Source organism: Lipotes vexillifer, unplaced genomic scaffold (assembly GCF_000442215.2).
Source record: "Lipotes vexillifer unplaced genomic scaffold, Lipotes_vexillifer_v1.1 scaffold743, whole genome shotgun sequence".
Taxonomy (NCBI): domain Eukaryota; kingdom Metazoa; phylum Chordata; class Mammalia; order Artiodactyla; family Lipotidae; genus Lipotes; species Lipotes vexillifer.
Window position 1 is genome coordinate 704,371 of NW_006779070.1, and position 70,085 is coordinate 774,455.

The window sequence follows — 70,085 nt, forward strand, 5'->3', positions numbered from 1 at the left end:
TTCCCTACAACGCAGGTAGATAAAAACAGTGGCAGTTTTTGGCGAAAAGCATCTTATTCCTCAGACTCTTTCTATAAAAGTAGATTCTGGCCAGAATGCAGATCACCTTTCCTTCAGGGGATGACGTGCTATTGACTGCTTGGGAATCAATCAGCAGTCCCTGCCCCACTCCTATTGTTTTAAGAAATGCCTTTGGGGACTTCCTTGGTGGTCCTGTGGGTAAGACTCTGAGTTCCCAATGCGTGGGGCCCAGGTTCGATCCCTGGTCCAGGAACTAGGTCCCCCATGCGTGCCGAAACTAAGAAGTCCGCATGCTGCAACTAAAAGGTCCTGCGTGCCACAAGTAAGACCTGCCGCAGCCAAATTAATAAGTAAATATTTTTTTAAAATGCAGACCTTTAAAAAAATTTTTTAAATGCCTTTGTGTCCTTTATAAAGGAGAGTTAGGAAAACAGGCTATTTTTTTTCTTAATAAATCTTTAGTTTGTGTCCAGTTTCTTTGCAGAGGGAGCCATAATCACATGCTGATGAAAAATACCATCAGCGCCTGCACACGTGGGATTAGGATGAGGGCTGCAGGTCACCAGCAGGACCAGGTGAGCCACCTGGCAACAAAGATCCTGTTTAGACCTCAACAAACGTGCAGAGCACAAGATTTTTCTTTTAGGTCTTTGGTTTTTTTCTTCTGCTTGGGTGCTAGTTTTCCCTTTGGTCTGGTGGATTGTCTCAGTCACCCATCCCCATGAAACAACAGGATGGGGTGGGTGACAAAAGCCTGCCATGGCATCCAAGCCTTGGATTCAAGTCTCATCCAGCTAATTACTCACCATGGGCATGTTGCCTAAATTCTTCATTTTCTCATTAGCAAAACAAATAATATCTGTTCTCCCAATCTCAAAAAAAAAAAACAAAACCCTCAATATAACAGTAAATAAAACACAAGATATGTGGAAGTGCACTGTCATCTCTTAAACCCTACACAACTGTGTGGTAGGGATACGGCCCAGGGACAAGGTGTTAGGAAAGGTGGAGCAGGCTACTGTTTCAGTCAGCTGACCTCCTGTTCCTGGCCTCATGCTTGGCTTCCCTTGGTTCTGAGAACAGAGACAACATGCTCCTTCCTACTTCACCAGCCTTGTCTTTTACTTTTTTCTCTCTCTATCTAGAATTGCTATCCATCCTTTAGCTTGTAGGCAGTTATCATTTCCTTAGGGTACCCACTCATTTAACCTGACTAGGTTAAATTGTTCCTATTGCATGATCTTATAGAACCATGTACCTTTCCAGATTTGTAAAGTTTGTCACAACTACAATTTGCATTGATGTGATTTCCCATTAATATTTGTCTCCCCTAATTGCCTATATGAGGGGCAGGGATACATTTTGTCCTACCGTTTTATTCCTGGTTGCTAGCACAATGCCTAGCACGTGGTAGGTGCTCAATAAATATTTGTTCAAAGAGTGAATAAACGGCCAGATGGATGAATAACAAAACGAGTCCTTCTTGTAGATCCTATGGAATCCAAGGATAACTCTTGGAAATTTGAGCTTCACCCCCGATTGAAACTTGGCCTAAAGATCCTTGAAACATAATCAAGAAGGGGTAGTTGATAAAATGGGCGTTGGAACCAGAGAAGTCCAGAATACAAATTTGATGCAAACTGCTCTTTTATACTCAAAAATTTATTTACCCAAGAGTCATTTGGATTTGTGTATGTCAAGTGGACATATACAAAAGGACATACTGGGAAAGGAGCTTTCTGGAGAAACTGTGACTCCTAGAGGATGCTATTCTGCGTGAGAAGGTAACTGAGTCAGGTGCTGAAGACAAAGTTGCACCTGAGCAGACTCATTTCCTCAGGAAAAATAAAAGAAGGGAACTGGTCTGGGCTATGCCGGCAAACTTGTTTATTCTTGTGTTGGTGTGTGCGTATTCTGTGGTGGCTACCTCAAGATGCCAGGGCTGTGCCGATGTTATTTAATTGAGAAGGAGAGGCATCTGAGCACAAGCAGTACAGCCTCAAGGCAAAGCACAGTACCAGCTCCTCAGTCCTGCGAGCAAAAGGTGCCTCAACTCAGAAAAGGGACATATCTGGGGACACTGGGAACCATCACCCTTAGTTGTTCTCCTGTGGGAATTGTCGAGGGGGTCAGTGGTGACTCTCAACTGATTAAGGCAGTGGGAGGCAGATGGTAGCTAGAGGATCAGGGTGGACACGCAGGGTAGTTTCAGCTGATGAGCAGGTTTATGAGCAAGCGGGAGGCTCCTCCTTGAGGACTTGGCAGAAATGCCTGAGGAAGACCTGGGCCAGGCGGTCAGGAAGCAAAGGAACTTGGGTCATTGTTGTGAAAGGGACTTTACTGGTTGCCATAGCCTACCTAGTTCTGCTGACATTTAGGTTAACATTTAAGGGATTTATAATGTGATTTTGCATATGGTAAAAGACATTTCCGAGTAGCTGATAATTCTCTCCACATGTATGCCCACATTGGGCAGTCCTTGGGTACAGCCACAAGGACTGATATATTGTGAAACTCCCTTTCAAATCGTGCACCCGAGACTGAAAATGAACCCAAGGAGGGTCCCTGTCCTGAGGTGATATTATAGGCCAATAATTCATTTTCATTTGCAAAGGCATATCTTTAGCTTTTCTATCTTCATATTCCGTAGACTAGGTTTTCTAGGTTGAACGCTATTTTGTAATACTTTTTCCCTAGTAATAAAAGAATCAAGTATATAATTAATGTTATGAGTTTAAAAGTATTTTATGTAAATAAAATCTAAATCAGATAAACATGTCTCTAGAAACTATACCTTGATTTTTCATTCTGAAATTAGGATCACCATATCACCAAGATAGTCAAATTCCTGAACAAATGAGACAGTGACTACCACCTCTAAAATGAGGCAAGCAAATATAGAGTGATGGAGGATAAGGAAGAGAGAGGATTCTCCTGACATTTCTCTGTTCCATAGATTTCTTGGCAAAGCTTGTCCTAGATGAACAGGATCCTAGGTCTTGGCGTTTAGGTGGAACGAGCGATCGGACTCCTCCGCTGGAGCACAGGATGGTGGGGCTGCTGTAGGGACAGCCATCTGGACAGAGGGCACATCTTCTTTTCCCAGGCAGGCCGAGGAGATAAGGAGTAACCCACCAAGGGCCAGGAAAACACCAGCAGCCCAGCCCAGCTAGAGGGCATCTCCAAACTCCCACCAAGGCACAATCTCAGGGACGCTGTCATCTCAGAGGTCTGGGATTGCGGCACAGGCCACCCAGGAGACTGGAAAGAGGGGAGTGGCCAAAGCTGATGCCTCCAAAGCCCCTCCCAGGAGGCAAAGCCACCTCTGGAATACCCATCTGATCCTGTGAAACTGGAAGCATTGGGCCCCAAAACCAGAGAGCAGAAGCCCCAGTGGTCCCAGCCCATGGGAGGCTACCATGAGGGTGCGGGCTGCCTGGAGCTCCAGGGGCAGAGACGAGAAGGACTCAAAGGCCTTACACACAGTGGCAACTTCCTCCTGATCTACGCAGACCTCCCAAAGTCCTATGATCCAGGTCTCCATTTCGTTCAGCTCCAGACTGAGAGTTTTCCATTGGGGCAGGACGGTGGTGACACATGAACAGACACAGCCAAGCAGAGAGAGGAGCAGTCCCCCAAGCTGGGCTCTCTCACGGAAACTCCAGGCCATGGTTGCTCCCACCACAAAGGAAAGGCAGAAAGAAAAGGAGGACAGGCGGCTTGGTGACTGATCAGCAGGCAGGACTTTTGGGGAGCTGAGTGGAGTCCACTCAGCAGCTGAGGCAGGTGCCAGGAACTTGGCAAAGTTTGGGTTTAGGGGATGTGCCCAAGATTGGATGTGGGTGTGGATCCTGGGGGAGGGTCCCATGAGAGGCAAAAAAGCCAGACAGTAAGCCATCAATACATATTTGATGAGTGAATTCATACACTTAAATCACTCCCCAGTTCCGAGAAGACGAGAATGATGTTCTGGGAAAATACATTGATGTAATCTTTCTGGAGGGTAACATGACTTCATGTTTTACACTTTTAAATATCTGCATACTTTGACCCAGCACCCTACGCCCAAGAACTTACCTTAATTTACTGTGAATATATACCAATATTTATGAAAATATCCACTGAACTAGTGTTAATAATTGTATATTATTATGTACAATTTAGGCGGCTGTTTTAAATTGATGTAGAAGAAATTTTAATGACATGAAAAATGCTTTTGGGGCTTCCTTGATGGCCCAGTGGTTGAGAGTCCCCCTGCCGATGCAGGGGACACGGGTTCGTGCCCCGGTCCGGGAAGATCCCACATGCCGCGGAGCAGCTGGGCCCGTGAGCCATGGCCACTGAGCCTGCGCGTCCGGAGCCTGTGCTCCGCAAAGGGAGAGGCCACGGCAGTGAGAGGCCCGCGGATGGGAAAAAAAAAAAAAAAAAAAAAAAAAATGCTTTTGATACGTTGTTAAGTGAGAAAAGCAGTGACCAAACGGTATATAGAGTATATAGAATGCAGTTTCACTTTCACAAAAAAGCGCATATATCTGTATCTATGTGTGTGTATGTATGTATGTATCATATACCACAAAATGTCAACCATGGTTATTTTACTGGAAGGATTATGGATAGTTCTTATTTTCTTATTTGTGCTTGTCTATGTATTTTATACATTTTTACATATTTATCATTTAGTATTTTTGTAAGCAGAAGAAAAAAATTCCCGAATCCAAGGAACCTATCCAGACCCAGAATATACCAGGAGGGAAAGCCCTTCCTCCCCAGTCCCCTGCTTCTGCTGGGACAGCAGCTATAAATAGATGGTAGTCACACCAGCTTCCATTCCTATTTGTTGCTGCTGCCAAGAGACAGGTTCCGACAGGAAAGGCAATAATTTGCATTTACTGAGTGAGGCTAAATACCAGACTTTTGGCTAGATTCTTTTTTTATTTTTTAACATCTTTATTGGAGTATAATTGCTTTACAATGGTGTGTTAGTTTCTGCTTTATAACAAAGTGAATCAGTTATACATATACATATGTTCCCATATCTCTTCCCTCTTGCGTCTCTCTCCCGCCCACCCTCCCTGTCCCACCCCTCAAGGTGGTCACAAAGCACCGAGCTGATCTCCCTGTGATATGCGGCTGCTTCCCACTAGCTATCTGTTTTACGTTTGGTAATGTATATATGTCCATGCCTCTCTCTCACTTTGTCACAGCTTACCCTTCCCCCTCCCCATATCCTCAAGTCCATTCTCTAGTAGGTCTGTGTCTTTATTTCCATCTTACCCCTAGTTTCTTCATGACCTTTTTTTTTTTCTTAGATTCCATATATATGTGTGTTAGCATATGGTATTTGTTTTTCTCTTTCTGACTTACTTCTCTCTGTATGACAGACTCTAGGTCCATCCACCTCACTACAAATAACTCAATTTCGTTTCTTTTTATGGCTGAGTAATATTCCATTGTATATATGTGCCACATCTTCTTTATCCATTCATCTGTTGATGGACACTTAGGTTGCTTCCATGTCCTGGCTATTGTAAATAGAGCTGCAATGGACATTGTGGTACATGACTCTTTTTGAATTATGGTTTTCTCAGGGTATATGCCCAGTAGTGGGATTGCTGGGTCATATGGTAATTCTGTGTTTAGTTTTTTAAGGAACCTCCATACTGTTCCCCATTTATAAGCAGCTCATGCAACTCAATAGCAAAAAATCAAACAACCCAATCCAAAAATGGGCAGAAGACCTAAACAGACATTTCTCCAAAGAAGATATACAGATTGCCAACAAACACATGAAAGAATGCTCAACATCATTAATCATTAGAGAAATGCAAATCAAAACTACAATGAGATATCATCTCACACTGGTCAAAATGGCCATCATCAAAAAATCTAGAAACAATAAATGCTGGAGAGGGTGTGGAGAAAAGGGAACACTCTTGCACTGTTGGTGGGAATGTAAATTGGCTAGATTCTTTATCCTTATTTAATTTTCACACCACCGCTGTGAGATACATGTTAGGTAACTTGCCAAGGTGCACCAGCTGGCAAGCAACAGATCCAACTCCTGAGCCAGGAGGCTTGGACTGTGACATTTCCTATTTTTGTCTCCAGCACCAGAACAGAGATGCCTCCTGTGCTGCACCTGCCCACTGGTGACACAGCATGCAGGCATGGGCTCCACTTTATGGCAAAATACGGAAGAAAATTGGGATTTATTATATTGAAGACATAGATGTTGACCAATGTATTCTCCTGTACATATTTTAACCTACTGATTGCCCTGTGGTACACTACGGTGTGAAAAAGGGACATGGGATAGTCAGCAAGGAGGAAGCATCTGAAAAAGCAGTATCTTGACTTTACCTGAATGACGTCTCAACACCTAAGCAGCCTGATTAGCTTATCAGTCTTGTAGGGGTGGAAGGAGGTGAGCAGAAACTTCTGGAATGCCTTTTTTCTTTCATGTTTTATTATAGAAAATTTCAAACACACGAAAGTAGAGCAAATGGTATAGAGAAATCTGATGTACTATCACCCAGCTTCAGAAATTATCCACTCATACCAATCTGTTTTCACCCATACCTGCATCCACCACTCCCCCTCCCTCCCTTAATCCTATCTTGAAGCAAATGGGATGCTCTTTTAAATTGTAGGCTCCTTCTGCTGCTTTTATAACAAGCACATGTTCTAATCAAAACGATGGCAAAATATTATGCATCTCTGGAAAGTGTCTGCTTGTACTATATCCATCCAGATTTGTGTTTGTTACTTAGCTTCCTGAATCCAGGCATGCCACATGTGTGTGAGACATGATTGGTCAGGAGGAATCCTTTCAGACATTGTTCCTTATTTCTTCGGCTTTTCTTCAGAGCTCTTTCTTGGTAATTTATGAAAATCTGTGAGTCAGGAGAGATACAAACCACGATAAGTGTGAAATATGAAGGAGGTCGGATTAGTGAGGGAAAACAGAACCCATTCATTTGTTAATTTCTTTTTTTAAAAATTTAATTTATTTTTTATTGACGTATACTTGATTTACAATGTTGTGTTAGTTTCTGGTGTACAGCAAAGTCGTTCAGGTGTATATCTACCTATATTTCTATATATAAATATATATATTAATTCTTTTCCATTATAGTTTATTACAAGATACTGTGCTATACAGTAGGTCCTTGTTGTTTATCGGTTTTATACACAGTTTGTATCTGCTAAATCCAAACTCCTAATTTTTCCCTCCATAGCTTTCCCCTTTGGTAACCATAAGTTTGTTTTCTATGTCTGTGAGTTTGTTTCTGTCTTGTTAATAAGTTCATTTGTAACATTTTTTTAGATTCCACATATAATTGATATCATATGATATTTGTCTTTCTCTGTCTGACTTACTTCACTCAGTATGATAATCTCTAGGTCCATCCATGTTGCTGCAAAAGCCATTATTTAATTCCTTTTTATGGCTGTATATATATCCCACTGTGTGTGTGTGTGTGTGTGTGTGTATATATATATATATATATATATATATATATATATATATATGCAGTTTCATTCCTTTTCATGGCTAATATTCCATTGTATATATATATGCCACATTCTTTATCCGTTCATCTGTCAGTGGGCATTTAGGTTGCGTCTATGTCTTGACTATTGTAAATAGTGCTGCTGCGAACATTGGAGTGCATATATCTTTTCGTATATTAGTGTTTTCTCCAGATATATGCCTAGGAGTAGGATTGCTGGATCATACGGTCACTCTAGTTTTAGTTTTTTAAGGAACCTCCATACTGTTCTGCATGGTGGCTGCACCAATTTACATTCCCACCAATGTAAAGGAGGGTTCCCTTTTCTCCACATCCTCTCCAGCATTTGTTATTTGTAGACTTTTTGATGATGGTCATTCTGAACAGTGTGAGGTGACACCTCATTGTAGTTTTGATTTGCATTTCTCTAATAATTAGCGTTGCTGAACATCTTTTGATGTGCTTTTTGGCCATCTGTATGTCTTCTTTGCAGAAATGTCTATTTAGGTCTTCTGCCCATTTTTTGATTGGGTTTTTTGTTTTTGTTATTGGGTTGTATGAGCTCTTTGTGTACTTTGGAAATTAAGCCCTTGTTGGTTGCATTGTTTGCAAATATTTTCTCTGAGTCTGTAGGTTGTCTTTTCATTTTGTTTACAGTTTACTTTGCTGTGCAAAAACCTGTAAGTTTGATTAGGTCCCATTTGTTTCTTTTTGCTTTTATTTCTGCTGCCTTGGGAGACTGACCTAAGAAAATATTGCTATGATTTATGTCAGAGAATGTTTTGCCTATGTTCTCTTCTGCGAGTTTTATGGCATCATGTCTCATATTTAAGTCTTTAAGCCATTTTGAGTTTATTTTTTGTATGGTATGAGGGAGTGTTCTAACTGCATTGATTTACATGTGGCTATCCAGCTTTCCCAATACCACTTGCTGAAGAGACTTTTTTTCTCCGTTGTATATTCCTGCCTTCTTTGTAAAAGATTAGTTGACCGTATAGGTGAGTGGGTTTATTTCTGGGCTCTCTATTCTGTTCCATTGATCCATATGTCTCTTTTTGTGCCAGTACCATGCTGTTTTGATTACTGTAGCTTTGTAGTATTGTCTGAAGTCTGGGAGGGTTGTGCCTCCAGCTTTGCTCTTTTTCCTCAGGATTGCTTTGGCAATTCTGGGCCTTTTGTGGTTCCATATAAACTTTAGCATTATTTGTTCTAGTTCTGTGAAAAATTTCGTGGGTAATTGGAGAGGGATCTCATTAAATCTGTAGATTGCTTTGAATAGTATGGCCATTTTAACAATATTAATTCTTCTAATCCAAGAGCTGTTAATTTCTTTTTATTTGCTCAAGTGTTCATTCATGCCTGCATGCATTGTCTGTCTGTGTGTAGCAATCTTACTCCATTCCCTATGCTCTTTTTCCTCCTTCCTGAGTCTGGCTCTCCCCTGTCTCTTCCTGGAAACTTGAGGAATAGTCCTTAGCTTATCCAGTGCTCAGGGAGAGGTGGAGCTTCTGCAGTTGTGTTTGTGGGTATTCATGGCTTAATTTCCTGGAGGAAGATTCCAGAACCTCAACCTGACACCTCCTTCCATTCTTAGTTCAGATTCCTTATTACTGTGGAACCTCCCTGATTCAATCAGAGACTGGGTGCTCCGCTGCCAATATTTCCTCTGCCCTTTGTACCTCCTTAGAGGTGGATTAAGCTTCCAGGCCTGTTACTTGCACAGACCCCTTCCAAGGCCTGCACTTAATTTTGTATTTGTTATTTTATATTCTTTTCCTTAAAGAGTCCTCCGCCTCCTGGCAAGTGTGTAAAATTTAGGCCCTACCACATCTGGATCAATCCCTCATCTACCTCAAAGATAGTAATGATCATATTTTCCTGAGATTATTTATTCACATATTTTGGATTCCCAGCCTAGCACAGTGTCCGTCATATAATAGTTGCTCAATAAATATGTGATACAAATTTTCAGGAATTTCATTTGCAGGTCCTTCTTTCTCACTGGGCATTTATTATTAGTAGCATTTAGAATTCAAGGAGAGGCTGACAGGTCTACCAAACAGAAGTTATGGCTTCTCCTCTCAACCCCCTTTGCTCATGTCACAGGAAGCTGCCCCTGCGTCACTAGGAGAAGCAGATTGTTCCACAGGCACTTAAAATTGACAGGCACCTTAGTGTCAGCACCTACTTGGGGGTCCACCCTCACAAGCTACCTTTAAAAAATTTTAAAAAGCATTTTAATCAAGGCAGTACATGTTTATTGTAGAAAAATAGAAAAAACAGGGGAAAGAAGAGAATAAATACCATAAATTCACCACTAAGAGAGTTAAATTGGTGTACTTCCTTTACCTTTACCTCTATATATGTATCTATATCTATTTATTTTGTAATACTGTACATAGTATATTGTGAAAATCTTTTAGTATGTAACGCATTTATATGCATATATGTATACATACATACATATATCTTATAGTATGTAACACATTTAAATAATGAAACAATTTTTTTAAAGTTTTGATAAAATTGATTTGTAATCTCTGATAGAAAGTGCTAAGTATCATGTTCCATTCCATACAGTACTAACGTTATTTATACCTAGGTAATATAAATAATATAAACTTATAATATATTTAATAGATGTTATATATGTGTATATATATATATATATATATATATACTATATATAAAAGGAGTGCAATTATGAGCATACTTTTATTTATAATGAGGTGATTCCACTTCCTTGCACAACTGCAGAGGGCACCATTCACATAAACTCTGACGGCCACTGAGGCCCATGAGAATGAATATTTAACGAAAAAAGATCAAGATGGGCTCGTTAGGTCTTCAGGCTAGATAAATTTCACAGGTGAGCGTTTTGAAGCTGAGAAAAGTTCAGTCGTGACTGGTTATTAAATAAAAACATTTTTCTTCTAGTGAAAACCCGGCGGGAAAAGGCAAACTATTTGAAAATGAGCAAGGAGAAAACGCGTCTCCGCACAGTTTGCCAACTACGGGACACCGTGAACAGTCCACGCTAGGATAGCCGCGGTGCCTACTGGGAGTTGTAGTGCGGGCCTCGCTTTTCGTGCGGAGGTCTGGGCCCCGCGAGACTCCGTTTCCCGGCAGGCCGCGCGCCAAGGCCTCCGGCGGGACTGGAGCTGCCGCGCTGGCTACAAGCGAGTGACCCTGTCCGGGTTGGTTCTTGTGGTGGCGATGGCCTCGTTCGTGACGGAAGTCCTGGCACACTCGGGGAGGCTGGAGAAGGAGGATTTGTGCACTCGGATCAGCCGCCTGACCCAGCGGGTGGAGGAGATCAAGGTGAAGCCGGGGCAGCTGGCGGCTGGCTATAAAGGGACGGAGGGGGGAGTAGAGCCATGGCAGCCAGAGTGGATGCCAGCGGTCAGGCGTGGGAGCCGAGTGGGAGGAATGAGGAGTGGGAGGGCTGGGAGGTATGTGGGCCGAGGAGGGGGCTTAGAAGGAAGCCCAGACCGGGGTTGGGGACTGCGGAGGAGAGGAGGCGGGACAGTGGAGAGGAAGAGGCGGGGACTGGGGCAGCGTTGGGAGTGGGGTTAGTCTGGGGAGGGATGGGGAAGTCGAGGGCGAAGGCCGAGGAGACCAGCAGGGCAGGGGAAGTGGGACTGGAAGCCCGAGGTTTCTAGGGAGGGAGCATAGGAGCGGGATAGAAATGAGGGCAATCCCGACCACCCCTCCTCTGTCCGATTTGTGGATGAATATAATGGCTTTGGGAGGACTGTGCCGTTATCCTCCCTCCCTGAAATTTTTGTTATTAAAACCTATCGATATTATTAAACTCTCTTCTCCACCTCCAGGCCCTTGAGACTACGATGGGTGTTATAAAACACGTGAATAGCACTTCTTTGGACCCTGCTGTCTTGAGACTGATACAAAAACAAAAGGCACAAACCACACGCAGTTCCACTTTGTACTGCTATCTTTACCCTACATTTGTATTTGCCCACATCTTTGTTGCTTTCATTTAAAAAGATGTGCACATATATATGGAATCTAAAAAAAAAATGGTCTCTCAAACTTAGGGGCAGGGCAGGAATAGACACAGATGTAGAGAATGGACTTGAGGACACGGGGAGGGGGAAGGGTTAGCTGGGACAAAGTGAGAGAGTGGCATGGACATATATACACTACCAAACATAAAATAGCTAGCTAGTGGGAAGCAGCCGCATAGCACAGGGAGATCAGCTCGGTGGTTTGTGTCGACCTAGAGGGGTGGGATAGGGAGGGTGGGCAAGAGGTGCAAGAGGGAGGAGATATGGGGGATATATGTATGCATATAGCTGATTCACTTTGTTATACAGCAGAAACTAACACACCATTGTAAAGCAATTATACTCCAATAAAGATGTTAAAAAAATGAAAATAAAAAGATGTGTACCCGTGTAGGTCTGGATTTAAGGGAGCAATTTTGGCACTGTACCATAAAGGCACAAAAATGGTTTTATTTTACCAAAATGATTTCCTAAATGTTAAGTATTCATGTCACTGGCATCTATTCTTTAATATGGCTTTAGGATTTTTCATCACTTTTTTTTTTTTTTTTTGCGGTACGCGGGCCTCTCACTGTTGTGGCCTCTCCCGTTGCGGAGCACAGGCTCCGGACGTGCAGGCCCAGCCGCCGTGGCTCACGGGCCCAGCCACTCCGCGGCATGTGGGATCTTCCCGGACCAGGGCACGAACCTGTGTCCCCTGCATCGGCAGGCGGACTCTCAAGCACTGCGCCACCAGGGAAGCCCCATCACTTTTTATATGATGGAAAGAGGGCAGGCTATTAAGCTACTTTAACATGGCACTCAAGGCTTCTCCCTTTTCTGGACCTAACTTCCCTTTCACTAGTTTATTTTCCCTGACTTGAATCTTCAGACAGTTGAGAATTACTTTTTATACTCCAAACAGGCCCACTTTTTTCCTAGTTCCCAGATTTTACTTATGTTGCCGTTTCTCCATCTTTAACCTATTATTATTTCTACTCATTTTTCAAGTTCCATCTCAAATATAGTTCCCTGCATGAAAAATATCCCCATTTTCCCTCAGGCAGAGGTGCTCTGTTTCCCACTTGTGCTCCTGGAGGACATTAACTCTGTTGCTATGTTACATTTCTCTGTTCTGTATTCTGATTACTTAAGTGCATACTGTCTTTCCTACCTAAAAGGAATTTATTTGTGTGCAAGCATAATTTATTCCTGTGTCTTTCAAAGCATTGACTAATTCAGTGCAAAGTATTCAATAATTTGTTTATTAAATTAGTTTGCATTAAAGGAGATAATGGAACTCAAATCAGTTTAGGGTTTTAAGGGACTTCCATGGCGGTCCAGTGGTTGAGACTTCGCCTTCCAATGCAGAGGGTGCGAGTTCAATCCCTGGTTGGGGAGCCAAGATCCCACATGCCTCGTGGCCAAAAAACCAAAACATAAAGCAGAAGCAGTATTGTAACAAATTCAATAAAGACTTTAAAAATGGTCCATATCAAAAAAAAATCTTAAAAAAAATTTAAGGTTTTAAGATTAGGCCTTACAATTTTATAAGCAAGAGAATAGAAATTCATAAATCCATTGAGGTATACAGATTATGGATTTAATTTATCCATTTACTTTTTTTTCTATTAGGTGTGATTAAAATTAGTGGCTATAGTCTGAGCTGATAACAGTTCAAAAGGAGAATTTTTGTCTCTTCGTTTCTCTTTTTCAGTGTTTGTACAACTCTTGGGCACTGTTGGGATTTGGTGATCATTGCCTTCTTGCACCCTAGTAGTGTTATGGGACTCTTAACGGTGGGAGAAATGTTTTTTGAGGAAACCCGTTGGCTTGGAGGGAAGGTGAATGGGTGTGGGTAACTGGCAAGAAGGGCCTAACTTGGAAGATACCTAATATAAGATGAGCTATGTATTTTAACAGAGTTCCCTACTCATCTCATTGTAATTTTTCCATCCTATATAATAGGGCGAGGTATGCAGTATGATCAGCAAGAAGTACAGTGAATTCCTGCCTAGCATGCAAAGTGCACAGGACCTGGTTACCCAGGTGGATAAGCTATCTGACGACATTGACCTGCTGAAATCCAGGATAGAGAGTGAGGTAAGAATAGTTTGTTATATAGGGTCGGTTTGTAGGGAGGCAGTTCAACTTCCTGATTTCTAAGACAATTCAGTTTTATACAACTTTTAAAGACCTCACTTTCCTTATTGGTAAATGGAAGTTGAATTAGATGATTTTAGGGTAACGTCCAGTTTTAAAATACAAATATTTTCCAAAACTATACTTTAAACAATTTCTTTTTTATGGTAAAAAAAAAAACATTTTAAGCTATAATAATAATGTCTTATATTTTAATAGCACTTTATAAATTAAAAAATCTCAGGATTTTATTGTCTTCATAATAAAACAAAAACAGGTGAAGCATAGAAGTGTATAATTTGACCTTTTCCCTTATCATCTCCTACTTTAAAATGCTTATCTCTCTTAATGGGCAGCATTCTCTTATATCTGCAGCTGGCCTCAGCATATTAAAGCTTCAGCACAATCTTTTCTTTCGGCCTTCTTCTGGAAAATTGGCTCAGATCGCCAATCACAACCACTCTACTTCCTGTCATAAAGCCACTTTCCCTGGACATGCAGAGAATCCCTGCCCGTCTTGTACTGTGTCACTTTCTGGGGCTAGTGCTTGCTATACTTCTTATGGAAAGTCTGGCAGGTTTTAAGAATGTTCATCACGTTTGCCAGAGCGCTGTCATTGCAAAGAAGTAAGCCTGTCTGGAAACAGGAATATCCATTTTATAATTAAAAAAATATTTTTCACATATATTATCTCACCAGGATTTTTCCCTTGCTGTTTCCTTTTAGGAAAAAAAAGCAGTTGAAAAAAATCAAGCTGATAGTAGAGATTTAAATAAAGTAGGTGTCTTGTCCCTCAATTTCTAAATTATCAGTCAGGGTTCATTGATATCCAAAATCAGGATGTTGAGGTACTCTCAAGGTCCTAAGGGAAAGACACCAAATCTCTTCTCTATGTGATAGTTACCAAAGAAGGAAAGGGAACAGATGTATTTTTAAAAATTCTCTATAAAAACTTGAATCACAAGGGGAGAAACCACTAGCTACCTAGAAAATCTATTTAACAGTGAGTTTACCAGTCATTCTGGTTAGAGGTTTTAATAAAAATAAATCCATTACTCTACAACTCTGGCGCAGTTCAGATAATATTTTCAAAGTGTATTTGTCAGACAAATGAGTCAACAATGCAATCTTAGACTGTGCTGTTAGAAATGAAGTGTCTGGAACAAGAGAGTAATGGGCTCTTTGTACGTTTTGCTGGCCAGATTATGGCTGGTGAAATTTATTCAGTTCTGGTTGTTACGTTTTGAAAGGTGACTGGTCTTGATGAGAGGGTCCAGGCCTGAGCACTGTACCATCTGAAGAACAATGACGAAACTCAGGGTGTTTAGCTTCAATGAAAAACACTTCCAATATTTGCAGTCCAGTATTTTCATATGGGAGGAAGATTCAAATTTATGGCTAGAGAAGGGGAATTAGATTCAATAGGTGGACATTATAAAGGTGTTTATTGAGTTTATATATATATTTTTGTTTATATATATATATATTTGATATATTTATTGAGCATCTGCAGGTTGCCAGATACTGTGGTAGTTGGTGAACTAGACAGTGTTTTATTTCAAAATGTGAATCTCATGCCTGTTACAGATGAATAAAATAGTGTGATATACACTAAAATTGGAATAATCCAGTTAAAGAGAGCAGATGTAGCTAAGGATGGCTTCCTGTAGGAAGTAGTGTCCAAACCAAAATCTGAAGTGGCGGGTGATTAAGCAAAAGATGAAGGAGGAATGTTTAGGCAGGCATAGGGGACAGCATGGTAGAGGCATGGAGGTAGTGGAGAGGTGTCACTTCTGGAGAGCTGCAGGTATTCCATATGACAGATGTTTAGAGAGTGTGGTGGGAGGAGACATGAGATGAGATTAAAAAGGTAAGCAAGGACTGTGTGTATCCGTTTAAGTAGTAAGGATGTTATCTTGATTGCCCTGTGGAAGCCATGGAGGAGTTTAAGCAGGGGAGTGATGTCAGATTTGAGTTTTAGGAATCCCATTCTGCTTGCAGTCTGAAGAAAGGACTTGAGGGAAAAGAGACGGCGCTTAAAGCATTAGGAGGCAGTTAAAGTAATCAGGCAAGACAGGATGCAACCTGCTCCATCGTCAATCGCAGTGGGGGTGGAGAAAAGTGGACGAATCCTAGGGACTTTCAAAAGATATAGGATCTCTGGGATTTGTTGATATGGGGGCTGAAAGACTGCGGAGTCAAAGATAACTGGGGAACTAGGTCATTGATGTGTCATTCACTGAAACAGAATCTAGAGGAGGAGTAGGTTTTTGTTGCGTTTAAATAGGGGGTGCCTGTGGGGTATACAAATGGAGCTGCACAGTCGGATTGTATGAAGTTGGAGGCTAGACCCTTGTAAAGAAAGATGGGGCCGGGCGGGAACTTGAAATGCAGTGGCTCAGACAAGATACATATTTTTCAATCGTAGTGTCTAGGCTAGCAGGCTGATTCTGCAACCCAGGGCCTGGCTACTGTAGTGTAGTCTGTGTCAAGAACTGTGAAGGACAGTTTGTTACTCACAGTGGTAGCTAGAGGATGAACGTTTTTGCACAGTGCTGCAAGCCCCAGTTTCTACAGGACAGTGTGCAGTGGGCTGTATGGATAGAAGAGAACTTCTGTGCTTATGGAACCTGAACCTTTTCTAACGGGTAGTGAGCATGCTGGCGTTTTGCTGTGGAGGAAAACGCCATCTCTATTTTTCAAGCTGTTGACTACACAAACATTTTTGAAAAGATAGTCCAGAACAAAAGACAGTCAATTGCTTCACTTGCAAGATAGTGCAGAAATGTGAGACTCCTAAAGAATTGTCTTCCAACGGTCTGTAGGGCAGCGGAATTGGCAACATCTGGTGGCTTGTTAGACGTGAAGGATCTCAGGCCCCATCCCAGACCTACTGAATCAGAATCTCCACTTTAATAAGATTCACCAAGCAATATGTATGTATGCATGTTATAGTTTGAGAAACACTGCTCTAGGATTTTGTTGTTTGCATGGTTGAAGTTGGTCTTTCCCCATGTCCAGTTATAGCTGCAGGTTAAGGTCAAATAGAGGGAATAGAGGAGACACATCTGTTTTCTTAAGACTTGGAAATGGTACACATCACTTCTGCTTATATTGCATTGGTGGGATCTTAGACACGTGGTCACACCTGACTGTGCAGGGCACTAGTACATATAGTCTAGCTGCATAGCCTTGCGCTGTTACTGTGGGAGAGTGGGAGAATGGATTTTAGAGGATAGTTTGCATGTCACACCATCCATATACATATTTGGATGTTAGGAAAATGGTGTGGACATGAGGTAGCTGCACTTAGAAGTTGAAGCTATGGGAATGGATGAGATTGCCCAGAGAGCGTGGAGAGCAGGGCTTTTCAGTACAGGCACAGCTGGTATTTGGGGCTGGACGTTCTTTGCTGTGGGGGCCTATCCGGTACACTGGAAGGTGTTCAGTACTAACCCTGGCCTCTACTCACTAGGTGCTAGTAGAGCGCCCTCTATCGTGGCACGCCAGATGTCTCTAGACATTGCCAAACGTCCCTGGATCAGGGTGGGGTCAAAAAAAACGTTTATTTTTTGAGAACCGTTGGTTCAGAGTAATGAGAGGGCCAGGGAGAAAGGAATATCAGCGTGTGTAAAGTGATCAGAGGGGGAAATTTCGCTCCCAAAAGAAGATGAAAAGGAATGGCCAAAGAACCAGGAGGAAAATGAGTAGATATTGGTGTCATAGAACTAAGGGAAGGAAAGTAGCAGTGTACTGATGCAAGGTAATACTGGGGACATATGCTTTGGATTTAACAGCAAGGATTTGATTGGTATTTTGGCACCAATTGCTTTGGAACAGCTTTGGTGGAATGGCGGGGGTAGAAACCAGATCACGTGTTATAGAGTGAATGAGAGGTGAGAAAGTAAAGACAGTGAGTGTGGATCACTCTTGCAAGAAGCTTGTTTGTGAGAGGGAAGAGAGAAATCAAGTAGCTACCGAGAAATAGGGTGGTTGCTAAGGTGGAGGATACTTTTTCATAGAGTTGGGGGGAGATTTTAAATCATATTTAAATCTGATGGGAGGAGCGATGCTCTAATAGGTATTCACATAATTGGAATGGAGAATGACTTAGGGAGAAGTAAAAGATAGAGAAGAGAGGAAATAATTGATAGTGCAAAGTCCCTGAAAAGGTGGGACAGAATGGGATTCTCACTCAACGTAGAGAAATCTTTCTATTAGTTAGAACTATTCAACTGAAGAATGAATTATCACTTGGCAGTGGAGATACCAGTAATCCAGGTGGATGAGTTCTTTGATGAAAGATAACTGCTTAAACTAAGAATACATGGTGACACGAGGATATTATGTTGATGGGAACGGGTATTCCTGCATAGGATAAGGGTTTGGGCTAAGTGGATCACTTAAAGTCTCTTCCTACTACATTCTGTGATTTTTATTCCAGTCTTAACCAGCATTTAAATTTCATCATCAATTATATTCACCTAATAAAGCTTATTGATTACAGTAAAAGTTTCATTTCTTAAGTATAGTATAGCTTAAAAGTACTTGTCTTTGGTGTGTGACTTAGGTCCGCCGGGATCTTCACGTATCAACTGCTGAATTTACAGACTTGAAGCAACAGTTGGAAAGAGACTCAGTAGTCCTAAGTTTACTTAGACAGCTACACGAGGTCAGTATACTCAAATCAAACTTTAGTGTTTTGGTGGTGAGAAAGTTACTTTTTTTTCCAATTGTCTTATCATTCAATGGGTATCCCCTATGTGGTATTTTTTCACAGTTTAAAAATAAACAAGCAGACAGACTTGAAATAGTAGGGTGTATAAAATAAAATACCTGATAACTATACTTATCTTTTCAGTTTTCTACTGCTATTGAGGAATATAATTGTGCATTGGCAGAGAAGAAGTATGTTACTGCTGCTCAGCGTCTGGAAGAGGTATTAAACACTTTCTCTGAAGCATGAGCAATTAATACTATTCTTCTTTAAAAAAATTTATTTATTGGCTGTATTGGGTCTTTGTTGCTGCGCGTGGGCTTTCTCTAGTTGCAGCGAGTGGGGGCTACTTTTCATTGCAGTGGCTTCTCTCGCTGTGGAGCACGGGCTGTAGGTGCGCGGGTTTCAGTAGTTGTGGCACGCGGGCTCTAGAGCACAGGCTCAGTAGTTGTAGCTCACGGGCTTAGTTGCTCCACTGCATGTGGCATCTTCCCGGACCAGGGCTCGAACCCATGTACCCTACATTGGCAGGCAGATTCTTAACCACTGTGCCACCAGAGAAGTCCAGTACTATTCTTGTTTTAAGTAAATTTTGTGTTGCATGTATTCCTTATCATTATACAAATATATTCTAATTGCCTAGAGTCCAGATGAAATGTTAACAGTGATTCCATTTCACTACCAGGCACAGATATGCTTGAAGTTATTAAAATCCAGAAAATGCTTTGATTTAAAAATACTGAAATCTCTCAGCATGGAGCTTACAGTACAGAAACAGAACATACTTTATCACCTTGGAGAAGAGTGGCAGAAGCTGATTGTATGGAAGTTCCCACCATCAAAAGGTGCTGCTGACCTCAGGTGGACTGCTTTGCTTAATCTGCCTGAACCAGTTTGGCCTCTGAATATATTCCAAATATTTTATGTTGGGAGAGAGGAAGGTTTCATTTATTAATCTCCCAATTCTATATTGAGTTCTCATGTTAAGCAGAATGCTTGTTAGGACCAAAATGCTTGTTACTTCCCGTGCATTTCTCTTTCTGTCCCTTTCACTGGGAAGGAGCAGAGAAGAGAGAAGATGATTGGGAGGGGTCCAGGTGGTGTGGCTGTGGTAGAGGAGGTGGTAGCACTTTAAGACCACGCGGTTTCCACTGCATCGTAGGATGTGCCCATTCCCAAAGCTCTAATCCCAACAGTTTATCTTTTCTAGAAAGCTTGAAGAAGCTGTTCAACCATTCTTTCTCGCTTGGAGTTTGGCCCAGTTTTTTTCAGTCCTTGGAGAAAAATGGTGACAAAATCATGAGATGGGGGTTGCTTTGCAAGATGAAGAAGTAGGATAACTCTGGCCCTGGCTTTTATTTATACTACTTGGCTCTCAGCCCCTCTGCCCACCTCTGGGTGTGAACCCTCTTTGATATCTTGTTTACACAAAGTAAAACCTCTGAGGGTATATGGGAAAGACATGCCATTAAACCTGGTATATTTTCCAGCATTTAATCTTGAAATTTAGTCTGTTTCAGGGGAAATCTCATAGTCTCCCCTTGCTCCCTTTCCCATATCCACTATGGCCTTCAAATACATTGTATATGTATGTGTGTACACACACGCATGCACATACACACACTCAAACACACATACCCCACCCTGTATGTATTAGGTATTTTCAAGGAAGTCATCTAGAAAATTTTAGATTCTATTTCCAAGCAGACTGTAAAATTAAGAGAAGGTGGCAGGTGTGTTAATTCTTTGTCGTAACGCACCCTGTTAAACTTGTTTGGCAGGTTGTTCTCTTTACTGCATAAGAGGGAACATAGAATAGGAGGCCTTAATTGAAACTAGGATCTCACTTTTTATTCTTTGCCTTCATTCTGTCATTCAGCACATTCTTTTTTTTAATTGAAGTATGGTTGATTTACAATGTTGTGTTAATTTCTGCTGTACAGCAAAGTGATTCAGTTATAAATATAAATACATACTTTTTAATATTCTATTCCATTATGGTTTATCACAGGATATTGAATATAGTTCCCTGTGCTATACAGTAAGACCTTGTTGTTTATCCATTCTCAACACATATTTAGTAAGGAGTTATTGTATGCACATCATCTTACTTTGGCACTCAGTTTGATTCTTTGAACATACCAAAGGAAATAATTTCCTGTTTTAAAGTGATGCCAAGGACATGTATGTAGTAATTCATATTTGATTGCATTAGAAGTGTATTGTAGTAAAACCACATATTTAGGACTCTTAGTAGACGGTGGGCTCTCAGGAATAGAAATGGGAACATCTTGTATTGCTGAGACAGCTGATATTTTTTCCCTTTTTCTTAGATATCAGCAACTTGGAATCTTGCCTACAAACAGAACTTCATTTATGCACTGAGCCATCTCAGAAAGAAGAGAAGACCCCTGTGCCACCCATCAGTTCTGTCCTCTTGGCATTTTCTCTTCTTGGGGAGCTACATACCAAGCTTAAGTCATTTGGTAAGGCATAATACTTTGTTTCATTTACATGAAATTTCAGAAGGTCCATTGTTAAAGGAATGAAAGAAAAATTATCAGTATTCTCTGAATAATACTGATGATGGATCACAGGGTTTGGCCTCATGATTTATCAAGTGGAATTGTATAAATATTACACTTTTCATTAAGGGCTTAGATCCTTTCCTTTTTTCTTTTTTTTTTTTAAGTAGCTGCTGGTATTTATTTTATTTGATTTTTTTGAATAATTTAAATAAAAATCTATAGACAATCTGGGAAACTTCAGTGGGAAAACCTGCAATGCATAATGGGTGTTGTGTAATGTCATGGTATATGTATTTTTGTTGTCAGGCTCGAAGATCTTTTTTTTTGTGAAGTGATTTATTTTTTATGAGTGTTCATAAAACTTTCAGGTCAGATGCTGCTGAAGTATATCCTTAGGCCTCTGGCATCTTGCCCATCCCTTTTTGCTGTGATAGAAAGCCAACCTAACATCATTATCATTCGTTTTGAATCTGTGATGACTGACTTGGAACATCCATCGCCATCTGAAGTTTTTGCCAAGATCAGACTGGTACTGGAAGTGGTCCAGAAACAGCTTCTAGGTATGTATCCCCAAGGCAGTGCTTTTGTATTTTAGAGAAGTCGATATGGTTTTTGAAAGTAAATATTATTTTAAAGTAGATAAAAATGTCAGCAATCGGAGTGAATGGCGAATCAGATGTGAGTAAATTATGTCATGGGAACAAAGTAGTTACCTTTTTATTTCTTGCTCTATTTTGCATACCTTCTCTGCCCTGTGTTGACAAGTAGGGTCTTTAGTGGTGCCCTAGAGTCTGTGTTTGTAATATTTAGTTGAATTTTGGGATGCATTTCCCTCATGGGACTTCTAGGAACATCACATTTTGGGACTCTTGCTTTAGTTATATGAGAAGCAGAAATGAACCAAGTGCTGTTTTATATCTTTTGATGGGAAAATCCCCATCAACCTAGTTGATATAAACAAAATAGGTTTAACATAGGCAATGAATTTCATTCCATCTCAGCTTACTGGTTAGATCTTTATATATTCACCCTTGAAATAGTTTCTGTGTTGCTTGAATCATTTTTTGGCTGTCACACTATTAAAAGTAAAATTTCTTCTGGTATTTTGTTATAATACTGTTGTTTTTAGTCTATTTGACTTACCTTCTTTTTGCTTTTCTCAGTTGTCTTATTGAATAGTCAAATTAAGCATTCTTGCTGTGGAGAAAATGAAAAAGAAATGCTGCTATTGTTTGTATGCCTTCCTGGCAGTCAACATAATTTATTTATATATAAATTTATTTTTTTTAATCGAAGTATAGTTGATTTACAATGTTTTGCCAATCTCTGCTGTACAGCAAAGTGACTCAGTTATACACATACAGACATTCTTTATTTATATATAAATAATTTATATGTAGAGCAAGGAATTCTTTCTAGTTTTTTTTTTGGCGGTACGCGGACCTCTCACTGTTGTGGCCTCTCCCGTTGCGGAGCACAGGCTCCGGACGCGCAGGCTCAGTGGCCATGGCTCACGGGCCCAGCCGCTCCGCGGCATGTGGGATCTTCCCGGACCGGGGCACGAACCCGCGTCCCCTGCATTGGCAGGCGGACTCTCAACCACTGCGCCACCAGGGAAGCCCTCTTTCTAGTTTCGACAGCAGAGAATAAAGAATTTTAAGACTTGCATAAATTACAAAAATCCAGGGTAGTTTTCTTCTTATTCCTTTACTTAGGGAGATAATACACCCTTATTTTTATTAGATATAAAAAAAAAAGTTGTAAGCAAAGTATCCAAGGATTGGAAGGAACTAGAAAGGTGACGCAATACAGATATCTCTGATGCTCGACTCTCCTCTGTAACACTCCCATCAGTTGGTCATATAACAAACCTGAGCACCTTTAGTGAGAGGGAACTCACTTCCTCTTGAGGCATTCCATCCTACCTCTGGACAACTCTGAGTACTATGGAGTTTTTGTTTGTTGGTTTTTAAAAAATATTGTATCTTCTTTCCTAAATGCTATTGCCAAAATGACCATTTTGGAAATTAAATCTTTAGGGTAGTTGTTTAAAAAATATTTTCAAAATATATGCCCTGTAATATCTGCTTTACTGATGCTGTTTCTAGTATGTGGAGCTATATAGAAGTCTAATTCTTATTACACATGACGGACTTTCAGATTCTTTATAGTGGCTATTATTATGTTGCCTACATCTTATCACCAGTATAAAACATCTTTAGTTTTATTTTTTTAATGAAATAGTTTTTTAAGTTCCTCTTATCTTCACTGATCTTCTGTGAATATATTCCATTTCTTCCATAGTCCTTTTATTAAAGTATGGTGTTCAAAACAGAACAGAGTATTCTAAGTATAGTCCGAACCAATTCAGAACAGGATTGTTCACACCCTCATTCTCAGTTTCATGCTTCTGTTAGTGTAGCCAAAGGCTGTTATTACACAGTTAACTTATTGAGCTTGATGTCAGTGAAAATCCTATGTCATAATCAATGCAAACTGCTACTTTCCCATCTTGTACTTGATTTTTTGGCATTAACATTAATCTTTGTTAAATTTTACTTGATAAAATTTTACAATATCCTTTCTACTTCATATCAAATGCATAATTGATAATCATGTTTTCTTACAGTTTAATCTGAGTCAGTGATGGTACTATTACCTAGGATAGGGCTAGATCAGAGGGTGCTCTGGGGAATTCCAGTAGAAACCTCTTTCCAGTTTGACGTTGGTCCATTTAAGTATTCAACCTGGTGTTTTATTTGTAAGTTTTCTTAGTACCTAGGATATGCAGAGCAGAAGACAACTCACTGTTGCTAGGTGCTCTTCTAATCTCTTTAATATCTTTCAGTCAGTATTCCCTTCCTTCATCTTCTTGCCCTAAATAAGACCTGAGGATCATATTTTGTGGCCTTAGTTCTTTTTGGAATCCTCTACTTTCTTTGGATTTTAGTTATTTGGAAACTTCATAAAGATTTTTGCCTTTCGTCTTACGTTTGTCTTTGGTTTTATGCTCTTTTCATCTTTTAAATATGTATTTTTTTCTCCCAAGTTTTCTGTATTACTAAGCATCATTGTACCAACAGCAAAGGAGCTTTTAAAAGAGGAGAAAAAAAATTCTTTTGGAAATAATTTGGCAAAATATATAAAAAGCCTTAAAATGTTTATATCCTTTAAACCAAGGTTTCAGCTTCTAGGAGTCTGCCTTGAAGAAATAATCTCAAATATATAAAACCATTTATGTATAAGGATGTTCATCATAATGTTACTTATAATATTGAAATACTGGAAAGTCATAAAATCTTGACGAATAGGGAAATGATGAAGTAAAGTATACAGCTGTATAATAGACCACTTTGCATAATTATGTTATACTTTATTGATTTTTTTTAAAGTAATTAATTTTGAAGCTAATTGCTTCTAAAAAGCCAGCAACAAGCATCTATTAAAGGATTAAAAACTTTATTTCCATTAAAATCAGTTTTAAGTCAGGAATGCACATTATTATTAATATTCATTAACATTGTTTTAGGGGTTATGGCTGATGCAAAGAAGAGAAAATAAGTATGAATATTAAAATAAGGAGAAGAATTTATCTTTACTTTTAAATGATGTAATTGTATACCTAGAAAAACAAAAGACTACTAAAACTTTCATAATTAGTAAGACATTTACTAAGTTGTCTAGGTACAGTATAAATCTATAGAAATCAGTTTCTCTCCAAACTAGTAACAATCAGTTATAAATTAAAATATAAATATATCTTATTTATAATGGCAATAAAATCTATGAAATTCTTAAAAGATAAACTTAATAAGAATGGGAAGAATACATGTAAAGGAAAGCATAAAACTTATTGAGGGCATAAAGTAAGGGGAGGCTATCGTGGATTAGAAGACAGTCTCAAAAAATTGTCAACTCAATTCCAAAATAATGTATAAATTTAATACATTCCCAATCAGATTCTTGTTATATATTTTTCCAACTTGACAAATTAATTACTCTAGAGCTTACATCAAAAAATATATTTATGAGACTTGCTAATAAAGATTTGCAAAACGGTAGTTGGAGAATTTTATAATTAAAACCGTGTTCTTGACATAAGAAGATCAGTGGAATGAAAAAGCGTCCAGAAGTAGAGCCAAGAATAAATGAGAATTTACCATTTGATCAAAGTCACATTTCAGTTTAGTGGGACAGATAGTTTATTAAATAATGGTGCTAGCAAAATTGGCTATATGGAATAAGAGAAAGTTAGATTCCTGCTTCGTACTTCATGCAGAGATACATTCCAGATAAATTAAATCCCTGTATGCAAAAGGTAAAACAATAAAAATGTTAGAAGAAAATTTACAAGAAGATTTAAATATTCTCAGGAAGCTCAGAATGCATAAAGGAAATGATTGATAAATTTGACTACATATAAATGTTAAATTCTGTATGATAAACAATGCCGTAAACAAAGTCAAAAGATAATATTATACTGGGAGAAAATATTTGCAGTACATTGGCAGGCAAGGAGCTAATACAAAGATTTTTTTTACAAAGAAAAAGAGAACATAATAACAGAAAAAGGGTAAAAAATATGGATAGGCAGTTTATGGAAGAAAAGGTGCAAGTTGTTAATAAACATAAAAATATGTATTGCTTAATCTCCCTAATAGTGGAATGGAAATCACACCATCAAAGTAGAACTTTTCACCCCTAGGGTTGACAGAATTCAAAGATCTGTGTAAGACACTTTCGGTAAGAAAATGGAAAGGTAGTCTCCTTCATAGCTTTTGTGAGTCTTTTAGAAAGTAATCTGCAGCTCCATAGTTATGCTAAAATATACATCGCTTTGACCCAGGTATCCCACTTTTTAATTCCTTACTATGTGATATCAACAGTGTATATGTTTGCATGTATGAGTACTGTATTTACTTGCATACTGGAATGTACATCATTTGAAGAATGGTGCAGCTATTGAAAAGAAATGAAGTGGAGCTAGATATAGTGACCTCAGAGATGGCCACGATCTATTTTTAAGGGATAAAAAAGTTACATGTCAAATCTATGGCATGAACCCATTTTATAAAAAAGGAAGTAGCCCCTTATATGAATGTTATATTAGTTTGCTAGGGCTTCCATAACAAAATTCCACAGGCTGTGTGGCTTAAACAATAGAAATTTATTCTCTCACGGTTTTGGAGGCTGGAAGTCCATGATCAAGGTGTTAGTAGATTTGGTTTTTCCTGAGCCCTGTCTCCTTGCCTTGCAGACAGCCTTCTTACTGTCCTCACATGGCCTTTCCTCTCTGCATGTTCATCCCTGGTGTCTCTCCTTTTCTTAAAAGGACACTAGTCATAGTGGATTAGGGCTCCACCGTTATGACCTATTTAAAGGCGAGCCCTGTCTCCGAGTACAGTCACACTGGGGACTAGGGCTTCAACATATGAATTGTGGGGGACACAGTTTAGTCTATATCATGTGTCTGTGTGCGTGCGTACATGTGTGCGTGTGTGTATTATAAATGTAAGGGAGGAAGAATACAAACCAAACTCTTTAACTCTGGTTACTTGGACACAGAGAGAGAGAGAAGCTTGTGGGTATGGAGAGGGAAGATTAGGCTTTTTCTTTGTAAACTTCAGTGGTGTTGGCTTTGTCACAACAAGCATATTTTGCTTCTGCCATGAATGATTTTCTAGAAAGTATACATTACTAAAATTTACCAAGAAATAGAGACTCTGAACATACAAGTAATTGTAGAAGAAATTTGAAAGGTTGTTAAAGATTTTCCACTAAAAAGGCCACCATCAGGCACGTACGGTTTGTGGCTACATTCTAGGTACTCCTCAAATTACAGATAATCCCTTTGATAATCAAGCTCTTTTGGTCAATAGAAAAAGATGGATAAGTGCCCTAATTAGTTTTTTAAAAACCAGCATAAATTTGCTACCAAAATGTACACGCAGAGAAAATGTATGGAATGATTTTACCAAGTCATTTTATCGCTAGCTAAATTTACAAGCTCAGATCACCATAAAGTCACATTTGGGTTGGACATTTAATTGTAATTTCAGGTGACTAATTTTGTCAATTCTTCTTGGAGAGGAAACTTGGCAAATTCCTAATGTATTTGTTGAAATTTCTCTTAATATTGTCTGCTTTATCATCTTAAAAATTATTTTGCACAGCAAGAAAAGTTTTGTTTTGTTCTGTTTTAGCAAGCTGCAGCTGCCATTTATTGTAGTTTGTGGCATATTTTCTTCCAGTCTGTATTTTCCTTTACTGTTCTACCAGTTCTTCTAGCTTCTGCACCTTCACTTGATTCTGCATCAATAGTGTACCTTAGTTTTAAATTTAAAAGTTTGTTTATAATCACTTTCTTAAGCTAGAAAAACATATCATAGTGAAAATAATAAGCATTTCAATTTTACTACCGTTTTCAGTTTATTACAGGTATCACTGTAACCTGTGCTGTATGTGCAAAATATTCAAATAAATGCATCACAATGCTACATTGGTGCATAGGAAAACAAAGTCATTCCAGTGGAATGAATCTGTTTACACTGACTACATCGAAGGTGTTTTTATAAGAAATACTAGAAGTGATACACATGCCTGATGTGAGCACTACAGTACACATAATAGCTTATATGATGCGATGGTTAAAGTGAGGCATAGTCTTTTCAAAGCAACAAAATTGTGTTTAACAGAAAAGTATTTGATACTACTTCCTCTTTTTTTTTTAGTTTAAAATTTTAATTCAAAAAACGTACAGAGGTCCCATGTACTCTTCACCCAGTTTTCCCCAATGTTAGCATCTTGTGTAACCATAGTATAGTATCAGAACCAGGAAATGGACTTGGTTATGATTCACAGAGCTTATTCAGATTCCTCCAGTTTTACTTGCACTCATTTGTATGTGTGAATAGTTCTGTGCAATTTTATTACATGTGTAGATTCATGTAACTACCACCACAATCAAGATATAGAACAGTTCTATCACAAGGCTCCCTTGTGCTACCCATTGTAACCACACACCTTTGCTTCCATTTTTAAACTTAATTTGAAATTGCTTAAAATTTTAAAAAAATTGAGTTCTTCAGTCACACCAGCCCCATTTCAAGTGCTCAGTAGGAAAATGTGGCTGATTGCTATCATATCGGACAGTGCAGGCCTAGACTTCAGATATTGTAAGATATCTCAAGGCTCTGAGGTAATATGGTCACTTTCTTTTAAGGTTCTTATAAATTGTTTAGTTAATTAATGGTATATTCTAAATATAACTCCCTCAAAATGTGTTAGAAAAAGCCACCATAAAATATACCGTGGAAGAGATACTGAAGTATTCTGTTTGGTAGGCTAGATATTATGCTATAATGTAAGGTGTTTATTGATATTTTACTTAGGATAAACAATCAGATCCTTTGCAGAGTTGAAAAAAGTATATTTATTATTGGAGAACTTGGACTTTATTCTAAACTAGTTTCAACTTGGTATGCAGAACTTCTGAGTGCTTCATATAATCAGATCTGTAGATTAGCAGTAGATGATTATAATGTAGGTGGCTTAATACCTTATTGTTACAGAGAACAGGCAGTCATACAGTGCAGATGATTCATTTGAGCAGTGAAAATAAAATAATAATTGTGTGTCATGCTTTTCCCATGTAGCCTGTTGAGATAGCTATAGAATTATTTGTGCTGTTTTCTTCCCTGTCATCTTAAAATTAAAGAATTCTAGAAAACTAGGGAATTTGAGAATATGTCCAGACTGTGAAGAGTTTCTTGTTTAAAACTTTTTCTTTTGAATTCAGATTTGCCTCTTGTTGCTGACGTAGAAAATGAAAAAACATGTAAGATCGTATTGGCTGAGATGCTTGGTGACATGATCTGGGAGGACTTGTCCGAGTGCCTCATTAAAAATTGTTTGGTTTATTCTATCCCAACAAATAGCAGCAAGTTACAGCAGTATGAAGAGGTAAGAGCAGAGGTGTCATAGAAGGTTTGAAGAGACCGTAGGTTCCTGTTGGTGTCATTTGTTTACCTTGGAGATCTTTTGTTCTTTAGTGACATCTTTAAGAAAATTATTCATAAAATGTGGAGGCAAATTCCCTCTGACTTCATGTCTCTTCTGGCTTCCTACCTTTTGATTGGGTGGGGAAGTATGTTTTGTTATTAAGTACGTTTTCTTTAGTAAGATACTTTTGAAAAACAATTGTGTTTCTATTTGTGTCAGCTATAGTAGCTACTATGTGACACTTTACTTTTTGGCTTTTTTTTAGTGTTTCCTCGAACACTACAGTAAGCACAGTAGTCCCCCTTTATCTCTGGGGCTACGTTCCAGTTCCCCCAGCGAAGGCCTGAACCTGTGGATAGTACTGAACCACATATGTACTATGTTTTTTCCTATACTAATGGGCAGGTAGTGTATATAGCATGGATATGCTGGACAAAAGGATGATTCCTATCCTGGGCAAGACAGAGCAGGGCGGTGCAATATTTCATCACGCTACTCAGAACAGCACACAGTTTAAAACTTAGGAATTGTTTGTTTCTGGAATTTTCCATTTAATATTTTCAGACCATGGTTGACTGTGGGTAACTGAAGCTGAGGATAAGGGGAGACCTACTGTCTATTTATTTAAAAATGTTTGCACCTTTACTAAGCAGAGTCAAAAACTTCTAATGAAGATGCTCTTCCTAATGAATTTAAGGCTAGAAAAAATGAATAATACTTTTATACCTGGTAATTGATGGTCTTTTCTAAAACTTAAATGACCTTGTTCTTTCCTGTACATTGGATTTGAAATTTTAATATTGGAAAGGAACATATATATTTGATTCTTTTCCTTTTTTTTCTCTTGCGTTTCTTTCTCAGATCATACAGTCCACTGAAGAATTTGAAAATGCCTTAAAGGAGATGAGGTTTTTAAAAGGAAATACTACTGATTTGCTGAAATATGCCCGTAACATCAATTCTCATTTTGCTAACAAGAAGTGTCAGGATGTGATTGTGGCAGCTAGAAACCTAATGACCTCTGAAATTCACAACACTGTGAAGGTATTGGGGGTTACAGGGTGTTACCTTGTATTAGGAAGCAGCTCATTTTTGAGATGATTATGATAGAGTGGAAGAGCACCGACAGTTGCTGAGCTCATTGAGGCGAGTTATTAATCTTCTTAAACATTAGTTTTCTCATCTTTAAAGGGGTCCTAATTCCTACGTCTTTTATAGGGTATTGTGGGGTCCAGATGAGATAATGCACATAAAAGCATTGTATAAATTAAAAAAGTCTACGTGAATGTAATAGATTACTGTTGTTGAAATCAGAGAGTATATCAACCTATAGAGTTTTCTCAACTTTATCACTTGAATTTTTAGTACACAGTTTCGTGACAGGTATTGTTATATCCAGAGATTATATCCTGTTGTGAAATGTTGACTTTATTGCTTACGCTAATAGAGGTGCTAGTTTTGAAGTTAATAAAAACAAACAAAAAGATGTGAGCTTTGTATGGTATAAACAATTACCTGTAAAATCCATGGACAAATTAATTTGCATTGAGGGTAATTTACTCCTTTGACCTTAGATAATTCTGTGTATTTTTTTTTAACATCTTACATATATAAAATAATATTTGACAAATGTAAGGTGTTACTTAGATTAAAAGAAGACATACACTAAAGTAATCCCTTAATAGAAAACTCCTCAGCCATTTATCTGTTACCGCTGAGAGGACTGTGCTCTTCCTCCCTCTGTCCTTTCTGTCACCCCCCATTTTCCTGGGGGTAGGTACCCTGTTATAGTGTCCACTTCAGTAAAATATTAAATTAGCCATTTGAGGTGCACAGATAGTAGCACATTTTGATGTAATCTTGGGTTGTTAAGGGAGCCGAAATGCACTCAGTACCAGGAACTGGGCTGCAGGTTTTTTTCACGTCAATATCACTTATGTCACTCTTGTGCACAGAATCCAGTGGCTTCCCGTCTCATTCAGAGAAAGACCCAGTAGCCTTGCAGTGGCCTGCACAGCCTCCTGTGAACTGTCCCCTTGTTGCCTCTCTGACTCCATCTCCTGTTGCACTCCTCTTCAGTCACTCTGCTCATTTGCCAGGCCGACTCGGCTGCAGGACTTTTGAACCTCTTTTTTCCTCTGCTTGAAGTATTACCACAGACGTGCTCCCTTTCCTGACCACTCTTTTAAGATTGTGACCTCCCGCTATTTCCTGTACTCTTTCCTTGCTTTATTTTTCTTCATATCACTTATTATCAGTAAATATTCTATATGAATTATTAATTGTTTATCCCCTCTAGAAAATAAGCTCTATGAGGGCAGGGTTATTTTTTTTTTTTTCCTGTTTGTTTTGTTCTTTACTGTTTGGTTTACTGTGGTATCTGTAGTATCAAGAAAATACCTGGTGCATACTACTATGTACTTAGTAAATATTTGGTAAATGGATTAATATATATCCCATGAACTCTGTTATAACTCCTTGTTATAAATAGGATTGTTACTGGATCACTTTGTGACTCCGGGCTAAATCTTTTAACCTTGTTGGACCTCATTTTTCCTCTTCTGTAATATGACAGAATTGAACTAGATAATCTCTGAACTCCCTATTCAACTAGTTCTGACATTTTATAAGACTGTATTTTCCCCCCAAGTACCCAAATCCTAATGATGTAGCTTCCTCTAGATCAGAGTTTCTCAGCAGTGCCACTGTTGACATTTGCGGCCAGATAATTCTTTGCTCTGGGGGCCTGTCCTGTAGGATGTTTAGTAGCATCCCTAATCTCTACCCACTAGATCCCAGTAGCACCTCTCCTAGTTGTGATGTTTGTATTCTCATTTAAATGTCATAACAGCCCTATGAAGTAGACATTATTATACCATTTTGCAGATGGCAAGTCTCATGACTTAAACATTTTTATTAGACTTGGAGCTTCTTCTGTCAGAAATTTTCTGTAGAGGTCCAGAATGTGCAGAGCAGGGCTGCTCTTCGTGCAGTAGGAACCTGCTGCTTCCACCTGCTTAATCTCTCCTTTTATTGGCCCCTGAGGCATCTTCGAGAAGCAAGGTTTGAAAACCCTTATTGTAGTGCAGTTTCATCATATTACAATGAGAAAATTGAGGTCAAGAGAGGTTAAATGACTTTGTTAAAAGTTAGGGTAGAAAATATCACTGATGTTTCCAAACTAGAAGCCTAGTGTTCTTTCCTTTAGTCTTGACCAAGTCTGGGAATTTTCATTCTGTATAAATGTTAGGGAAGCTTTTTTGGATTTTGTTTGGAATTTTGTTTTTAAGAGCAGTATAAGCTAGCCTGAATGTGTTGTTTCTTTGAGTAAGCCAACACGTGTTTCTGGTGGGAAATAATTTGTTTAATGACAGTGGAACACAAGTCATACTGGTGTGTGTTAATCTAATAGTCTAATCTGAGAAAGAGGATTTTTGAAGGCCCTTTCGTTTACGTAAAATTTTGGGCCAGTTTCACAGCTTTGCTGTTTCCACCAAGAGTGAGAGTGCACAGGAGAACTAGAAGAATGGCACAGTAAAGGGACTGCTTATTTCTTATGACGTGCTTTCACCCAAGATTGAGTAGTCATTAAAGTACTGCCATGTTTACTCAAATCTTTTAATTATTCTGTAGATCCACAGCTTAATCATCATGGAAGCAACTGGTATCTTATTCCTCACTGTATGCTTGCATTTGGATTACTCTGAGGACAGTGCATTTTCTTTGTTTTTGTATTTGACTCTTAGGTTACTCCTGCTTCTAAGATAAGTGTGCCAGATTTACCTAGTCCTGCTGAGGGTGACAAGCTACAAGTACAGAAAGTGTCCACAACTCAGTACAACGAAGCGATGAATTTAGAGCCTGAAAATACATTGGACCAACATTCCTTTTCTTTGCCCACATGCCGCATCAGTGAATCTGTGAAGAAATTAATGGAACTCGCCTATCAGACTTTACTGGAGGCAACAACTAGCAGTGATCAATGGTACGAGTTCTGAGTCCTCTGGAAATGGCAATGACTTGGTTAAATGTATATCTAAACTAGACATTTATTAAGAAAATTAACTGGAATTCTTTGGGTTTTCTTATCTTATTAGTTAATATTTTTTTCCCTAGAGAGAAGTATAGTACACACGTATGTATTGACAATTAACTTTTATTTACAATAACATACAATCTTAAAATAAGGTATGAGCAATAAAAGCACTGTATGGATGGACAAATGGGTTTGACATTAAAAATTGTTAATCACTTTTTAACAAAAAGCCCTTTAATTTTTGTTTACTTTTAACTTTATTTGACTTCAGTGATATTACATGAGAAAGTGCTTGTGAAGAACTTAGAATGCTACCTGGGAAATAATTAATACTCAGATATTTATCAGTATTGGTGGTGGTGACTTCAGTGATATTACATTTGACTTTTGACTTCAATGATATTTGACTTCAATGATGTTACATGAGAAAGTGCTTGTGAAGAACTTAGAATGCTACCTGGGAAATAATTAATACTCAGATGTTTATCAGTATTGGTGGTGGTGGTCTCAGTGATAGTTGTACCGTCTGTTTCAGCATGCTCTGGCCCTTTAGCTTAACATTCATTTTACCTTTTGAAATCTAGGCCCCAATTAATTTACATTTTAAATGTTAATTTTAAAACAATAATAGTTTGTTGGGTAGCCAAAGGTAGAAGGAAAAGATTGGAATGCACCAAAGTTCTGACTTCTCCCTTTCAAGAGGATTTCTTCTAATCAATATTATATTCAAGGTACCCAAACTCAATGCATATACTTGCACATTTGTACTGAATCTCTTTTTGTTTAGTAGGCTCTTCCCATACTCCTAAACTTTATAAATTGAGGAGAAAATCGTAGCCAGTAGCCCAAGTTGATTATAGAGCAGATTTATAAAAGCCTCTTTAGTTTAGATCTGTGTGTAGTAGTAATTTTACTTTTCATCCTCACAGTAGAAAACAGTTTCAGTTAGGGCTTGACTTAAATTGTGTCTTCTGATGGGCTTCTGGAGTTTCAGTTTTTATCTCCATGTACAAACTAACCCCTTTATTTCATTCTGCTCTAGAAAGAACATGTTCACTGAGATACTTCCGTGACTTTACTGAATCATTATATTCACAAGTCCATCCAGTTTTAAATCTAAGTAGGAAGAAAAATACATGTGAAAGGAATTATGCACTCCTTTGGCAGAATAATATAGGAGTGACTATTTCATTACATGGCATTCACCTGAAATGTACCAGACCAGAAGTTAGGCAAGGCAATTTTTCCTAAGAGAATACCAAACAATAGTTTTGTATACTGAATGTCTATGGACATTCTTCCCACCAAAAAAATAGTTTTAACAGGATAAACAAAAACACAACTACATTACAACAACTCACTTTTCCTATTATCAAACTTCAAACAGCAACACATGTAACAAAAATAACATGAACAAATTTAGTCAGGTATCATAGTAATCAAGTTGTAACAGTGTTTTGGGGTATAGTGACCATGACTAATTTTTTAAAAATTATTTGTGGAATTCCTGTGATGTATTCAAGGTACATAGTTTAAGATATTCTTATGTAGAAGTAAGCTACACAAACCTTATATTTGCTTTTCCTAAGTGCTTTTTAATAATGATCTTTAGGTGTTCTAAGACCAGATTTAAAGGGCAAGAAAACTTGAGGTTGGATTCTATCCTAGAAATGTTGATTCATCTCCTTGCATTGGGGTGAGAAGGAGGGAAGGTGGAGGCTGAAAGGCAGGCTGGTTCCGACAGCACCAGTGAGTGCCTTTATTGATACCTTGCCCTTTGCACAGTGTGTCAGTGAGGAGGTGACATTTGCTCGAGGCTTAGCTCCATTTGTCACTGAAGGGGTACTCTGGGTACTGGCAGAACACAAACTGATAAATGGAAAAGAGGCTTTGGGTTGAATGCTGCTATTCTTAATATTATTAATGGGTCCAGGTTTTTAGACCTGTAGTCTAGTTAGTGAATACCGGCTGAGAATCTGTGCCATCTAGAGGAATGGTGTTCTCAGCAGTGACCAAGACATCTGTTCTCTCCAGCTGTAGTTTTAGCTCAGGTGCACTGAGTTTGAATTTTTTTTCTCATTGCCAATATATCCTTCTGCATTTCTGTTGAAACTGTGTTTTCCTTTTAGTGCTGTTCAACTTTTCTACTCAGTGAGGAATATCTTCCATTTGTTCCATGACGTTGTACCAACATATCACAAGTATGTGCCCCTGTGTCTGACTTCTGTGTAATATTGTAGGTCTAAAATGTTTGTGAGTCAGGTTAAAACCAGTAATTTTATATTCCCACCAAAGATAATTGGTTACTAAAATTCACAATAAAATGCAGTAAACATTTACATTACATGTTTAAAGGACGTTGGTCATTTATTAATAAATTAATAAGGTTACTATAATCTTGCAGTATAGTAGGTGACACATTTAAAGACTCAAAAGGACTTTACCCTGTTACTGATGGTAGGTGCTTGCAGAACTACCTCACTTTATTTGGTTACAAAACAAAAGGTCATCCATCACTCCATATTGCTATCCAGTGAACGTCCCACATTTTCCCTTGGCATTCATAGCTTTGCAGACTTAATACCACAAGAGATTGCTATTTAACTGTCGATCAGCCACTTTTAGCAATCTTAAGCTGTATTTATCTAATGTCTTGGTTTTTTAAGGTTTCTCTTAATAGTAATCTCAGAAGTTACTCATAACTTTAAGCCTCCAGGAGTTCTCTCTGTTATCCAAATTAAGTGTTTTGGATACCTTTTACAAATGTTTTAAATAAATACGTCAACAAAGCTATTCCTTAGTCAAGGACTCTGGTTTCAAAGAAAAAAATCAGTTTATTGTTTGTAGTATTTTTTAGTTCAGATTTTTGAACAATTGAGATGTTTTTAAGTAGGGCCAGTTATTGTTTTTATTCTAAAAGACAGCTTATTTATTGTAAACATTATTTTTGTTTGTATTCTCTTTGCCGTGGCTTAAAACTTTTATTTCACTTTCTACTTAGGTAAAGGAAAAAAAAAAAACATCTTCGGGTCAGTTAATAGCCACGTCCTTGGGGATTCAGAGACAGTTGGCTTAGGGGTTTTCATGCTTAGAAACATTTTTCACACTGGTGTGGAGTTAGATTTGCCTCTTTTTCCGCATTGTGTGATCTGGGAACTTTATGCTAGACCAGTGGTTTATAAACTTCAGTGTGTATCAGAATCACCAGGAAACCTTGTTAAACTACAGATTGCTGGATCCCATGCCTGAGGTGTCTGATCAGTAGGGCTGGGGTAAAGCCTAGAATTTTTTTTTTTTTTTTTGCGGTATGCGGGCCTCTCACTGTTGTGGCCTCTCCCGTTGCGGAGCACGGGCTCCGGACGCGCAGGCTCAGTGGCCATGGCTCACGGGCCCAGCCGCTCCGCGGCATGTGGGATCTTCCCAGACCGGGGCACGAACCCGTGTCCCCTGCGTCGGCAGGCGGACGCTCAACCACTGCGCCACCAGGGAAGCCCAAGCCTAGAATTGTTAACAAATTTCCAGGTGATGCTGATGTTGCTTGTCAGGGGACCACACTTTGAGAACCACTGTTCTAGATTAGCGTTTGCAGCTTTGGCAGTATTTTAGACTCTTCTATGGACCTTGAAGAATATATATTTGCTTAGGCCCAACCCCTAGAGATTTTGATTTATAGGTATGGTTTAAGATTAAACACATTTCTGTTTTTTAAAGCCCTACAATGATTCTGATGTGTAGCCCAAAGTGAGGACAACTGTCTTAAGATTGTTAGTTTCCAATTTTGTATATTCTAACCTGACATTGAATCAGCAAACTAGGAAGTATTAATTGAATGACTGCTAGTGGATATGTAGCAGAGGTATAAGACAAGATCTCTTCCCAAGCTGGGTCTGTAGACTAATATGTGCAGAAGAATTAGAGCAGTGATTTTCAATCTTTTATGAAAATTTAAAATCACATGGGAAGATTTAAAAACATATAAATGCCCTGGCTTCACTCAGAGGTTGTGATTTAATTTGTTTGGGGTGAAGTCTAAGCGTCTCTATATTAAAATATCTCAGGTGACCCTAATCTGTAGCCAGCTTTGAAAACTAGTGAATTAGAAAATAGTTGAGTGCTTCATTATACAAATGAACTGGGGATTTGGAGAAAGGGGAAGCAAACATGTATTTCCACAGACTTATCAGTGTTAGATTTCAAGGGAATTATTATGTACAGCTATGCCAGGTTTCTAGTATAAAGAGTTGACACAGGTAAACATCTTGATTCCCTTGTTCTTTTTTGTTAATCACTAGGATAGTTTTAAAGGATAAGGTCCCATGCAGGCAGAACAACCTCAGTGACTGAGTGGGAGTGCTGAGGTTATGCCTTGTTATGTACAGCATTTATACAGTAGACAATGATTAACACCTAGAAATACATTAAAAGAGTAACTTTTCATCAACCCCAACTTCAATAACAGGAGATTTCTTTCTTTTCCTACGCTTCCTCCTGACCTAGGGAGAACCTTCAAAAACTGCCCCAGTTGGCTGCCATTCACCACAACAACTGTATGTATATTGCTCACCACTTGCTGACCCTCGGGCATCAGTTCAGATTACGTCTTGCCCCCATTCTGTGTGATGGCACTACTACTTTTGTGGATCTTGTACCTGGCTTCAGGAGACTTGGTAACTGATACTTTAAATTTAGGAAGCATATTGGTAATGCAGCTTATCAGACTAGTATCTTTGTAATTTATGAATGCAGCAGTTAGAAATTAGGTGGTGGTCCTGAGCTGTATTGGAAAGTGGGAGGGCATTTAATTTGCAGGTGTTCCCAGTTACTTAGTTTTATAAAGTGAATGCAGTCTTTTGAAAGCATTACTTTTTCATGGCGTGATTTCATGGTACATTAGTGTTCCAGACTGCATTGCTGATGTGCAGTGAATTCACCAAATCAGAGTTATGTCAGTAGAGTGACACATAACTAAGATGTAGTGTGACAATTCTGTTAGCATTGTTGGTAAGAGCTCACTAATGACGTGCTTATTCTTTTGCAAAACCTCAGACTAGCTCCCTTCTCTTCTACCTCCTTTAGCTTTACTTCTGATTATTAAAAATCAAAAGAAATGTGGGGTAAGTCAACAATGATAGCCTAAGAAAAGCAGAGAATCTATATAATTTACTTAGCTTTTCAATTCCTGACTTTTCCCTTAGGTGGTGTAGATATATCAGAAAAATAAGCAGATACTTCTACTGTATAAGCAGTTTTTCTTATCTGACTCTAGACAAACTGTTGGAAAAGACTTACTATCCTGAGGGTGAGCTTGGAGGGACCGGCTAATGTATTAGAAGTGATGTTTCTAGTAACCTTAGGGCAACCTTATGATGTTATCTAACAAGCAGTTGTTTTCAAATGGGCAAAATCAGATATTTGGTTCATGCTTGTCTCTCCTCTTCCACCCTGGTTTTGCATTGTGTAATTGAACAACTTTTAGAATTCTTTATTCTCTTTTCTTATTATAGGGACCGAGTGTTTTTTGGCCCAAATGCGGGCACAGAAAGGAGAACTTCTGGAAAGATTATCAAGTGCTAGAAACTTTTCAAACATGGACGATGAGGACAATTATTCTGCAGCAAGTAAAGCAGTCCGACAGGTGGGAGGCTGTTGTTCCCTCTGGAATTTGTACTCTTCCTTTAGATGCTCCCCACCTTGTTTTTTAAGCAGCAGACAGTATGTAACACGTAGCTCAGTTCATTCCCCAGAACTCCCATTGGAAAATGTGGCTACCTTTTGCAGTCTTGTTTACGACCTTTCCCTTCCCCTACCCCACCAAGTCAACAGGAAGCTATCTTCCCATCAAGCCACTAGTGATGGGAATAATAAGTCTGTCATAGCAAGTATTTAACACATGAACTTAGGTTTGGGAAATTTGAAATACTAGCTTTCATCTTAGAAAAATGCCTCTCTCTCCTAAGCGACTTATCTTTTTACTAGTTTTCCCATCAGAATAAGTCAGTTTTTCATCTAGCAGAGATATCACTAGGGTGAAATATTCAAGAAGCACATGTTCTTGATTACTTTACCTCACCGTTATATAACACGTCTTCTCCCATACACACACACACACACACACACACACACACACAAGCACGCACACAATAAATGTAAATCTAGAAAAGTGTGAGTTGTAACAATCTCTCTTCCATGTAAATATCTGTATTCTTCTGACAGGTACTGCACCAACTAAAGAGACTTGGAATTGTGTGGCAGGATGTCCTGCCAGTGAACATATATTGCAAGGCTATGGGGACTTTACTCAGTACAACAATTTCTGAGATCATTGGCAGAATCACTGCCCTAGAGGTAAGGGCCATTAGATGTCTCACCAGACTTGAGATGCAGTTCTTGTTCCAGATTGTCACTTTCCTAAGGAAGTGATGTTGAAGTCTCATCTTTAGTCAACACAGGTGGTAGAAGAAATTGTTCACGTTTCATGTCTAACTCATTATACTGTTGTTTTTTTCACTTTTGTCTTAATTCTGTTTTGCTGGAGACTTGCTAATCTCTGTCTTTCATACCTGTATAAGAAAGCAGGACTATGCTGCTTCTCCATGTAGCATCTGTGTAAATTATAAATGAGGAAGTTGGAAATGGGGCAGTGCTCCCAAAATGTAAAGTGTGAAGTCATATATACTTAACATGTACATGAACTAAATAATTTAGTAAAGTGAAATGCAGCCTTTTGCAGGTACCACTTTACCAACACACATGTGTGATCCTACAGGAAAGTTGCCTGGACTCTGCCAGCTGATACCTCAAAAGTATAGATTGGCTAAACCCTTGTGATAACACTCCCCGCTTTGCAGCAAACCGCACCACATTCTATTGGAGAAATGGATTTTTTCATGCGGGCAAACTAAATTACCGACAATCTGTTGAAACATATTTTGTGTCATTCTAGCTTTAGGAGTATTGTCAGAACTGATGAAATCTAGTGTCTAGTAAGGTGTGCTAAATTGGTTGGAAAACATCTTGCTGTGGCTGACCCCCTGAATAGTATACACCAAAGATCTGCTTTTTACTTACTGCTAAGCTGGCCCAATTCTGTTCTGTTGTGTTCCCTTTGTGCAAAATCAGGACATCTCTACTGAAGATGGTGATAGATTGTATTCCTTATGCAAAACAGTGATGGATGAAGGACCTCAAGTATTTGCACCTCTGTCTGAAGAAAACAAGAACAAGAAATACCAAGAAGAGGTTCCGGTCTACGTGCCAAAATGGATGCCATTCAAAGAATTGATGATAATGTTACAAGCCAGCCTGCAAGAAATTGGGGATCGGTGGGTGAAATCCTTCTATAGGATTTATATATCTCTTCACAGCTATAATAGAGTATTAGTGCCATTGAGAGCAGTGCTTCTCTCTGTTTCTTAATATTACTCAGGAAAGTTTCATATTGAGTAGCAGTAGGTGGGGCCTTTGCATGGTCTACCATAGTGTGGATCTCCTGACCATTTTCTCATATTTGATAACGTAAAGACTTCTTGTTTCTATTATTTTGGTCTTGAGCATGTTGTTTTGTCATGCGTACGTATGATCTTGTACTTCTTGCACTTACAAGGAGTACAACCATCTGACACCTGGATGGAAATTCTTGCCCATTTTAATCAACAGTGGATGCATTTTAAGATTGGCTTTGATATGTTAACAGAGAAGTGACTTTTATCTGTAAGAATATTCAGCATCAAACCATTGTTTGATTGACCAGCAGTTTTTCTACAGGGAGTAAAGTAGTTTTAGAGATTCAGCACCACACACGTAGAAAGGATTCATCTTTTCTTAAAGATAGTAAATGATGTTTTCTCTCAGTACCATCAGTTCATGTTGCTGTGCTCTGTAATTGTATGCTATGTCGTATCGTACTGAGTGTGTGAAGGTCATTAATACTATGCAAAAACAGTGTAGGTGTGGGCTAGTTATACATCCTTGGACGCTTTTATTATTGTCTTGGTATATTTTTAACAAGCATGCATACCTTGTATAGGGAACTCACTGAATAGGCATTAAGGTCCATATCCATCCCTATAGCTACTTGTCTATCTACTTTGGCTTGGTTTATTATAGATGCCCAATTACATTAGACTAGTTGTCCTAGATGTGTCTGAGTTGTTCCCAGCAAATACCATCCATTCTAAAACAAGGTAAATGAGATTTTTTTGCTTGAAAAAAAAATCACATCAAGATACCTCTAAACTACATTTAGTATAAAATTTGATTTATTCGTTTGTTATTTACAAGTCCTTAGTGAGTTATGTCTTCAGGTAAGACTCCAGAGGGCAGCAGATAAGAATTTTTCTTTCGGCTGTTAAAGGGCCCTCTTGCAACCCAAGAATGATCGTTAATTCTTTGTTATGAGAAAAATTACAATACTGATATATCTCAGCTTCTTTCCTTCTGCCTAGGAAGATTTTGTTTCCTCCTAGAGATTTCAGTAAATATAAGGATAATAACTAATTGAGAAAAATTTTTTTACCAAGGAAACTATCTCCAGTTGTGTAGTTTAAACATTTAAAAATCATAAAATATACATATGAAAGAGTACAGTATATATAACATATATTCACAGTTTAAAGAAAAAGAGTGAAATAAATGTTCATGTACCTATTGCGCAGCTTAAGAAAAATATTACCACTACCTTTGAAGACCCTTATGTACCCTTTTCCAAATCGTCCTCGCCAGAGGGGTAACCACTATCTTGAATTTTGTGTTATTTATCTCCTTGCTTTTCTTTATAGTTTTACCACATTTGCACATATCCCTAAATGGAGTCTTCTATAACTTGCTTCTTTTGTTCAGAAAATTCGTGACGGTATCTGTAGCTGCAGTTCATTTTCACTGCTGTATCATATTCCATTATATAAATATTTCATAGTTTTTTTTAAAAACTGAGTTATAATTAACATACAATATTATATTAGTTTCAGGTGTACAACATAGTGATTTGATATTTTTATACATTATGAAGAGATCACAGCAGTAAGATCAGTTACCATCCATCACCAAAGTTGTTACAATATTATTGACTATATTCCTCATGTGTATGTTACATCCCTGCCCGTGACTTATTTATTTTATAGATGCATATTTTATGGTTTATCCTGTTTCTTCACATTTTCACCAGTATTTGGTATTATCAGACTTTAAAATTTTTGCTAATCTAGTTGCTATGAAATGGTAGCTCATTGTCATTTTAATTTATATTTCCCTAAATTCTAATGACATTGAGCATCTTTTTAGTGAACATTTTTCTTCTATTGTAAAATGCCTGTTTATATTTTTTTTATATTGGGACTCTGTGTGTTTTTCTTTTTGAAGTATAGTTGATGCACAATATTATTAAGTTACAGGTATACAGTGTAGTGATTCACAATTTTTAAAGGTTATACTCTATTTATAGTTATTATTGGCTATATTTCCTGTGTTGTACAATATAGCCTTGAGGCTTATTTTATACACAATAGTTTGTACCTCTTAGTCCCCTACCTCTAAATTCCCCCTCCCCGCTTCCCTCTCCCCACTGGTAACCACTGGTTTGTTCTCTGTATCTCTGAGCTATTCATATTTTTTACCCTTTATTCTATGGGGTTGTTGGTGATTTCATATGTATTTTTTTATACCCATCCTTCGTCAGTTAAAATGTGTTGCCTGTGGTTCACTTTTTAAAGTAGTTACAGATCCCATTACTCTATACAACCATGTGAGGATGTGGTCGTAATTGTCAAGTTCCAGCGGGCTTATTGAGTATAGAATGAGGGAGAACAGTTTTATCTTTCTAACTCGGTCTCTTCATCTGTCTATGCTGTTTCCAAAATGCAGCCAAGAAGCAGAAGATGTCAAAGATACTGACTGGTAGATTCGTAAAGAAGGGGAAGAATGCCAGAATTTGTTTTATTTCCATTTTAAACAAATACACTTTTGGGATCAAATAGGCAATTTAAAAATCTGGCTTATACTTAATAGGAAATAGAAATTGTGTCTTTCATTTTGCAGGTGGGCAGATGGAAAAGGGCCCTTGGCAGCTGCGTTCTCTTCCAGTGAAGTAAAAGCTTTAATTCGTGCCTTGTTCCAGAACACAGAAAGAAGAGCAGCTGCCCTTGCCAAGATTAAATAGCTCCATCTTCCTGAGAAAGCCGTGTCTTGAGCAGGTGGATTCTTTTCTTGGTGTAATTAGTCTTTAAAGACTTGTTGGAATCACCCGTTGGTTTTGGTGAACTGATATATCATGGAAGTTTGATTTCACCTAAGAACGCCTTACCTCCTCGCCTATATGAGGCTTTGTTGAAGAACTGGATGTTAGGATAAGATGTCAAATGAAGCACCTCAATTTGCTGACTTTTTAGCCACCCTCCCTTGATAAGAAACTATAGGGTGACATTGTTTCATGTTGCTTCCAGGGCCCTCTGGGAACTGTATCCATTGAAAATATAAGCCCTGGCCTTGGATCAAGGAATCCAGGTCATTCGAAGAGTCAGGATAAAGAATTTGTGAGAGATGGGAGATACATTTTGGAGGGCAGGGGAACCATAAATTGGTCTTGCAGGAATTAAGAAGACTTCCTTCAGTATTTCTTTCCAATAAATAATGCTTTTCAGAGTTAAGGGTGAGTGTCTTTAATAACATGGGAACTTTGACAAAAGAGACGATCAAGTTTTCCTATCTTTTGTGCCATTTTTTTTATCGACATTTATGATCCTCACAGAGGACTCAGTGACTTACCGTCTTTCTTCATGACACTATCTGGTAATTTAACATTTCTTTCAGTATAAATTTTTGGCACTTTTTGCTATTTCAGCTAAATTATATATTTTTTCTGGCTGAGCCACGTGGCTTGTAGGATCTTAGTTCTCCTTCCAGGGATTGAACCCGGGCCCTCAGCAGTGAAAGCAAGGAGTCCTAACCACTGGACTGCCAGGGAATTCCCGGACTAAATTCTATTTTATTGGTTGGATTTTTTTTTTTTTTTTTTTTTTTTTTTTTTTTTTTAAAATGGTTTAGTGGAAGAAATGTTTGCTTGCATTTTTTTTTTTTTTTTGTGTTTTTTTTTTTTTTTTTTTTTTTTTTTGTCTTCTCAAATTCCACTGTTTCTGTACCTTATCAAATGGCAAAGGTTTTAAATTGCAGTGTTCCTTCGGTATGTATGTGCCATGAGATGCTTACTCTGGGTTTGGTAGCCTAATCTTTTATTTGGTGGATGTGGGTAATCCTTCAGCTCAACTTTCTGTGTTTTTAACTCTTTGCAGCCATTGGAGGTTTATATTCTATTAAAATTATTCCCGGTAGGACTCTGGATTATCTCTCTTCACCCTGAAATGTGGAATTCCGCTTGTGAAAAGAGGGTAAAGAGTGCGATCAATCTTTGTGTGCCTTGGAGGAGATGCTGTCTGGAGGATGTTTTCAGTACAGTGGGCCTGCTTCCTTAGGCTTCAACCCCTGATCCCTGGCACACATTCTGCCTTCACCTTCTTGTTCTTAGTTTGAGCTCAGCCCCTACATTCTGGTTGCTTAGTTTTTCTTTTACCTATTTAGGGGTCATAGGAGAATGAATTAGAAAGAAGATTGGTTTCTTTTTATAAGAGAACTCAGCTGTGGTTAGTGACAACCTATCTGTCTACACTCAGCGTATCCTACTATGAGAACGCACAGAAAAAAGACTTGCCTGAACCAACTTTAGTTTTTTGAGAACAAAGTGTCTTTCTTGAGAGGGGGAAGGGACCATTTTCATAGGTGAAGAAAATACCTGTTTTTGAAAATCCACACCATTTCAGCTAGCATTCTTTTTTCAGCAATTGAGAGGATGGGGAACTAAGAACAGGACTGAAATAAATGCATTGCAGGACTGTTACATAGCATATTTCTTTTGTTCATAGAAGCTATTCCTGTTGCTTGACAGGTAGAGCAGTTGGGGGGTGGGATCTCTTGTAACTGAAAAGCACACTCCTCTCTCCTTCCCTTCCCCCATTAGCACAGAAAAGTGCATCATAGTTCTTCTGAGGCTCTCTAGACTCCATCCCTCGGGACTCCTTCCTCTAATGAATAGTTTGTATGTCGTGGCACACAGAGTGGGCAGACTCCATCCTCTTCCCTGGCCAAGGCAATTGACAGCTGGTGGTTAAGTGGATATTCGTTCTGGTTAGGGACGAGCCATCTGACTTGGCAACATGGGAGCTGGGTCTGGCAGCTCTTACAGGGACCTTGAAGGTACCTATTCAGATAGGGAACCTGAGACGGAATGGGAGGGGAGCCTTCTTCCTCTAGAAGGAGCGTGCAGATTATGTGAGTAAGGGAAATTTATGAGGCTTGACTCATTCAGTGGATCTGTAGGCCAACGGGAAGAAACCTCTTTCCAAATTACACCCAGAACTATACAAATGACTGGGAAATGAAATTCCAGAAAGGGTCCCCAAGATATTAGTAAAAAGGAAAGTTTTTGTTAAAAAGAACCTAAATCCCTTAGGTGACTTGATAGTGACTGCTGTTACATTGTGGATCCTGAATTGTTGGTGACCCATTCGTGGTCAGTTTTGCACTGGATTTCTCTCTGAAATGGGGATCCTCCAGATGGCATCTTTCCTCAGGCCTGGGAGCAGCACAAGGCATCTAGGCCTAGTCTGTGGAAATGGAAGCAGGGAGCCTTGTCCATTTTACCCTGGGCTTACATTCTGGCCTTGATCAGCCCAGGAGGGTCATCCAGACTCTGCATGCATCTATATTATAAACTGTGACATATCACTGAACAATCACTTGTGAATAGATCAAACAGTATTTTCTTTGATTAATAACATTGTTAAAAATGATATGGATTAATCCTCTTCCCATGCCTGCAAATACTTATGCTATCACTTAAGGCAATGACTCTCAGCCTTTTGTGGGGTTTCATTCTGTTGTTTGTTTGATTTCTGAAGATTATGTCTGTCTTCTGAAAGTTCTGAGAGGTACACACACATCCTCTGGGGGTGTTTTTCTTATAAGAAAACTGGCCCAAAGGAGAAGTTTGCCCAAGCTCCACAGCTAGTTTGTGCCACGGAGAAATGAAGGCATGTATAGGAGTGACTTCTTAGTGAAGGAGGTAGCTGTAAATTCAGGAAGGAATAAGGCTTTTGGAAATTGCCTCACATATAAAAAGTCTTGGCACAAAGTAGCCTTTTTAAATTGGGTTTTGTTGCCCACGTTCTTCCTAATCATGGAACTGATTTTGAACATTGGTTTTGTGATAACTTCCTCCTAAAATAGGCATTTTAGCTAAAGCCTAAAGTTTCCTGAAAGTTACAAAGCCCCAATTTTGAGAAGTTTTTCAATTATACGGTTTAGACAGAAATTCCTCTCCTTGTCATGAGGAGTTTGGTTGAGAAGTTTGTGATGTCACGTGACATAACTGGAGCTAGCCTTAGATGTCTCAAAACCATGTTATGAAATCTCTGCCTCAAGTTTGGGGAGGAGGGCAATGATTCTGATGAGCTATGTATAAGTTCTGCACTCCTCAGCAATCGGGTGTGCGCCAGATTTCTTGCGTAGTGCGAGAGAGCGAGGTGGGAGTGGATGGGTCTTAGCTACTCCTGCTGTTAAAGTAGGCATTAGTACCAGGGCCGAAGACACCTACTCCCTCCCTTGTCTCAGCTTTGTAAGTGGTTCTAAAACTTGCTACGTTTATTCTACTTACATTTATTAGGTGCCAGGCGTTGTTCCAGTCACTCAACAACCCCCCCCCCAAAAAAACCCCACAAAAATTATTTTTCTCTGGTGATTTAAATTCTGGTGCTAAAGACAGATGATAAACATGAAGTAAGTACATTAGACAGTATGTCTGAAGATTTTAAGTGTATGGAAAAAATAAACATAGGGTGATAAATCTGAACTCCTCTGGAATTCCAGGGCTGGAGGAAAGGGGAGTGAGCTGACATTCTGAATGGGATGGTCAGAGGACAGACACCTCCCCGAGACAGTGCGTAAGCCATGTGGATGTCTGGGTGCACACAGCTCTGAGCAGAGAGACCAGACCTTGCAAAGCCCCAAGGTGGGAGGAGTGTGTCTGGTGAAGGAACAGCAGAGAATGAGGGAGAGAGGAGGAGGAAAGGTGGTGAGAGATATAACAGGAGAGGAGGGGGCAAGGTTGTGTAGGCCATTAGAAGGATTTTGGTTTTTTTTTCACTCTGAGTCAGTTGGGAAACTAGTAGCTTAGGGAAAAAAAAAAAAAAAAGAAAGAAATGTATAAAAGAAGAGAAAATAGCCTGGTGAACCCCTAGGTACCCACCACCCATCTTCAGCAATTGTGGTCATACAGCCAATCTTGTTTCATCTGTGCCCCCCGCTCACCCCTGCCCCATTGCTTCCGCAAACACACACTGAAATGTTGAAGCAAATGCCAGACAGCATATCATTTTAAACCCAGGGCTCATTCCTGTAAAAAGTCTGAATGTTGTTTCTTGCGAAACTTTCTCTTTTTCCATCTCTCTTTCAGCCCCTGTCATCCCCCCTCTCCTCTGCCAGCAGGAGTTGTCCTCTAGCTGTCTGCCTCCCTCCCTTTTTCCCCAACCTCAGTTCCCCATTCAGGCTCAGCCTGTATCCACTCTACTCCCATCCCCTGAACACTGGGTATTAAATAACAAACATCTTAAATGCAGTTGACAGCTGACTCACTACCACTTCCCCTTTGCATCCTCCTTTCCTCTGCTCAGCCACTTGCTCCAGCTAACCCAATCCCATGGTTTCTGGGTGTTCAAAAGTTGCCCAGGGGGCTTCCCTGGTGGCTCAGTGGTTGAGAATCTGCCTGCCCATGCAGGGGACACGGGTTCGAGCCCTGGTCTGGGGGGATCCCACATGCCACAGAGCAACTAGGCCCGTGAGCCACAACTACTGAGCCTGCGCGTCTGGATCCTGTGCTCTGCAACAAGAGAGGCCGCGATAGTCAGAGGCCCGCGCAACGCAATGAAGAGTGGCCTCCGCTTGCCGCAACTAGAGAAAGCCCTCGCACAGAAACGAAGACCCAACACAGCAAAAATAAATAAATAAATTACTAAACTACTACCCCCAACATCTTCTTTAAAAAAAAAAAAAAAAAAGTTGCCCAGGAAAAGATTCCTCTTACTGATTATTTCATCAGAGAGGATATCTCCTGCCCCCTTAGAATCAGATTCTCCTGGGTTCCTCTCACAGAGAATCCCAGTAGACATGGCGACCCAGCTCCAGCTATTGGGTGTTGGCTGGAGTCTGGGACTGCCTTGGTTTAAGGCAGAGCAATCCCCGTCCCTAAGGGGTGTCTGGGTGGAGTGGCGTCGGGAGTGGAGCAGCTGCTGGCTGGCTTCTGTCTCCCAACCCCACTCTCTGACTTTAGAAATGCTGCCTCAAAAGAATATTAATTATTTTCATGTGCATGAAGGGCTCCATTTATGCTTGATTACCATGCAGCATGATAAAAATTATGCATAGCATTAAGTATGTCCGGTTAACTTTGTTATAAATTTCACTTAATTTCCATACTAAGTTCTGTTCCTAAATGCATACTCTAGTTTGTTTGCCATATCCATATCTACATTATTATTATTCAAAACTAAAAAATTAGGACTTCTTGTTCACCCTCTTTCTATTTAGTAATCTTTTCTTTTGTAATATTAACTTTAATCGCATTGGTCTGAAGTAGCAGTAGGTCTTTTGCCCCCTTTTTGAAAACTGGGACACTTGCTCATCTCAAGGACTATGTAACTTGGATTTGTGATTACATCTGAAGTTTCTAAGTCCCATGAGATATAATTCCCCTGAGTGTAGAACTGTGAACTCATTTAAAATCCAGGTTTTCTTTTTCTATCTTTTCACCTATCTTAGCTTTCATTTTCCTCTCAAATATGATGGTTCCAGTCTTTCCAGGTGGAAGATAATTCTCCTTGATAGGAACAGGGAAGCAAAATAGTGTTTGAGTTGTTCAGTTCTCTCTGTGTCATTTATTTAACATCCCATTATCAACTTCAAGTATAGCCAAATCCTTTTTGTTCCTTTTCTTTCACTGACCATCCTTTCCCTGTGCCCCCAAATTCTTTGAGATAATGTTTTTCATAAACTTTAGCATATTCTGGGCTTTGATCTTCCTGACACTATTTCTTCATGTCCAGGCCATTCTTATATTTTTGCTTATGAAGGGCCTGTTTTTGTTGAACCCATCACTTATTTTCATTTGCAGCCACACTCCTGTTTTTTTAATTGTGTTGTCATATTTATTATATAGTCAGATTTTCAGTTTTGAAATAGCCCCCTCCTCTTTCATTCATAGTATGATGTCTTTTTTTTTTTTTTTTTGCGGTACGCGGGCCTCTCACTGTTGTGGCCTCTCCCATTGCGGAGCACAGGCTCCAGACGCGCAGGCTCAGCGGCCATGGCTCATGGGCCCAGCCGCTCCGCGGCATGTGGGATCTTCCCAGACCGGGGCACAAACCCGTGTCCCCTGCATCGGCAGGCGGACTCTCAACCACTGTGCCACCAGGGAAGCCTGTATAGTATGATGTCTTTTTATTTTTATTTTATTTATTAAGCTATAGTTGATATACAATATTGTGTTTGTTTCAGGTGTACAGCTTCAGATTCTTTTCCATTATGGGTTATTATAAGATATTTAATTTAGTTCCCTGTGCTATACAGTAAATCCCTGTTGTTTACCTGTTTTACATATAGTGGTGTGTATCTATTAATCCCATACTCCTAACTTAATCCCTCCCCTTCCCTTTTCCTCTTTGGTAACTGTATGTGTATGTTTGTTTTCTATGTCTGTGAGTTTGTTTCTGTTTTGTAGATAAGTTGATTTGTATTATATTTTTAGATTCCACATATAAGTGCTAGATGATGTCTTTCTTTTAGAGTCTGTGGCCGTGAGATTATTTCTGGCATTTTGTGGTGCTCTTTGAAATATGCTTTCCTAAAGCCAGGGCCTGTGCCTAGGCCAAATCATTTCTTCCTCACCTGTTGTGAAATTTGCAGTCATTCTCTAACTGATGTTTTGGATAAAAAGTTCCCCTCTTTGCTTCTTTGGCTTTCTGAAAAGCGATTATTAGCAAGGCAATTAAAAAACTCATTGGACATTCTGGTTTTTAGCAGAGTGGGACCTCTAGTAGACTTATGGAAAGCTGAATTCCCCTATATCCCTTCTTATTTATTAAAAAAATATCAGCCACCTCTTCCATCTGGCTGGGTGGTGCCATAGTACATGCATGTGGAGTATTGTTTCTAATTTTCTGTTTCTCTTTACTCCAAGTGCCTGGTTGTTTAGCATTCACTTTATTAACCTATGAGAATTGAACTTGGGATTTTCTGCCAGCAAATCAGTAAGAAACAAAGAGTAGCCCATTTAGAGGAGAAGCAGACCTATATGACAACTAATTTTTTTATAAAGTCAGGGTCTCATTAAGAAAGTAATGTTATTCTTCCATGAAGCAAAAACACTAAAAACCTTTTTTGATTTGCACTGAGGTATATTTCCCCTTGGAGTTTGCTTCAGAATATAAGAAAGGGGCTCCTGAGAAGCCCCTAATCTTGGTTCTCTGCTTTTTTGTTTTGCTTTTCTGGGAAAAGAGTAGTAGGAGCTATGGGTGAGTATGTGGGGATGAAAAAGGAAGGGAAGAAAGAGCTCTGATCATTTGGAGGATCTTTGTGGCAGCCAGCTGGTCTACCGAGACTTGGATAAGAGGAAGGGCAGAGGAGGCAGGGTTGAGGGGGTGAAGTGCCAGCGTGGGCTGTGGAGTCACACAGACCTGGGATTCATATCCAAGTCTACATTTACTTAGTTTTGTGACCTTGGACGAGGTATTTATTCTCTTTCAGACTCAGAATTTTCACTTGTAAAATGGCGTTAATAAGATGACTGACCTCAAGGGGTTGCTGTGAAGATTTAATGAGATAATTTATGTAAAACACATAGCATAGGACCTGGCACAGATGAATGATCTGTGTTAACATGTTAACCCTAGTGTTTAGCAGTTCAAGCTCAGTGCACCCAATTTAGAGTTTCGTTATGTAGGTGGTTCTCTAACTAAATTGCAGCTTTTGGGGGGTAGGAATGGTGTCAAATGCTTTTCTTGGACAGAGTAAACTTAATAAATAATTATGGATTGGTTTGAATTCAGCCCTACACAATGTGTGACAATGTGGCCCAAATGAAGAGAGAAGTGGGGCATCTTTGTGGAGTGAGCTGGAGTGTCCTTGTAAGGAGCCCATGAGATCTCTAACATTGGAAATGTTTGATCTTGGTCCCAGGAGAGGGTCTTCCCTTGGCTGTGCGTGGATATTTGTATTTTTGTACATGTATAAAAGCCTGTTTGCTTAGATTTTATACCACCTGGAGATACAGTTCTTGTTATCAGGACTCTTCAGCACTAACTGAAGGCCTGACAGTGTCCCTGAAACACTGCCAAATTCTGCAAGGCTTCTGAAACAGGAAAGAGCCAACCATCCCAGTGCACTTGGAATTTAGCATATTTGATTTACATTCTAATTCTCTGGAAGTTGGTCTTCAGCTGTGACAGGATAACTTTTATTTTTTTATTATTTTTTTAATTTTTAAATTTAATTTTATATATTTTTTTATACAGCAGGTTCTTATTAGTCATCAATTTTATACACATCAGTGTATACATGTCAATCCCAATCGCCCAATTCATCACACCAACAGCCCCCACCCCCCGCCGCTTTCCCCCTTGGTGTCCACACGTTTGTTCTCTACATCTGTGTCTCTATTTCTGCCCTGCAAACTGGTTAATGTGTACCGTTTTTCTACGTTCCACATATATGCATTAATATACGATATTTGTTTTTCTCTTTCTGACTTACTTCACTCTGTATGACAGACTCTAGATCCAACCACGTCTCAACAAATGACCCATTTTCGTTCCTTTTTATGGCTGGGTAATATTCCACTGTATATATGTACCACATCTTCTTTATCCATTTGTCTCTCGATGGGCATTTAGGTTGCTTCCATGACCTGGCTATTGCAAATAGTGCTGCAATGAACATTGGGGTGCATGTGTCTTTTTGAATTATGATTTTCTCTGGGTATATGCCCAGTAGTGGAATTGCTGGGTCGTATGGTAGTTCTATTTTTAGTTTTTTAAGGAACCTCGATACTGTTCTCCATAGTGCCTGTATCAATTTACATTGCCACCAACAGTGCAAGAGGGCTCCCTTTTCTCTGCACCCTCTCCAGCATTTGTTGTTTGTAGATTTTCTGATGATGCCCATTCTAACTGGTATGAGCTGATACCTCATTGTAGTTTTGATTTGCATTTCTCTAATAATTAGTGATGTTGAGAAGCTTTTCATGTGCTTCTTGGTCATCTGTATGTCATCTTTGGAGAAACATCTATTGAGGTCTTCTGCCCATGTTTTTATTAGGTTGTTTTTTTTTTTAATATTGAGCTGCATGAGTTGCTTATATATTTTGGAGATTAATCCTTTGTCCGTTGATTCGTTTGCAAATATTTTCTCCCATTCTGAGGGCTGTCTTTTTGCCTTGTTTATGGTTTCCTTTGCTGTGCAAAAGCTTTGAAGTTTCATTAGGTCCCATTTGTATATATTTGTTTTTATTTCCATTACTCTAGGAGGTGGATCAAAAAAGATCTTGCTGTGATTTATGTCAAAGAGTGACCTTCCTATGTTTTCCTCTAAGAGTTTTATAGTGTACGGTCTTACATTTAGGTCTCGAATCCATTTTGAGTTTATTTCTGTGTATTGAGTTAGGGAGTGTTCTAATTTCATTCTTTTACATGTAGCTGTCCAGTTTTCCCAGCACCACTTATTGAAGAGACTGTCTTTTCTCCATTGTATATCCTTGCCTCCTCATAGATTAGTTGACCATAGGTGCGTGGGTTTATGTCTGGGCTTTCTATCTTGTTCCATTGATCTGTGTTTCTGTTTTTGTGCCAGTACCATATTATCTTGATTACTGTAGCTTTGTAGTATAGTCTGAAGTCAGGGAGTCTGATTCCTCCAGCTCCGTTTTCTTCCCTCAAGACTGCTTTGGCTATTCTGGGTCTTTTGTGTCTCCATACAAATTTTAAGATTTTTTGTTCTAGTTCCATAGAAAATGCCATTGATAATTTGATAAAGATTGCATTGAATCTGTAGATTGCTTTGGGTAATATAGTCATTTTCACAATATTGATTCTTCCAATCCAAGAACATGGTATATCTCTCCATCTGTTGGTATCATCTTTAGTTTCTTTCATCAGTGTCATAGTTTTCTGCATACAGGTCTTTTGTCTCCCTAGGTAGGTTTATTCCTAGGTATTTTATTCGTTTTATTGCAATGGTAAATGGTAGTGTTTCCCGAATTTCTCTTTCAGATTTTTCATCATTAATGTATAGGAATGCAAGAGATTTCTGTGCATTAATTTTGTATCCTGCAACTTTACCAAATTCATTGATTAGCTCTAGTAGTTTTCTGGTGGCATCTTTAGGATTCTCTATGTAGAGTATCATGTCATCTGCAAACAGTGACAGTTTTACTTTTTCTTTTCCAATTTGTATTCCTTGTATTTCTTTTTCTTCTCTGATTGCTGTGGCTAAAACTTCCAAAACTATGTTGAATAATAGTGGCGAGAGTGGACATCCTGTCTTCTTCCTGATCTTAGAGGAAATGGTTTCAGTTTTTCACCATTGAGAATGATGTTTTCTGTCGGTTTGTTGTATATGGCCTTTATTATTTTGAGGTAGGTTCCCTCTATGCCCACTTTCTGGAGAGTTTTTATCATAAATGGGTGTTGAATTTTGTCAAAAGCTTTATCTGCATCTATTGAGATGATCATATGGTTTTTATTCTTCAATTTGTTAATATGGTGTATCACATTGATTGATTTGTGTATATTGAAGAATCCTTGCGTCCCTGGGATAAATCCCACTTGATCATGGTGTGTGATCCTTTTAATGTGTTGTTGGATTCTGTTTGCTAGTATTTTGTTGAGGATTTTTGCATCTGTATTCATCAGTGATACTGGTCTGTAATTTTCTTTTTTTGTAGTATCTTTGTCTTATTTTGGTATCAGGGTGATGGTGGCCTCATAAATAAGTTTGGGAGTGTTCCTTCCTCCACAATGTTTTGGAAGAGTTTGAGAAGGATGGGTGTTAGCTCTTCTCTAAATTTTTGATAGAATTCACCTGTGAAGCCATCTGGTCCTGGACTTTTGTTTGTTGGAAGATTTTTAATCACAGTTTCAATTTCATTCCTTGTGATTGGTCTGTTCATATTTTCTATTTCTTCCTGGTTCAGTCTTGGAAGGTTATACCTTTCTAAGAATTTGTCCATTTCTTCCAGGTTGTCCATTTTATTGGCATAGAGTTTCTTGTAGTAGTCTCTTAGGATGCTTTGTATTTCTGCGGTGTCTGTTGTAACTTCTCCTTTTTCACTTCTAATTTTATTGATTTGAGTCCTCTCCCTCTTTTTCTTGATGATTCTGGCTAATGGTTTGTCAATTTTGTTTATTTTCTCAAAGAACCAGCTTTTAGTTTTATTAATCTTTGCTATTGTTTTCTTTGTTTCTATTTTATTTATTTCTGCTCTGATCTTTATGATTTCTTTCCTTCTGCTAACTTTGGGTTTTGTTTCTTCTTATTTCTCTAGTTCCTTCAGGTGTAAGGTTGGATTTGTTATTTGAGATTTTTCTTGTTTCTGGAGGTAGGTTTGTATAGCTATAAACGTCCCTCTTAGAAGTGCTTTTGCTGCATCCCATAGGTTTTGGATCATCATGTTTTCATTGTCATTTTTCTCTAGGTATTTTTTGATTTCCTCTTTGATTTCTTCAGTGATCTCTTGGTTATTTAGTAACGTATTGTTTAGCCTCTATGTGTTTGTGTTTTTTACGTTTTTTTCCCTGCAATTGATTCTAATCCCATAGCGTTGTGGTCGGAAAAGATGCTTGATATGATTTCAATTTTCTTGACTTTACTGAGGCTTGATTTGTGACCCAAGGTGTGATCTATCCTGGAGAATGTTCCATGTGCACTTGAGAAGAAAGTGTAATCTGCTATTTTTGCATGGAATGTCTTATAAATATCAATTAAATCTATCTGGTCTATTGTGTCATTTAAAGCTTCTGTTTCCTTATTCATTTTCATTTTGGATGATCTGTTCATTGGTGTAAGTGAGGTGTTAAATTCCCCCAATATTATTGTGTTACTGTCGATTTCCTCTTTTATAGCTGTTAGCAGTTGCCTTATGTATTGAGGTGCTCCTATGTTGGGTGCATATATATTTATAATTGTTATATTTTCTTCTTGGATTGATCCCCTGATCATTATGTACTGTCCTACCTTGTCTCTTGTAACATTCTTTATTTTAAAGTCTATTTTATCTGATATGAGTATTGCTACTCCAGCTTTCTTTCGATTTCCATTTGCATGGAATATCTTTTTCCATCCCCTCACTTTCAGTCTGAATGTGTCCCTAGTTCTGAAGTGGGTCTCTTGTAGACAGCATATATATGGGTCTTGTTTTTGTATCCATTCAGCCAGCCTGTGTCTTTTGGTTGGAGCATTTAATCCATTCACGTTTAAGGTAATTATCAATATGTATGTTCCTATGACCATTTTCTTAATTGTTTTGGGTTTGTTTTTGTAGGTCTTTTTCTTCTCTTGTGTTTCCCACTTAGAGAAGTTCCTTTAGCATTTGTTGTAGAGCTGGTTTGGTGGTGCTGAATTCTCTTAGCTTTTGCTTGTCTGTAAAGCTTTTGATTTCTCCATCGAATCTGAATGAGATCCTTGGCAGGTAGAGTAATCTTGGTTGTAGGTTCTTCCCTTTCATCACTTTAAGTACATCATGCCACTCCCTTCTGGCTTGTAGAGTTTCTGATGAGCAATCAGCTGTTAACCTTATGGGAGTTGACTTGTATGTTATTTGTTGTTTTTCCCTTGCTGCTTTTAATAATTTTTCTTTGTCTTTAATTTTTGCCAGTTTGATTACTGTGTGTCTTGGCGTGTTTCTCCTTGGGTTTATCCTGTATGGGACTCTCTGTGCTTCCTGTACTTGGGTGGCTATTTCCTTTCCCATGTTAGGGAAGTTTCTGACTATAATCTCTTCAAATATTTTCTCTGGTCCTTTCTCTCTCTCTTCTCCTTCTGGGACCCCTATAATGTGAATGTTGTTGTGTTTAATGTTGTCCCAGAGGTCTCTTAGGCTGTCTACATTTCTTTTCATTCTTTTTTTTTTTTAATTCTGTTCAGCAGCAGTGAATTCCACTATTCTGTCTTCCAGGTCACTTATCCGTTCTTCTGCCTCAGTTATTCTGCTGTTGATTCCTTCTAGTGTAATTTTCATTTCAGTTATTGTATTGTTCATCTCTGTTTGTTTGTTCTTTAATTCTTCTAGGTCTTTGTTAAACATTTCTTGCATCTTCTCGATCTTTGCCTCCATCCTTTTTCTGAGGTCCTGGATCATCTTCACTATCATTATTCTGAATTCTTTTTCTGGAAGGTTGCCTATCTCCACTTCATTTAGTTGTTTTTTGGGGGTTTATCTTGTCCCTTCATCTGGTACATAGCCATCTTCCTTTTCATCTTGTCTATCTTTCTGTGAATGTGGTTTTTGTTCCACAGGCTGCAGGATTGTAGTTCTTCTTGTTTCTGCTGTCTGCCCTCTCCAGGATAACTTTTAAATAAAATGGGCCATTAACCAAAACAGCCAGTCTCCCAACAAATCTAGACAAATAGGGCTTTACTAATATATGACCTTATTGTTACTGGAAGTGGTTTTCCATTTGGTTTTGTTATGATGATTATTATTTTGGGGTGGAGGCAGAAGGGTTTAAGTAACAAGCTTTTTTTTTTTTCTAAAACTAGGCAACCAAAAAGGCAAATCAAAGTACATTCTTCTTCTCAAAATCTATTTGGCTGTCTGCAGGAGTGAGCTCAGGAGTGAAGTGGTGAGAGGCAGGCCCTGGGGGCTGCTGAATGAACTCTCTCCTCTGGCCCAAGTCTGGCAGGAGACTCGAAGGGGAGGGCCTTCTGAGCTTAAATCTGGTCTCCAGTCAGAGAGAGAGGGAGAAAGAGCAAGTGTGTGATAAATATAGTGGGGCAGAAAGAACAGAGAAGGGAAGCATTCATCATCATATTCACAGAATCCCATAGAGGGTGTGGTAATATCAGGCTGTTGTCCACTTTGTAGTTATTTTACACAAGTGATTCATATCCATTATCATCTTTGTTGTTAGCTGGTCAGAATTTATACTGGTGACTGCACCTATTTGCTGAGGGGCCATGTGTGACCTGGATCTGTAGAGGCCAAAGACTATGTTTTCACATTTAATCCTAAGAACACTCCTTTGAGAAAGATACTACTGTCCTGATTTTACAGATGAGGAATCAAGGCACAGAGAGGTTAAGTGTCATGCCCAAGGGCACACAGGGGGTATTACAAAGTCAGGGTTCCAACCCAAGTTTGTTTGTTTGATTCCTCACCCAGGGGTCTTTCTGGCTCTCATGTGTCCCCAGATATATTAGTTGGTGAGGGCCGCTATAACAAAGCACCAGAAATTTGGTGGCTTAAATAACAGAAATGTATCATCTCATAGTCCTGGAGGCAAGAAATCTAAAATCAAGGTGTTGGCAGAATTGCTACCTTCTGAGGGCTGTGAGGGAAAGATCTGTTCCAGGTTTCTCTCCTTGGCCATCTTCTCTTCATGTCTCTTATATTGTCTTGCCTCTGTCCAAGATTCCCCCGCTTTTATGGACACCAGTCATATTGGATCAGGGCCCATCCTAATGACCTCATTTTAACTTGGTTACCTGTATAAAGACACTGTCTCCAAATAAGGTCACGGTCTGAGGCACTGGGGTTAGGATTTCAACATATGAAGTATTTTTTGGGGGGGGGGGGTTGTACAATTCAACCCATAACATCAGATAAATCACCTACAGGTCACACTATAGCTGCTGCATCTTAGATGCTTTGTTTACAGTGAGGCGACTTTTCCTATCACTCTATATTGTCTGTGACCATTCTGTTTAATCTGTTAACCAACAGCCATGAACATTGTCACCTTCCAAGTGGGCCTGCTCACTGGAGTGAGCTTGAGGTCAATAAAGCATTCAGCGGGCTCTAATTTAATTAGCCAAGTTAGTGGGACAGCTGCTTCATAACTCTGGCTCATGAACTGGCAGAGATCAGAGATGAGACTGGCAGAGCTCTTTGTTGATCCCAGGCATCCCTGATGCAGCTCCAAGCCCTAAGAACTTCGCTCCTGTTCTGGCAGGAAACGAGAGGGAAGATGAACTGGCATTTGGAATTTCCTACCCTGGATGTATCTTTTAAAAGTATATGGGAACCACAGTCAAAGTCAAGGCCCTGCATTTTCATCTGCCTCTTTCCTCATCTTGCCACATAGCAAGTCCGTTCTCTTCCATAATTTAAAAGGTTTCTGAAAATCCCCTCCAACTGGATTTGTCAGCTGCTTCCACCCTGCCTGTCCAAGCTGGCCAAGTTCTTCAAGCCTCTTCCTGTCTCCCCCACCTAAACCCCAGCCCTAGACCTGCCTCTTAGTCCAAGGGCACTGATGTTGTCAGTCTTTCTGTGGTCTTTCCAGGTCTGTGGGAGGCAGCCCTGGAGAGGGGGGAGAGAGCTCTGGATCTAAAGTCATAAGATTCTGGCTTACCTGTTGCCCCCGTCACTTGGCCCACCAGCGTGACCTTGGAGTGGTCAGAATGGCCATAATCAAAAAAATCTACAAACAATAAATGCTGGAGAGGGTGTGGAGAAAAGGGAACCCTCTTGCACTGTTGGTGGGAATGTAAATTGATGCAGATACTATGGAGAACAGTATGGAGGTTCCTTAAAAAACTAAAAGTAGAATTACCAGATGACCCAGCAGTCCCACTACTGGGCATGTACCCTGAGAAAATCATAATTCAAAAAGAGTCATGTACCACAATGTTCACTGCAGCACTATTTACAATAGCCAGGACATGGAAGCAACCTAAGTGTCCATCGACAGATGAATGTCTAAAGAAGATGTGTCACATATATACAATGGAGTATTACTCAGCCATAAAAAGGAACAAAATTGGGTCATTTGTAGAGATGTGGATGGACCTAGAGACTGTCATACAGAGTGAAGTAAGTCAGAAAAAGAAAAACAAATATCGTATATTAACGCATATATGAGGAATCTAGAAAAATGGTATAGATGATCTTATTAGCAAAGCAGAAATAGAGACACAGACATAGAGAACAAAGATATGGATACCAAGGGGGAAAGTAGGGGGAGATGAATTGGGAGATTGGGATTGACATATATACACTATTGACACTATGTATAAAATAGATAACTAATGAGAACATACTGTATAGTGCAGGGAACTCTACTCGATGCTCTGTGGTGACCTAAACAGGAAGGAAATCCAAAGAAGGGGGAGATATGTGTATTCAGATAGCTGATTCACTTTGCTGTATAGTAGAAACTAATACAACGTTGTAAAGCAACTGTACTCCAATAAAAATTACTTAAAAATATAACAACAAAAAAAAATGGAGATAGAAGTCCCTTCTTAGCTTACCTCCCAGGGTGGTCATGTAAACAAAATAAACTTCAAAGGAGCTGTCTCCACACACGATGATGTAAAAACAAAGAAAAATCTGATTTTGCAGATGTACAATATGACATATTACTGGGGCCATTTTGTTGACTCTGTTCTGCGTGTGTGTGTCTGCGTTGGTCTGTGAATTCCAAGAGTAGAGAACTTTGCTCAGTGCCCCAGCCCCATTGCATGCAGTCAGCCATTGATGGGCTTTGGATAATTGATGAAAGCCAGTCTTGGAGAAGAAAGAAAAGACCAGTGAGTGCCAAAGTGGGTATCAAAGAAAGTTGCACATGGAGAGAGTGACTTATTTTCTCTGCTCGAGATTTTACAGTCACGTCAGTCATTAAACATTGATTTAAAGTGTTAGTTATTGCTGACCTGGAGCAGATGTTTAGGAAATTACTTTTAATCAACCACATAACTGATATTTTTTGCTACTCCTTTGTGTCTTAATTAAAGCAGATGAAAAATGCCCTTTGTGTCCAATAGTGACAGCACTGACTCACCATGTGGGGAGTTCTTCTCACAGTCCATATTCAGCTGAGCATTTCATAAGTTTAGGTCTTCAGATATAAATTTGAACAGCTCCCAAAGTAAATGGCTTTTTTTTTTAATGGCTTTTAAACAAAGTGAAAAAGAAGTCTTTGCTAAATGAAATGAGCAATTTGGGGGGTCACTTTTATTTACAGTATGTAAATTACAAACTTGATATTTTATTTCTGAGCTTGAGAAATCGTTCAGGAACAATGGATGGTTCTTTGTAGACTTCGAAATCATTTCCTAGAATATGGGTTGGGTCATTTTTTTTGTCTGAAGATTTGAACAAGGGTGGTTTTGTTTCTCTTTCCTCCTAGGAATGCAGGATCCCACATGGGGAGAGAGAGCTGCTTTCCTGTCCTTCCCACTCTTCAGGGCTGCCTTAGTGGCTGATGAGGGAGAGTGCAGAGCAGGGACAGAATGGGACTGTGATGTGTTGGTTACTGGGCCTGGTGCTAGGAATAACTATATTTATACAAAAAAGAAGCCATTAATTTTGGATTTGGGGGATGAGAGGAGAAGTTTTGTGATAGGTTAGCAGTTGAGCTATATCTTGAAGCACCAGCAGTTTTCCAATTATGAAAACATGAGGGAAGCATAGCCTAAGCAGAGACATGGGGGTGGGAGTGGAGGTTCTGCTTAAGGAATATTCTAGGATTTTGATTGTAGTTGGAATATAGGGTCCAGGGAAGGAAGGATGCAATGAAACATGAGGCCAGAAAGATTAGTTTGAGATTAGATCATGAGGTGCATTGAATAGTTAGCCTAAAGAATTTGAATTTGATCCTGCAGGCAATGGGGAGTCAGTGAAGGCTTATGCAAGGAGCAGAGTGGTCTGGCCTGACCTTTGTTTAGGAAGGAAACCTGGTAGCCACTTGGAGGATGGATTGTGAGGGGGAAAGAAGGGAGGCAGGGAGATTGCTTAGGAGGCGAGGGATCACAGGAGTCTGAACTAAGGCAGTAGGGTAGAACCTTCCTGGCTGGGCAGGACGGTGGAGGGGAGGAAATAAAATTGGCAACTACACATGTTGATTGGTTGATTGCTGCAACAAATCTTTACTGAGTACTTACCATGTGCTAGACACATGTGCAGCTGTGAGGACAAAGATGAAGAGGACAGGGTCCCTGATGTTGAGGACTTGCCACTGAGTAACCCTCACATGTCACATGTGCGCGTGGTGCATGGGCTGCTAGAGGGGCGATCCAGGGTGGGGACTGTCTGGGGTGTTGGGAAGGTAGAGGGACATTTGACTTGGGTCTTAAAGGATGGTGGCAAGCTGATCATGTCCCTGGGCTGCTTTTTAAAAATGATTGCCATTGCTCTGGGGATAAGGACCGATCTTTACCTTGGCTCTAAAGGCTCTGCCTAATCTGGCCTACCCACCGCTCCAGCCTCTGCTCATCTCTTCTCTTCATTCACCCACTCTGGCTTCTTTCAGTCCCTTGAGGGCACCTCACTCCCTCCTGCCACAGGGAATTTGCCTGTTGCCTTTGCTTGGAGCACTCTTGCCACCCCCAGATCCCAGCCCAATCGCCCCTTCCTTGGAGAAGGCTTTGCTGAGTCTTCAGACTCAGTCATATGCCTGTTACATGCTCTCATTAGCACCTCGTACCTCTCATAGCACTTCTTCGGAGCTGTAACTGTGCACTTTCTGTGGTCCTTTGATTCATGGGGATCTCCTCCCACTAACTGGCAAACTCCAACCAGGCAGGGATCGTGTCTGGTTTTGCTCAGCATTGTATCTTTGGTGTTTGCACAGTGCCTGGCACATAGTACATTCTTAATAAATATACATTGGCTGACTGATGGACTAAAATAATTAACTAGTAAAAGGGGGAAGGGTATTTCAGGAATAGGGGACAGCATGAACACAGGTGCTGTGGTTTAGTCTAAGAAGGACTAGTGACTGGCTTAAGGGGAGGAAAAAGATGAGGCTAGAAAAGTATGTTGGGTAAACTTGGAAAGAACCCTCCGTGCTATGCTAAGGACACCCTGGGTGCAAGTTAGGTGCTCCCACCACACCCTGTTCTTCCCCATCAGAGACTGCACTCTTATTGTTGGCTTGATGGAGCTAGACTATAAATTCCTTGAGGGCAGGGGCTCTGCCTGACTCATTCATTAATGTAACTCCAGAATCTAGAACAGTGCCTGGCACTTGGTAGGACCAACAAACACTTGCTGAATTAATGAATGAGTAAATGAATGAATGCTGTTATCATGGGAGCTTGGGGAGCCATGGAAGGTTTTTCATCTATTTAGACTTGCTCTAGGAAATGTTACTTTGGCAGCATGGTAGAAAAAAGAATGGTCCATTTTCATTTATTTTATCCTTCCATATTGATACTTGAGCATCTGGATAGGCTGAAAAGAAGTAAAGGTACAGACTGATTAGAATGGAATAGACTGGAGGCAGGAGATCAACTGGGTGGCTGTTACAGTCATTCTGGGGAAGATCCTGGTGGCTGGTCATGCAGGGGGCTGTGGGTTTGGGAGAGGGGTAGATTTGAGAGATGACCAGTTTGAATGACTGATGGAAAGTGAGGAGTTAGGAGCAGGCAAAGATGAGCCCAAGATATTCCAGATTTCTACTTGCCAAGAAAAATTCAAACTTCTTGCCAGTGGGGTCTTGCTGGAGAGGGAAGGGGGCAGTGAGGGGAGAAGACTGAGTAGGTGTCACCACCAGGCCCTTTAGGGCCCTTCTGAGGGGCTGCCCTCCACACTTCCTTGGGCATCCCCTATTCTAGACTTCGGTCAGAATAACAAGACAGAAGAGAGTGCTCAGAGACAGTATCCTAATGAGTAAGCAGCTGATTACCATATGAGACCACAGAGATTTCTTTTCCTTCTAAATATACTTTATCCATTTCTTTGTATCCAAAGCAAGCAATATGGCAACAGACACTTGGGGTTTCTTCACTGCTTATCGATATGCAGTAATGGTCTGGAATAAGGTAACTGGATCTAGCGTTTTCCCAGTTTTCACTCATTAAAGCTTCCCTCTTATTAGACTTAGGAGTCTAATAAGAGTCATTCATTTCTTCATTGAGAAAACCACTCTACAGAGGGCTGGATGGAAAGAGTATGTGCCTGGGCCTCATTAGGCTGTGGGATGGCAGTAGAGGGTCTGGTGGCTTGAACTAACCTCAGTGGGATGACCCAAACAGAACTTGAAGGAGGTGGGGGCTGTTTGAGGGGATCCGGGGGTACCATGCATACATGCTACAGATAGACTGGATGAGGATGGGTGATGCATTGTTGGTAGACAAAGCCAAAGAAGGGAGTGGGATGGGACTGAGGGGGATGTACAGAGTGTTCCAGAATCTCCAGACTGCATCTTACACCATGCATGCTTTCCACCTGGAGCACTAACATTTCCGTCTCCAGAGGATAAAGAGAGAGTGATTATGGAGGCTGTTTAAGCAAGTCTGAAAACTGTATGGGAGGCAGTCAGAGAAGATCACGGGCAGGCTTAAATCCACAAACAAGGATTGAAGCTGTCATTCACTGGCAGACACAAAGGGGAGATCATGATCACGATGGAACTCCATAGGCACTGGCCAGAGCTGTGGTCCACAGGCGGAATTTCTTCTCTCTAAGCCTGCCTGCTTAGTGAAAAAGTGGCTTGTGGGGGCATGTATGGGAGTGGGGAAGACCCTGGACCAGGTGTCAGGAGACTTGGGCTTGGATGGCCTCCAATATGCTGTGGCTTGTTCACCTTTCAGAGCATCAGTTTTCTCCTCTGATAGGAGAGATGGTAGATTCAGTGGTCTCTTTAAAAGAACTTTATAGAGTCATTTTCACAATGTTGATTCTTCCAATCCAAGAACATGGTATATCTCTCCATCTGTTTGTATCATCTTTAATTTCTTTCATCAGTGTCAAAATTTTCTGCATACAGGTCTTTTGTCTCCTTGGGTAGGTTTATTCCTAGATATTTTATTCTTTTTGTTGCAATGGTAAATGGGAGTGTTTTCTTAATTTCACTTACAGATTTTTCATCATTAGTGCATAGGAATGCCAGAGATTTCTGTGCATTAATTTTGTATCCTGCTACTTTACCAAATTCATTGATTAGCTCTAGTAGTTTTCTGGTAGCATCTTTAGGATTCTCTATGTAGAGTATCATGGCATCTGCAAACAGTGACAGCTTTACTTCTTCTTTTCCGATTTGGATTCCTTTTATTTCTTTTTCTTCTCTGATTGCTGTGGCTAAAACTTCCAAAACTATGTTGAATAATAGTGGTGAGAGTGGGCAACGTTGTCTTGTTCCTGACCTTAGTGGAAATGCTTTCAGTTTTTCGCCATTGAGGATGATGTTGGCTGTGGGCTTGTCATATACGGCCTTTATTATATTGAGGAAAGTTCCCTCTACACCTACTTTCTGCAGGGTTTTTATCATAAATGGGTGTTGAATTTTGTCAAAAGCTTTCTCTGCATCTATTGAGATGATCATATGGTTTTTCTCCTTCAATTTGTTAATATGGTTAATCACATTGATAGATTTGCATATATTGAAGAATCCTTGCATTCCTGGAATAAACCCCACTTGATCATGGTGTATGATCCTTTTAATGTGCTGTTGGATTCTGTTTGCTAGTATTTTGTTGAGGATTTTTGCATCTATGTTCATCAGTGATATTGGCCTGTAGTTTTCTTTCTTTGTGACATCCTTGTCTGGTTTTGGTATCAAGGTGATGGTGGCCTCGTAGAATGAGTTTGGGAGTGTTCCTCCCTCTGCTATATTTTGGAAGAGTTTGAGAAGAATAGGTGTTAGCTCTTCTCTAAATGTTTGATAGAATTCGCCTGTGAAGCCATCTGGTCCTGGGCTTTTGTTTGTTGGAAGATTTTTAATCACAGTTTCAATTTCAGTGTTTGTGATTGGTCTGTTCATATTTTCTATTTCTTCCTGATTCAGTCTTGGCAGTTTGTGCATTTCTAAGAATTTGTCCATTTCTTCCAGATTGTCCATTTTATTGGCATAGAGTTGCTTGTAGTAATCCCTCATGATTTTTTGTATTTCTGCAGTGTCAGTTGTTACTTCTCCTTTTTCATTTCTGATTCTATTGATTTGAGTCTTCTCCCTTATTTTCTTGATGAGTCTGGCTAATGGTTTATCAATTTTGTTAATCTTCTCAAAGAACCAGCTTTTAGTTTTATTGATCTTTGCTATTGTTTCCTTCATTTCTTTTTCATTTATTTCTGATCTGATTTTTATGATTTCTTTCCTTCTGCTACAAAAAAACAAACAACCCAATCCAAAAATGGGCAGAAGACCTAAATAGACATTTCTCCAAAGAAGATATACAGATTGACAAGAAACACATGAAAGAATGCTCAGCATCATTAATCATTAGAGAAATGCAGATCAAAACTACAATGAGGTATCACCTCACACCAATCAGAATGGCCATCATTAAAAAATCTAGAAACAATAAATTCTGTAGAGCATGTGGAGAAAAGGGAACCCTCTTGCACTGTTGGTGGGAATGTAAATTGATACAGCCACTATGGAGAACAGTATGGAGGTTCCTTAAAAACCAAAAATAGAACTACCATACGACCCAGCAATCCCACTACTGGGCATATACCCTGAGAAAACCATAATTCAAAAAGAGTCATGTACCAAAATGTTCATTGCAGCTCTATTTACGGTAGCCAGGACGTGGAAGCAACCTAAGTGTCCATCATCAGATGAATGGATAAAGAAGATGTGACACATATATACAATGGAATATTACTCAGCCATAAAAGAAACGAAATTGAGATATTTGTAGTGAGGTGGATGGACCTAGAGTCTGTCATACAGAGTGAAGTAAGTCAGAAAGAGAAAAACAAATACCGTATACTAACACATATATATGGAATCTAAGGGAAAAAAAAGTTCATGAAGAACCTAGGGGTAAGACGGGAATAAAGACACAGACCTACTAGAGAATGGACTTGCAGACACGGGGAGGGGGAAGGATAAGCTGGGACAAAGTGAGAGAGTGGCATGGACATATACACTACCAAACATAAAATAGATAGCTAGTGGGGAGCAGCCGCATAGCACAGGGATATCAGCTTGGTGCTTTGTGACCACATAGAGGGGTGGGATAGGGAGGGTGGGAGGGAGGGAGATGCAAGAGGGAAGAGATATGGGAACATATGTATATGTATAACTGATTCACTTTGTTATAAAGCAGAAACTAACACTTGTAAAGCACTGTAAAGCAATTATACTCCAATAAAGATGTTAAAGGAAAATAGAATTTTATAGGTCTGAGAATTCTGTATAACTTGCACGTGGGTCTTTCCATTTGGGTGGAGGAGAAAGATCACAGTGTTATCTGTCTGGAGGTGTCAGAGCACAGCTGAAGGGCAGTTGCAAAAGGCCCTTGTTGTTTTTGAGAGTAGTGGCTGAAGAAGGAGAGAAAGCAAGGGTCTCAATGCTCAGGAGTTGAGGCTCATCCGTAGAGGCGGTACTAGGGAGTCAGGGAGTATCAGTGGGGAGGAGGCCAGGGAGCAGGGACAGGACTAAGGTGAGACTGCATCTGAATTACCAGGGGAAGACCACAGAGGGGTTCTGCTTCAGCTGGTTTCCGATAAGGCACACTAGGGCACGTGATTTAAGAAGGCATCACTCTTAAGGTAATCAAGGGCTGACAGTCCATTTGCTAGTGAGTGCCTCCTTAAATTTCGAACCCTAGGCTCCTGCTACCTCACTCTAGAGGTGGATATTCTGTCCAAACCAGGGAAATGGCCAGGGCAACCCAGAATGGCTCATCTTGGTTGGAAGGAGTATCAGAGAGATAAAGAAGAGAGACTTCTTGGACAGCCAGGCAGAGACAACAGCCAGGAAGAGGCTAACCTCAGTTTAATCTAGAATCACTCTTTTAAAAAATGTCTTATTAAGGTATAATTGTCCAATAAAATTGTAAGATATTTAAAGTGCACCTCATGATTTGCTATCTGTATCTTCCGTCTAGTTCATTAATACATCTATCACCTCATATATTTACCTTTTCATTTTTTGGTGAGAACATTTAAGTTCCATTGTCTCAGCCAATTTCAGTTATATATTACATCATTATAAGCTATAGTCATCCATGTTATAACTTACATTAATTATAAGAGGAATAAGATGCTCAGACCTTATTCATTGTATAACAGAAATTTTGTACACTTTTACTAAACTCTCCCTATTTCTCCCACCCCCAGACTGGAATCACTTTTCTACTCTGTTTCTGAGTTTGACTTTTTATTTAGATCCCACATGTAAGCGATACCATGCAGTGTTTGTCGTTCTCTGTCTGGCTTATGTCACTTAGCATAATGCCCTCAAGGTCCATTCCTGTTGTTGGCAAATGTCAGGATTTCCTTCTTTCTCATGGCTGAGTAATATTCCATTATATATATAGACCACATCTTCAGTATCCATTCATCCATTGATGGACACAGGTTTCTCCACATCTTGGCCACTGTGACTAATGCTGCAATGAACATGGGAGTGCAGACATGTCTTCCATATCCTGTTTTCATTTCCTTTGGATATATATCCAAAAGCAGGACTGCTGGATCATATGGTAGTTCTATTTTCAATTTTTTGAGAAACCTCCATACCGTTTTCCATAGTGGCTGCACCAATTTGCATTTCTGCCAACAGTGCACAAGTGTTCCATTTTCTCCACATCCTCGCCAACACTTGTTATCTCTTGTCTTTTTGATGCTTGCCATTCTAACAGGTGTGAAGTGATATCTTATTGTGGTTTTGATTTGTATTTCCCTGATGATTAGTGATGTGGAACACCTTTTCATGTACCTGTTGGCCATCTATATGTCTTCTTTGGAAAAATGCCTATTCAGATCCTCTTCCCACTTTAAAATTGGATTTTTGTTCCTTGGCCATTGAGTTGTATGAGTTCTTGTATATTTTGCACATTAACCTCCTATTAAATATATGATTTGCAAATTTTTCTCCCATTCTACATGTTGCCTTTTCATTTTATTGATGGTTTCTTTTGCTGTGCAGAGCCTTTTAATTTTATGTAGTCCCACTTGTTTATTTCTGCTTTTGTTGCCTTTACTTTTGGTGTCAAATCCAAAAAATCATTGCCAAGACCAGTGTCAAGGAGCTCACTCCCTGTGTTTTCTTCTAGGAGTTTTACAGTATCAGATCTTAAATATAAGTCTATAATAAATTTTAAGTAAATTTTCCTGTATGGTGTACGGTAAGGGTCTGGTTTCATTCTTTTACATGTAGCTGTCCAGTTTTCCCAACATTTTTTATTGAAGTGACTACCTTTCCTCATTGTATATTCTTGCCTCCTTTGTCACAGATGAATCGACCATGGGTTTATTGCTGGGCTGTCTATTCCGTTCCACTGATCTATGTGTCTGTTTTTATGCCAGTGCTATACTGTTTTGATTACTATAGCTTTGTAATATAGTTTAAAATCCAGTTTCGTTCTTCTTTCTGAAGATTGCTTTGACTATTTGAGAGTCTTTTGTAGTTCTGTACAAATTTTAGGATTGTTTGTTCTATTCCTGTGAAAAATACCATTGGAATTTTGATAGGGATTGTGTTGACTCTGTAGATTGCTTTGGGTAGTATGGACATTTTAACAATGTTAATTCTTCCTATCCATGAGCACAAAATATCTTTCCATTTATACAATTTCTTGTATCAATATCTTATGGTTTTCAGTGTACAGGTCTTTCACCTCCTTGGTTAAATTTATTCCTAGGCATTTTATTCTTTTTGATGCAATTGTAAATGACATCATTTTCCTAATTTCTCTTTCTGATAGCTATTAGTCTATGGAAACACAACAGATTTTTGTTTATTGATTTTGTATCCTGAAACTTTACTGAATTCATTTATTTTAACAGCTTTATGATGGAATCTTTAGAGCTTCCTAGATATCCTATCATGTCATCTGCAAATAATGACAGTTTTTACTTCTTCCTTTCCAAGTTGGTTGCCTTTAATTATTTTTTTGCTTGCCCAGTTTGACTTGACTTGACTTCCAATATTATGTTGAATAAAAGTGGCAATAGTGGGCATCCTTGCCTTGTTCCTTATCTTCGAGGAAAACTTTATAGCTTTACACCATTGAGTATGATGTTAGCCGTGGTCTGTCATTTTTCTCTAATAAACTCTTCCCATATTGTTATAAGCCTTTGGTTAATTTCCAGAGTTCTAAAAAAGTTGATCCTGGCAAATTTTTTGCAGTTTTCTCATTGCTATGGAGGAGACAATTTAGGGGGGACTTTGCCCATTTTCACTGACATCTCTGCGCTATATTTGAAATGCCCTTCTATGTGATTGCCTTGTCATTTCTCAAAACTGAGCTCAAATGTCTCCTCCATTGTGAAGGCTTCTCTGGGTCCTCTGAGCAAAGGAGTCAGCTATTCCTTTATTCTCCTATACCTCTGTGTTCAAGCTTCTGTTATTTCACTTTTTACAAAAACAAAAAACAAAAAACAAAAAAACCCCAGTTCTTTATATCTGTTCCTGTCTCTCCTCCCAGCCTGCAAGCTCCTAGCCTGTGACTTATTCATTCCCCATGCCCAGGCTAGTTCCTGACACATAGTACGTATACAGATTTGTAGGCTGAAGAGTATTGTCCTAGGAGACCTCAGCACTTAGCCAAGAGCTTCTCAGCTCCAGCCACCATGTTCTCCACCTGCATAACTCATAGCTGACCTCTATCCCTTCATTGTGAGCGAGGTTCAACAGTAATCATTAATAATAATAGCAGCTAATATTTACTGAATAGAGACTATGTAGATACTAGCTATAAAGCTAAGAATTTTATATTCAATAGCTCATTTAATTCCAGCATAAACCCTATGAGGTAGGTAATATTATCATAACTTTACAGGTAAGGCTGAGTAAGGGAAGTGGCAGAACTAGGGTTGGATGAAGGCCTGACTCTAAAGCCCCTGTTCTTAACTGTCTCATCTGAGGGATCTACGAGAGGCATTTGGAGGAAGGGGAGCCACACCACTCTTTC

The 70,085-nt window shown here is 39.3% G+C and overlaps 3 protein-coding genes across 3 annotated transcripts in view; 2 read left to right on the forward strand and 1 right to left on the reverse strand.

Moving 5' to 3' along the window:
- Window positions 1–3,013: 3,013 nt before the first annotated feature.
- On the reverse strand, window positions 3,014–3,691 carry CLDN25 (claudin 25). Its single transcript, XM_007472034.1, is given in 1 exon segment — window positions 3,014–3,691. A coding segment is annotated over 1 exon segment (678 nt).
- A 6,967-nt stretch (window positions 3,692–10,658) lies between these two features.
- Window positions 10,659–43,606, forward strand: ZW10 (zw10 kinetochore protein). Its single transcript, XM_007452210.1, has 16 exons — window positions 10,659–10,856; window positions 13,511–13,645; window positions 18,255–18,356; window positions 18,546–18,623; window positions 19,087–19,246; window positions 20,735–20,887; window positions 21,298–21,489; window positions 28,728–28,891; window positions 29,792–29,974; window positions 32,677–32,915; window positions 35,096–35,167; window positions 37,464–37,633; window positions 38,471–38,601; window positions 39,180–39,311; window positions 40,086–40,288; window positions 42,999–43,606. The coding sequence occupies exons 1-16, from the start codon at window positions 10,752–10,754 to the stop codon at window positions 43,117–43,119; spliced, it is 2,340 nt and encodes a 779-aa protein (XP_007452272.1). The 5' UTR covers window positions 10,659–10,751; the 3' UTR covers window positions 43,120–43,606.
- Window positions 43,607–61,171: 17,565 nt separating this feature from the next.
- The window catches only part of TMPRSS5 (transmembrane serine protease 5), a 65,014-nt gene continuing 56,100 nt past the window's right edge, over window positions 61,172–70,085 (forward strand). Inside the window, exon 1 of the mRNA XM_007452223.1 lies at window positions 61,172–61,321. Within this exon, the coding sequence (XP_007452285.1) occupies window positions 61,172–61,321 (150 nt within the window). The remainder of the gene's footprint in view (window positions 61,322–70,085) is intronic.

Bases quoted from the DNA above. Each gene is read 5' to 3' on its own strand.
- ZW10 (XM_007452210.1), top strand. From the start codon at position 10,752: ATGGCCTCGTTCGTGACGGAAGTCCTGGCACACTCGGGGAGGCTGGAG. The intron at 13,646-18,254 runs GTAAGAATAGTT...TGTGTGACTTAG, and splicing joins AATCCAGGATAGAGAGTGAG to GTCCGCCGGGATCTTCACGT. The intron at 18,357-18,545 runs GTCAGTATACTC...TTATCTTTTCAG, and splicing joins TACTTAGACAGCTACACGAG to TTTTCTACTGCTATTGAGGA.